Source organism: Polypterus senegalus, chromosome 13, assembly GCF_016835505.1.
Source record: "Polypterus senegalus isolate Bchr_013 chromosome 13, ASM1683550v1, whole genome shotgun sequence".
Lineage (NCBI taxonomy): Eukaryota > Metazoa > Chordata > Cladistia > Polypteriformes > Polypteridae > Polypterus > Polypterus senegalus.
Window position 1 is genome coordinate 28439457 of NC_053166.1, and position 60948 is coordinate 28500404.

The 60948-nt window shown below is 38.2% G+C and overlaps 1 protein-coding gene across 1 annotated transcript; it reads left to right on the top strand.

Annotated features, from left to right (window-relative positions):
* Nucleotides 1-28365: 28365 nt before the first annotated feature.
* On the top strand, nt 28366-57103 carry cxcl14 (chemokine (C-X-C motif) ligand 14). Its single transcript, XM_039774820.1, has 4 exons — nt 28366-28711; nt 35258-35363; nt 50143-50256; nt 56407-57103. Exons 1-4 carry the CDS (start codon nt 28648-28650, stop codon nt 56420-56422), a joined length of 300 nt encoding a protein of 99 aa, XP_039630754.1. The 5' UTR covers nt 28366-28647; the 3' UTR covers nt 56423-57103.
* The last annotated feature ends 3845 nt before the right edge of the window (nt 57104-60948 follow it).

Below are 60948 nucleotides of genomic sequence, written 5' to 3' on the forward strand. Positions count from 1 at the left end.
AAAAGTTATCTGTACAAAAACAACACCTTAATTGTTGAACCAAGTTGTAGATGGCATTTTCTGGTTTATTATAAAAGTTCATAGAGTGCAGTGGTTAATTCTGCTGCCTCACAGATCCAGGAAACCTCGGATCAATGTAATATTTGCATTAAGTTTCTTGCGTCCACACATTTTTTTTATCCCATTTAATTGGCAACTTTAAATTTTTTTTAATGACATGAATGAGCATACACAGTAAAGAATTGATGCCATGTCTGTGTCTTTCTTACCGTTCACCCTCTGATCCAAAATCCGGAAAAAAGTGGGTTTAGCAATCACATGGATTTATGCAGTTTAGTACCAGAGAAGGATGAATGGATTGTCCAGAATATGTATGACTGAGTGAAGACTCGGATTAAAAGCAGTTTTGGGGTAACAGACAAGACACTAGTCTGAGTACGTCTGCACCAGGAATCTTCTTTAAGACCTGACCTCTTTGATCTGGCTTGGATGTGTTGAGTCAAGGGATAAAATACCAATTCCCTGGTACTGGCTTTCTGCTAATGACATTGTGTTGTGTAGCACCAGAAAAGAGGGAGTGGAGAGGAAGTTGGAAGAATGGAGAAGGGCTTTGAAAGATAGAGGATTAAAGATAAATATGAAGAAGACAGAATATATGAGAATAAATGATGATCAAGATTCAAAGGTTAGCTTGAAGGGAGAGCTATTGAAAAGAGTGGATGAAGTTAAATATCTAGGATCAGTGGTAGCCCACGATGGAAAATTAGATGCAGAGATAACCCTTAGAGTGCAGCATGGATGGAACAATTGGAAGAAGGTATCAGGAGTTGAGTGATTGAAGAATTAAGGTGAAGGTTAAAGTTAAGGTTTTTAAGACAAAGGTAAGACCAACAATGATGTATGGAGCTGAGACTTGGGTAGTAGAGGAAACACAGGAGAAGAACTTGGATGTGGCAGAAATGACAATGTTGAGATGGATGTGTGCAGTTATAAAAAAACAAACAAACAAAAGGACGGAATAAGAAATTAGACAACAAAAGGTACAAAAAAAGTGGTAGAAATATCTAAGAAAGTACTGGAACGTGGGTTTAAGTGGTATGGACATGTGACAAGGAGAGACAATGAATAAGTGGGCGAAAGAGTTATGGAAATGGAAGTACAAGGGAAGAGAAAGTGAGGGAAGCCAAATCAGAAGTGATGATGAAGATGAAGATGAAGACAATTTAGAAAACACTACTTATTTTTAATTTGGTCTTATTTTTCCAAATAGTCAAATTTAAAGTTTAAACACCTACCATACTTACCATTTATGCAGCAGTGGATTCAGAAAGTATACAAATCCTTTCACTTTCTTCAAATTTATTGCATTGTAGATTTATTAAATGGATAATTTTGCCATTCATGCTCATCAATCCACACTCAGTAACACATAATCACAAAGTGAAAACATGTTTTCAGAAGGGCTTGCAAATTTATCAAAAATTAAGGGTTTTTTTCCAAGCAACAAATTGGTCAGAGAGAATAGGGACATTTTTCACTAGCTGCACAGTAGACACATATAAAGTGTAGATAGATTCATGCCACCTGAAAAAAGAAACAAAAGGAACCATTTGATCTAAACAGATGTCACAGGTCAGACATCAATTTAAATAAGTATATATATGTTTATGACCCAAAGGGCAAGCAGTGAGATGTGGAACAACAACAATTCATCTCTTGTATAGCCCAAAGTCACACAAGTAATGTCTCAATAGGCTTTAACAGACTCCCAGCCTTAACCTCTAAGAAGACAAGAAAAAACTCTCAAAAGAAGATAGAAAAAAAAACAACATGTAGGAAAACAATGGAGGAGATCTTGGGAAAGGCAATTCAGAGAGAGATCTCCTTCCAGGTAGGTTGGGTGTACAATGGGTGCCAAAAAATGGGGTAAATAAAATGCACACAATAGAATACAAATAATCCTCTTCACAGAGCTAGATGCCAATCTATCATTGCAGGCAAAAAATTACACCCCATCCAAACTCAAGAACAAATAATCCAAATCTCCTTAAACACAGCTAATTAATTTAAACTCACTTAATCCAATAATGGGGTCATCTAGGTAAGAGGAGTCTCAAGAAGATAAAATAAGAAGATAAAATAAGAAGAGGAGCCACCCCTGGGTAAGGTGCCAATCCATTACAAAACACATTTACTCACTCATAAAGCGAAAGAAGTCTCAGCAGTTAAAAGTGACATTCATAGTTTTGGAAAGTACCAGAACAAAAATTTTTTGAAAAATGTGTAGACATGTAGAAGACAAAACATGTTGTCCAGGAGTGTCAAACTCAGTTCCTACATGGTCACAGCAGGTACAGGTTTTTATTTCAACTATTTTCTCCATTAGTAACCAATTACTGCTGCAAATGGAATGGACTGTGTTGTCATGATATTGATTTCCATTTTAATTTCCTCATTTGTCTTTAATAAGTAGCCAAACAATAATGAGATGCAAAGCAAGCAAACAATTTGCCACATAACCTGAAAACATTTGCACCTGAGTCTTTCTTATAATATCTATCTCAAAAAATATTTGAAAAGAAAAAAGTGAATGTCTGAGAAATAGCAAGCTGCAAAGCTTTTGGATTGTGATCTCAGAGAAAAGAAAATCAGCTTTGGAAAGGAGTAGTACAGTGTTATGGCCAAGACAAGGTTCCTTCTCTGGCTTTTTCTTATAGTGCTTCTTTTTGTCTTTTGTTCTCTTTTCATTATCATTCATTGCTTTCTGTATTTTTTATATTATTCTGTTAAATTATTATTTGTTTAAGTATTCAAATGCTGTTATTATTATTCGATTTGGTTATTATTTAGTATCTACCATACATGTGTCTTGCAATTTTCTTGTGTTATTTGTATTTTGTGAGTAGATCTGCAAGATTATAATTAAGGGGACATCCCCAGCCCTTTTAAGGCAGTAGGGAATTGTAGTCCAATGTGGTTCATTTTGAATGTTCTCTGGTGGATCTTGATTGGTCTTGTAAGTATTGTGTTCACTTGGACTTCTACTCTGGGTTTCAACATATTTTGCTCTTTTACTTTGATTTTTGTTTGCTTTGAATTACCTTTAGGTGAGTACTTTTTTGATCTTTTGCAGTTTTATTGTATTTTCCCTTTCATGTGAATAAATCCTCCTCTTCTGAGAACTTCTCACCGCACACTCTGCACCTGCAATCACTGAAGAGCTTTATACAAAAAATTAACTGAACTAACCATAAAAAACCCAAACATCTAAAAAATAAAATATGGATGTTCAAAAATGGGCATAGAAGACTAGTATTTAAAAAGTAATAGTATTCATAACACCATCAATATAAAATGGCAGTGTAAAGTACTTATTATTAAAGCACTGGATAAATCTTAAAGCTCAACTCAGTTTCTTTCAAGACTTATTGTAGTAATGGCTAAAGATTTCTAGTAACAAGACCTTTTTCCAATATTGTTTCTCAACTTTGATTTTAAAATCTTTTTTGTTTTCAAAAGCTTTGCTTTTATTTTTCCAGGTTGTTTCCTAGCTACGATTTCGCCACCTCCTTTGTCTTCGTTTCTTGATCAATTTTTATGATTAATTTCTTTGGTCAACTAGGATTTTCAAATATCACACGACACAATTCTACAAAAAATGGATAGATAAAGTCATGTTTGTAATGAGTCATACCATAAAATGAGAAGATTATATGGAGTTACCAACCATCAAAGTGAAAATCAAACATCACTGCATGGCTGAAAACCCAGCTGTTGAAAGCATCATTTTACTGTAAATATGCACCAGCCCTGGCTGCGGGCAGAGTTAGCAATGCTCTGTGTTGTTTATGTGGGGCACCAGCCCAAATGAAACAGAAGAGTCCCCGGTTATTTTCTTAATTTTAAATAGCAGCACTCTGCATTGTTTATTAATCCGTTCTAGGCATGTCCAATCATGACAGGGTCATGAATGTCAGAAAGACAAAAACAACTCATTAAAGTGACACTGCAGATCCTTTTGAAGGTGCGTGAATGGTAAGATAAATAGAAAAGCTCTTCTCAGTTCTAGCAGGCAGTTTCATGATGACACCCTATTTGAGGATTTTCACATGGTTTGGCACTTGACTGTCATTTAGATTAGTAGTTATAGAATTCATGTCTGAATGCCCTTTGTACGTGACAACACCCTACAATTTAATTTAATATGACTTTCAACTGCAGTTACATATGATAATACATGTACTTTTTGCTACTAGACAACTTGGTTGTTCTATTTTCAGGAAACAACAAATGGTTTGCTTCATCAATCCATTCATTTCTTGAATATGCTTATTCTAATACATAGCTGAGGAATACAGAAGTATTTGGTGCGAGGCAGGAAGCAGATCTGGATGAGACACCAGTACATCACAGGGTTATACCTGTACTCAACTTCACACCCACAGTCATTCTAGCTGGACCAATTTCAGTAAAACATCTGGCCCAACATGCACAATGTTTAAATGTGAATGAAATCCAACGCAACTGAAGAAATCCCACATGGATTCAGAAAGGTTGTGTAAAATGCACACAAAGTAAAAAAAAATATATAGAACCCAAGACCCTGGAGAGGAGTGACAATGGTGCAAAACCACTATGCCACTACCCTGAAATAAATGAGTCTGAGAATATTATGTTTCATTATGCCATGATCTAGTCTGGCATTCTAGAAGTTGACTGACAAGTAAATAACTAGAAATCTATATAATAGCATTGTAGCACCATCGATGTGAATACCATTTAATTAATTAGGGTTAGGGTTAGTAGTTAGTGGCAGTAATAATTTGAGCAACATGATCACCCACCCGCCAGAGCATTTTTAGAATATGGCATGGAAGGAGATCTCCCATTTTCCAAATGTCCTGAACTAACAGATTACACCAAATGATTGTCACATTAGTATGTTTTGTTTAAGAGCAGGAATGTTAAATTCAGATTGTGGAGGCCCACATTAGCTTCAGGTTTTTGTTTCCTCCATGTTCTTATTTAGTAACCAGTAACTGGTGCTAATTTAACATACCTGTTTTTCCTTAACTATTATCAACTCGTTTATTTTTTTTTCCTTAACCAGCATCCAAATTGTTATGAGATAAAAGGCAAGTCAACAGATGACCAAACCATCCTGGAGGGCCATCATTTTGACTGCAACACCAGTCCTTTCTGTGCAGACCACACAGGTCAGTATTTCTCAGACCTTCACTTTTTTCTTTTCAGATATTTTTTTGAGATGGATTGTATATGAAAGACACAGATACAATGGGATATACAGTAAGTCAGCCTGGTCATCTGCTGGCTCACTTTAATCTTCTTAAACTTGTTGACAGGAAAGAAACTAAACAAGGAAAATACAAGTTAATAAAATCAATACAGCACAGTGTGTTTAGATTGCATTAATAATTGGCTAATTGTAAAACTTGATGCCACTACAGCCCCCCAGGAACTGACTTTAACACAACTGTGTAAAAGGCACAGATGAGGAGACGCTACATAAATGGTGATCTGTCTGGAAGTCTGAGCCTGCCTGCTGCAAATCACTGGAGTGCAAAGCTTCCAAGACCCTGATTAATTTCAACACCAAGGCAAGAGTATACAAGATGGCAAGTAATTCACCACTTCTAGGTATGTGATCCTTCTCTCTATAACAATAAGGCACACTTTCAGTTAAAGCTCATCATCTTAACGGTACTGCCAGGTTTTTAGTTGCAAGGTCTCAAATGGTGCTGAACAAGTGAATAAAAAGACATGATCAGAAATTGGCATTGTTGCCAGAACACTATGGATTAAAATGGCAAATCTGTAATTAAAAACAGTAATCTAAAGGATGATGGTATTGGTACAGAGGAAATGTGAAAAATCTCCTGGAATGTGCATGCATCAGGTGGCTATAAAACTAGGAAAAGTCTTATGTCCATGTGCCCTGTTATGCGCTGGTAACAAATCCAGGGTAGGTTATCTTTTTTATGTATTTTTTTTACAGCTTGTTTTGGAATAAGCTAGTTTGGAAAAATTGACGGATGGAGTAGAAGTGAAATTACCCTGTGATGAAAGGAGATCTCTTACAGATACTGTACATATATTTTCTATGCTCCTGATGCTTCTCTGATAGGCTCTGGGCACTATAACCTTGAAAAGGCATTAAGTGGGCTCATTGAATGGATTAAATGATAAATGTTGTGTTGGTATCTTATGTGGAGATGGGTCCTTCTCTGTGCATGGCAGCCCTCACTACTTCAGGTCCAGTCTAATCACATTTAATGCTCCCGCTGACAGAGCCATCGTCTAATCTTTGTTAGGCTAACCTGACCAACTGGACCGATCGTATAAGCGTATGTTTAGTTGTGTGCAATACCCTTGATAAGTACGGAGAAAGTGAAATCAGACTTTTTTATGTATGTATTACATGGTTTGGTTTGGAGATTAAAAAATGAATAAGGGTCAAAAGTACAGAATGCAATTTTAATTTTTGGTTATCTGCTTATCATAAGTCCAACGGCAGACAACTTCATTTTAAATAAAAGGTAATCAGAAATCCTTAACCTCAGTTTCAGTGCTACCAGTACTAGTTTTTTAATGACCAATTACAGCAATTTTAAGTTTACGTTTCTCTTGTGTATGGAGAGCATCATGTATGTATATTTATGTATTTTTGTGTATTTCTGAATTTTTGTACATTGTAAGTGTTCAGAGGTTGATGCCCTATGCAGTTTTGCCTGGTTAGCATTAGTGTCCTAATGGTTTATATGTTGAGGAATACAGTGCCTATGAAAGGTTTTCATCTTTGAAGTTTTCACATTTTTGTGTTATACAACATTGAATCCCTATGGATTTAATTTGGCTTCTTTGACATTGATTAACAAAAAAAAGATGTCAAAGTGAAAACAAATCTCTGCAAAGTGGTCTACTGTAAATTCATTACACTAAATAATTGATCACATAAAGTAAATATTCACCCCTTTTTAATATCACATCCTTAAATCATCACTAGTGCAGCCAACTGGTTTTAGACTTCATATAATTAGTTCAAAGGAGATCATCTGTCTGGAGTTTCAACTGGTTGTAACCCTTATCTGGAAGGTCCAACTTGTGTTGAGTCAGTATGGTGGTCTAACCTACACAATGAGGAAAAAACAACATTCCAAGCAATTTGATGAAAAGGTGACTGAAAAACACAAGTCAGGGGATGGAAACATGAAAATATCCAAGTAACTGAACATCCCTTGGAATCCAGTTAATAATTAAGTAATGGAAAAAGTATGATGCAGCTGTAAATCTGACTAGAGCAGGCTATCCACAAAAACTGAGTGATCATGCAAGAAGACACGTGACGGATGCCATCAAAACACCAATGAGAACTATGAAGGAGACCTAAGCTACACTGGGTGAGACTGGAGAGAATGTGCAGACAACAATTGTTGCCCATGTATCTTACCAGTTACAGTTTTATTGGAGAGTTGCAGAAAAACAAAATGCTATCTGATAACTGAAACTGATATGTATTGATATCTCAGCTACAGTTCACCAGAAGGTACATTGGACACTCAGTGATCAGCTAGAAGGTGGTTCTCTGGAATGATTAAATCAAAATTGAGCTTTTTGGCTGCTGGCAAACTTAATGAGATGTTTGGCATAGGCCAAACAAAGCACATTATCAAAAACATGCCATTCCCACCATAAAGCATGGTGGTGGCAGCATCATGGTGACAGAATGCTTCTCTGCAGCAAGCCTTAAATGAGTATAGCAAAACACAGGGAAGTCCTGAATGTAAAACCTGATGCAGTTTGCAAAAAACTGTGCTTTGGGAGATTTGTTTTCCAGCAAAACAACAACCTCAAGCATAAAGTCAAAGTTATACAGGAATGTCTTAAAAGCAACATTAGCGCTCTAGAGTGGCAAATCAGAGTTTAGATTTCAATCCACTTGATAGTTTGTGTCTGGACTTGACAAAGAATGTTCACTCACAATCCCCATGCACCCTGACAGACCTTGAGCAGTTTTACAGAGAACTACAGAAAAAGACAGCAGTGTGAAGATTTGCAAAGGACTACTAAATGCTAACTTGAAAGGGGTGAATATTTAGGAACGCAATTATCATGTGTTTTACATTACCATTAATGTAGATCACTTTGCAGAAATCTGTTTTCTATTTGATATTAATGAGTCTTTTTTTCTGTTCATCAGTGTCAAAAAGTCAACTTAAATCCATTGTGATTTAATTTTGTACAACAATAAAATGTGACAACTTCCAAGGGTATTGTTTAAAGATAAATGTCACTGAGCAAGTGATATGGAAATAGGGGTGTTTGCTATTAAATAAAAGGAAGTTGGTGCTAGAAAGAGGCAAAGTATTGCAGTTGCCCAGACATGCAAGTAAGAATTTCTCCGGACACTGTAAACAATGAAATACTATTGCCATCTGTAAATTTAAAATTTGATTAATTAGGTTTAATAAATCAAAGGTTAAATGCATCGATGGGATGTATGAAATGTATATCTGAGATTCCAGCATTGTTTTCCAGAGATTTTTCAAGCTATGATTGGAGTCAAAATTCAGAAGATAAAGTTGAAATATTATGGTGCATTATAATTTAACACCTACAAGAAGATGCTGTAACGCAGAAAGCAGTGGTCAAAAAGAACACAAATATATCAAAATATGGTTATTTATTAATAAAATAACAGGAAAAAGTTAATAAAATGTAACAGAGGCAATACAAATAAGACAGAAAAACAAATGAAAATTACATCCTCCCAACTGGGCCTAGGTCTCATCCCTGACTGCTGGATGGGGAGTTTTGCCAGTTTTGCACACCATTATGCATAAACCAATTAACTCCACTCACTTTCCATTTTTTAACTGGAGTCCCTATGTGCCCATTACCCTTTTTGTTACAGATCGCGACTTGAGGTACAGTGGAAGGTAACTGCTTATACACAAAATAATGGAGCAGAATTGAAAAAGAAGATATGTTGAAATTGAAAGTTAATTTGGAAGTGAAAGTAATGGTGGAAGGTGATGGGTGGAAAAAGTAAAGATATTGGCAAAAGAGTTGTTTTGAAGAAAGTACAATATTTCTGTTACTTTGGTGTCATGCTAAGAACAGAGTGGTCTTCCGGGTACATACAGTGGCTGCCAGGGTGATGGAAGTGAATGGAAGAAATTCTGATAGTTGTCGCCACATTCTAATTTCTAAATTAGTCTTATTGCCATTGAAAAGTAAAGTTTATGAAAGCTATGGTGGAAGTAGTATTCTGTATGAGAGTGAGATGTGTCCAATGAAGGAAGAATATTAATTACTAGAGATGAAAATGATTAGATGGATGTGTGGAGTATCATGGAATAAGAGGAAGGTAAATGACAAGTTATGATGGCTTGAGCTTGTGGGGTGAAAGACTAAAGATGATTGGGTGATATGTTACACCAAGGTGGAAGTGGAAATGATATGGACCAGAGGGATAACAGAGAAGATGTGGTTGGAGGTGATATTAGTTGATATAAAAGTGTTCTCACCCGAAAGGAGAAAACGTCTGTAAACCAGGAAAATGGCCATTGAATCTATGATAAATTATGTTGGGACTTGACAGTAACCAGTGTGAGCCTCTTTTGCACAATAGCCTCATCAGGGTCTACTCATAGATAGATAGATAGATAGATAGATAGATAGATAGATAGATAGATAGATAGATAGATAGATAGATAGATAGATAGATAGATACTGTACTTTATTAATCCCAAGGGGAAATTTACATATTCCAGCAGCAGCATACTGATACAAAAACATTATTAAATTAAAGAGTAATAAAAATGCAGGTAAAAACAGACAAAAACTTTGAATAATGTTAACATTTACCCCCCCGGGTGGAACTGAAGAGTCGCATAGTGTGGGGGAGGAACGATCTCCTCGGTCTGTCAGTGGAGCAGGACAGTGACAGCAGTCTGTCGCTGAAGCTGCTCATCTGCCTGGAGATGACACTGTTCAGTGGATGCAGTGAATTGTCCATGATCGACAGGAGTTTGCTTAATGCCCGTCGCTCTGCCACGGATGTCAAACTGTCCAGCTTCATTCCTACAACAGAGCCTGCCTTACTCACATGTTTGTCCAGGTGTGAGGTGTCCTTCTTCTTTATGCTGCCTCCCCAGCACACCACTGCGTAGAAGAGGGCGCTTGCCACAACCGTCTGGTAGAACATCTGCAGCATCTTATTGCAGATGTTGAAGGACACCAACCTTCTAAGGAAGTATAGTCATGTGTATGACTATGTGTCACGCCATGCCAGTATCTCTTGTGAATCTCTTATCAGCAGGCCACACATGTATATTCCTGCAAATCACCACTAACCAGTTTAAATAGGCCTGTTACTTTAATACCCATATGGGAATTATCCTAAATGGCCAGAAGCTGCCATGCTATTTCTGCAAGACTAACCCACATTCTCCATTTAAGTGGGTGTGGGCACATCAGGAAGTAGTAATACAGACTAAAACATTCAGCTGTCAAAAGGGTAATTTATCAAAACAAGGAAAGCACATATTAGAATGTGAAACATTTGTGCAGACTAGGCCGCAATCCAAGAGGAATCAAACAACCATCCATTTTTTATCTGTTTTCTATAATACAAAGTCACCTATACCACAAGCATGAGAAGCAGAGCAGGAACCAATTACAGATGTGGGCAAATGTGTTGGTACAACTCCAAAAAGAAGAAGAACACACAATTATTTCTGAAATAACCTGAAACGACAAAAGTAGTTGGCACCCATCATTTTTTAATTCTGTATTTAACAAAAATCAGCCTTTGCTTGATAGTTTTGATTCAACAGAACATTTCAAATAATAACACGGAAAACGGCATGGGACCCATAACCTAATATTTTCTTGCACAAACTTTAGAGGTGATCACTGCAAACAAGTGACTACAGTAGCTCTCAGTGAGCCTTCTGCACCTGCCAACAGGTATTTTGGCCCACTGGTCCTGAGTAAAGTCTCAAGCTGTTATGTTTGAGACGAGTCAAATCAGGGCTCAATAAAGACCACTTCAGAATAGTCCAGTGTTTTATTCGTATCCATTCTTGAGTGCTTTTAGCTGTGTGTTTTGGGTCACTATCCTGAAGGGGGATCCGTGACCTGTGACTGAGGCAGAGCTTTCTGGCACTGGGCAGTATATTTCCCTCCAGAATATCTCAATAGTCTTAAGATTTCATTGTTCCCTGCACAGACTTAAGGCACCCCATGCCAGACGCAGCAAAGAAGCTCCAAAACATAACCGAGCCCCCTCCATGTTTCACAGTAGGTATGCTGTTCTTTTCTTTGAAAGATTAGATTTTTTTGTCTATGGACATAGAGCTGATGTGACTTGCCAAAAAGCTTCAGTTCTGCCTCATCTGTCTAAAGGACATTCTCCTAGAAGCATTGTGGCTTGTCAATATGCATTTTAGCAAATTCCACTTTGGCTTTTTTATGCTTTTCTGTCAACAGTGTAGTCCTCATAGGTCTTCTTCCTTTGTGACCACTGTCACTCAAAAAGCGACAGATGGTGTAATGGGACACTGATGGACCTGGACTTTGGAGTTCAGCTTGTATCTTTTTGGAAGTTGTCATTGGCTTCTTGTCTGCCATTCCCGCTATCCTTCTGCCCTTCTGGGGTCGATTTTCCTCTTGTGGCCATGTCCAGGGAGGATTTCTGAATTTCTGGTGGAAATGCACTGAGACACAGATACAATGTGCAAATGCAACGAAATAGTAACAAGTTCAGAAATCATACCCAGCTCTGCAAAGCTGAGGCAGCATCACTAACCACTGTGCCGCACTTCAAATTTATACCTCAGGCATTCATTTTTGAACTCTTATTCTAGTGGTGGGTAGTGCTAGATTAGAGGATGCCCCAGCAGTACAACACAGGAAGCAGATTTGGATAGGACAATACCCACTCAAGCAAAGACCCACAGCTGGTCACACTAGACTAACCAGCCTAGTTAGCATGTTTTTAGAAACTAGTGTGGAGGACTGCCGGCTTTTCATACCGGTCCTCACCCCCAGGCCGCCAGGAGGAGCACTCCCGACAGCAGGATAGTGCCCCGAGGTCCAGCAGGGCCTCATGGACTTTGTAGTATTTATACACAGCCCTGCTGGATACCTTGGGGGCCACCAGGAGTCACTGTGGGGGGGGCTTATGGGCTCTTTTGTGCCATATGACCCAGGAGTACATCACGTTCATGTGACAGGAAGGAACGACGTGCTCCCGGGTTGAAAAAAAGGACTGTTTGCCCTGACCCAAAAGGGAAAAGGAACTGTGGACTGTTGGGACAGGAACACCTCCGGGTCAGGGGCTATAATAGGACGATGCCTCAGTCCAGACACTGAGCTGAGCTGGGAGGTAGGAGAGCGAAGTGTCTGGGCGAGGAGGAGAGAATATTGTAGTGTGGTTGGTTTGTTATTGGAGTAGTATAGAGTGCTTGGTGCACATTGTGATTATAATAAAGAATAGTTTATTATACTCTCACCTGGTGTTCAGAGTGGTACCTGAGGGTGTTAGAGGTGGACCACGCCTCTATCTGCTACACTAGAAAGATAACTGGAGTGCCTAGAGAAAACCTCAAGAACACAGGGAGAGCATGCCAACCCAACACAGCGAGTGACCAGGCTGGGAATCAAACCTAGAACACTGGACTTCTGAGGCAACAGATATACTAGTGCTCCAAAGTAAAATAAAAAAATTCAGAAATGGAAAGTATTATTCACAAAGAAAGCCTTCGGTTAACCTGCATATTAGAGTCAAGAATAAAATGTCAAAAAAATATTTGTGAAATATGTCTGAGAAATAACCCAGCACACTGGTTATTGTTTGAAAGCAGTACTGCCAATTCTTTGTCATTTAGTGGGTATTGTTTATGTCCACCACATATTTTTTATATTCAGTAACATCTCAAATAAACCAGCTGTTGTGGAAAATGATAAAATGAAACAGAAGGCAAGGAAAACTTCCAGACAGTGTTCAGAAGCCATTAAGAAGGCTAACAGAATGTTAGGTTATATAGCGCCCTGATGTGTGGAGTACAAGTCCAAGGAGGTTCTGCTCAACTTTTATAATGCACTGGTGGGGCCTCATCTTGAGTCCTGTGTGCAGTTTTGGTCTCCAGGCTTCAAAAAGGACATAGCAGTGCTAGAAAAAGTCCATAGAAAAGTGATTAGGCTCATTCCAGGGCTACAAGGGATGAATTATGAAGAAAGATTAAAAGAGCTGAGCAGTTTTCAGTCAAAGCAAAAGAAGATGAAGATTTGACATGACTGAAGTGTTCAAAATAATGATGGGAATTAGTACAGTGGATCGAGATTGTTATTTTAAAATTAATTCATCAAGAACAATGGAGCACAGTTGTAAACTTGTTAAGGGTAAATTTTGCACAAATATTAGGAAGTTAGGATGTTTTTCTTTACACAGAGAACCATAGACACTTGGAATAAGCTACCAAGTAGTGTGGTAGACAGTAGGACTTTTCAAAACCCTACTTTTCAGAAGAATTAAGTGGATAGGAGTAGCGAGCTTTGTTGGGCTGAATGGCCTGTTCTCATCTAGAATGTTCTGATTGTTCTTTTTCTTCATCAATTGTTGTTCTTCCCCATCTGTCCTGCTCAGGCTATTCTTGTGCAGTAGTGGGTGCTGCAGCCTAACTATACACCCAAGAGCATTAATGAAGAAATTGGCCAAACTTCACATGTCTGCAAGTGAAAACGTGCTCAGTTAATTCTCCCATCAACACCCCAGACTTACTCATCCACGTTAGTGCGAGCACCTACATTTAACTGGAGCCTGAGTGCGCCATTTTTATCTTAAAACTGCACATTGCCACAGAGCCCTAATTCATCTCATCACAAAGACCCCAAATCCTATATTTTATCACATTGTCAGGATGGACTTCTGTTGTAGGTCAATATCATCCTCTTTCTTTTCTAACTGTAATTCCAAGCAATTAGATAAAATACCAGATCAGGCAGTAGAGAAAGTTATACATTTATTAACCATTACTCAGACAGAAACAAAAGCAAAATAATGTGTGAAAACCATGCAATCTGGTACTGGTAGTCTTTCTTGGCAGCCCACTTTTTGGGTTTCAGTGGTAAGTCGGAACATTCTTAGTTTCACTCCAGCCCACTGACATCCAAAGTCACTCTGATCAGCTTTTTGCTGATCTTATAAAGCTAATCTGGGTAGGATGTGGTCATTCTGTCCCCAAGACAACTTTTTCTATTTAAATTTCTTGTTTCCAAAATGTGCTCTCAGAGCTTATATGCTTCTGCCTTAAGAGTTAGAAGGCTATAGTGAGACATGCTTGTGCATCTTTGAAACAGGCGTAACATATATGAAGAACTATTGTGCCATCATCCAAAGTTCATAAAACTAAAATCATATTTCTAAATCAAATATTATTTCCTTTGTACAAAAGCATAGCCAAGCTACACCTTGGGCTCACAAGCAAAATTCTTTCAGCTTAACAGTGAATCACATTCTTGAGGGCACTACTGGAAATTAAGGGGAAGTGCATTTAAGATTGAAGCGACAATACAAAGAGTTATTCCAGTTTTGAACAAACTACCAAGACATGTAGTTAAATCTTAACAACCTTTAAGAAGCATCAGGATGAGATATTGTGACAGCTAAGCTATTAGCTAAACAAACAAGCTTGATGGACTGAAGGGTCTCCTCTCGTTTTTTTCTTATGTTCTTATGCACAATATAGCAGAGTTAATTACACTTTCGACTGTGGACGATAAGGGCCCTGTTGCCCCATGAAACCCCACAGACAGACGTCCAGGACACAAGTGTAAAAGCACCAAGAAGAATTTTAACATTTTCCTTCAATAAAGTGCACAAAGCACCGTACACTCCACAATTCTCCAATACTCAATAATAATAACAATAATCAATAACTAACAATACAACAATCCTCCACTCCCAGCAGCTTCGTCACCCAACCTCCCAACTCCGGCTCAACTTGCTGGGTCTCCAACGGTCCTTTACATATTCCATGACCCGGAAATGTTTCTCCTCTTCTTCCGAGTCAAACACCACATCATCCTCCTCAAGCATCCTGAAAGTACTGTGGGCTTCCATCCTCGTGACTCCGAAGTACTTCCGGGTTGTAAGGACAGTAGGAGTCCCCAGGTCCTTCATTAGCTCCCCCTGGTGGCACCCACGGCACCCAACAGGGCTGAGAAAATGGACTCCATGTCCCATGATGCCCTGCGGGAATCATTTACATTTACCATCCAGGGGAGCTGCCACCTAGTGTACTGGGGGAGGCAGTGTCCTGGAAAGGCTGCCCTTCTCCATTCTTCCCATCCAGGGATGTCCCAGCTAGATTGAGCTGTCGGCCGTCTCTCACACTATTTAAATTAATTAATCAAAACATTCAGGTAATTTCTACACAAACAACAAAGCATTAACAGGTAAGACAAAACAGACAGATAACATATCTTCTTATATAATACGCTACCGTGGCTTGTTTGTTTGTCTCTCCAGGATTTTAAATCACCTGTAGTTTGCAAACCGTTTGAACTATTGACCTGAAATTTGGTACACATATACTACATGACGTCTACTATCCGCTTTTGGGGTGATGATTGACCTCCTAGGTTATTCCTCTTTTTATTTTTATTTTATTGTAGAATCAACTCTCGGCAGTGGCCAGCAGGGCGGCCGTGCAGCGCATGAGTATGGGTGCCGTTCTCATTCCCAAACACCTTCGCCATCACTTCCCCAACCTCTTCATATCTTAAATCATTCTTGAGGCAGATTGAAGACTTAAGTGCCAGCTTAAGTGAAAAATTAAGGAAAACGTACTAATTGCAACACAAATGCTGACTTAATCAGTTTTAACGCAAAAGATGCAGACGAAAGAAGAGAAGAAGTGGGCCGCTAGGGTGGAGAAAAGAAGAGCTGCTCAGGAAACAACAGGCGCATCAACCTGTGAACAAATGAATGATAAACGTACAGAGATAGAGGAGGAAAACTAGGAATGCCCAAGTCAAGTGTATTCACTGCACATTATTGTGCAGTGCGCCATTACTGGTATGGTATATTTTCAGTAGTCATGAAATGAGACAAGCTGCTTTAACAGAGAAAGGATCACCCTTTTGTGATTTGTGTGGAAGCATTTCACAATACACAGGCCCAAAAACTGAGCAAAAGCTTTAAAAAAAAAATGTCCACAAAGGGACAGTGAAAAACTGAAAGGAAAAAAACACAACTTTACCCATGAAAACAAAATAAAATTCATTTAAAAGTTGATGCTTACATTCCAAAATTAACTTTACAAAGGCATACAAAGACAGGAGTAAGGAAAAAAAGAAGCAAAAAGGTTTGCCTAAGGAGAAAACATGGAAGTGAAATACAAACAATAAACAAACACAGTACCTAGAAAATAAAGCAAAAAGTTGATAACCAGGAAATCCAAACATTACAGCAAAATTGAAAGCCAAAGAAGAGGAAATGAATTCAGTGCCAAAGCAGCCATTACATGGGTTTCTCATTCGTAAACAGCATTGTTGACAGTTTCCCAGCTATAGCATCAGGTGCCCCCACACAACCCTACATGATATAAGCAGGTGCAGATCTACCATCATGGTGTTCTCGGGTTCTTTTCACGAAGCAACCACCCCCATTTGAAGAAATGATCAATTATACACACATCAAAATGGCCAAGGGGGACTGCCCGATGCTGGATGAGGTAGTCAAGCATCTGCAAGTTGACACGCTCAAAGGGCAAAAGGAATGATGAAGCAATCAATCGAAATCAATAGTGAGAAATACTGCACTGCATTACTAGAAGTATGGTTAACTCTCTGTTAAGGAGCATAGTCACACATGGACTTCTGCGGGTCTTAATCCAGCCATGGATACAAGGAATATACAGTAATTTTAAGAATAAGTCACAAGAAAATTAACCTCATACAAAAACATAAAGTACTCATCAATTCATATAACATAATAAAGAAATCTATAATATATAATTAAAAGAAAATAATATATATTATTATGAAGATAATAATATTAAACAAAAAGAAAACACTCTTAAACCAAGGCTGTAGCATAACAGAGAGACTCTGTAACAGAAGGGACCTTTAAAATCTGCTTCATTAATGCCTACATTAAAAAAAAAAACCTTGAATCCCCTTGGAATTACATCCGGGTTGAGATCTGGTCTCTAGTTGGACCAGGTACCCCAGGCTACAACTCCATCTGTTGCCTCTTGGTTTACTTGTAACCCCTGACCTAATGTTGGACTTATAGATCCAGAAAATGGTGACAGACCTCGTGTGTTGCATTCCCTTGAGTGACAGCCTTTATACAAACTTGGGGTTGCAAGGTAAACTAAATATATACCTTTTATTATATAGTGGCTTTCTGCAGTGGCTGTCATTCCAATTATAAACCTACCAGTAACGGCAGACTGCACGATAACGTGCAGTGAATACACTTGACCTGAGCATTCCTAGTTTTCCTCCTCTATCTCTGTACGTTTATCATTTGTTTGCTCAGAGGGTGATGCACCTGTTGCTTCCTGAGAAGCTCTTTTTTTCTCCACCCTAGCGGCCCATTTTTTTTCTTCTTTCGTCTGCATCTTTTGCGTTAAAACTGATTAAGTCAGCATTTGTGTTGCAATTAGTACATTTTCCTTAATTTTTCACTTAAGCTAGCACTAAAGTCTTCAACCTGCCTCAAGAATGATTTAAGATATGAAGAGGTAGGGGAAGTGACGGCGAAGGTGGTAGGGATGAGAACGACGCCCGTACGCATGCGCAACACGACTGTCCTGCTGCCAAGAGTTGTATTTTACAATAAAATAAAAGTAAAAAGAGGAATAACCTTGGAGGTCAATCATCACCCTGAAAGCAGACAATAGACATCACGTAGTATATGTGTACCAAATTTCACGTCAATAGGTCAAACGGTTTGCGATCTACAAGTGATTTAAAATCCTGAACAGACAAACGGACATCCACAGTAGCATATTATATAAGAAGATAGTACAACTTTTTTCCAAATACCACTGAAGCACAGGAAAGTTAGATGATTCATACAGATTCATACAGTTTGTAACAGTTGTTGAACCAGTGTGACTGTATCAATGCCCAGTGCACCAGGGTCATGTTAATATAGAGTATTAAGAATATTAAGTCTAATTAATTTATCAACTCTACTGTATATGATTACTTGGTCATTTTTATTTTTGCAAGAGTTCATTTTAATGAAATGGCTTCACGTTTCATTTTTATTTTTGTTGACACTGGTAAAATAAAAAAAATCTCAGTTGATGTTCATATGGTACTGTGTTAGTGCCTTGACCCATTTTGCCATACGGACACTTCAGTCCAGTATGCAATTATAGACGCCTTCTCATAGACAGAGCTGCCTTCCGGATGTTGATTCAATAGATGGCTTATAAGTTAAGTATTTTTTTTCAGGCTAGTTGCTCAATACCAGGTGTATGAGTCAGACTGTAAAACCAGAATTGGCAGATTTGAAAATGAGCAACTTGAATAAATAATTTCATCCCTGAAGGCACTGTAAATATTCCAAGCACTTAAACACTGCTGTTATTTTTCTATTAAATACAAGTATGGAGTTTCACGTTATTTTTATTTTTTGTCAAGGTGTCCTGTTATTTTAGGTCTCATTTTATTTTGTAATAGAACTGGAAGGGTGAAAACCTGATATCTTAAGAAGCCTGAAATGAAACATTCAGTAAATATGACAGAGCGTAGTGATTAGTGCTGCACCCTCACAGCTCTAGAGGTGTGGGTTCAGTTTCCTGCCAGGTCTCTCTGCATGTGTGCAGTTTTCAGGTACCTCCTGTGTTCACTTGTGTTTTCACCAAATAATCAAATGTACATTAGACTTTAAATTGGCCCTGTGTAGGTGTGTGCAAAAGTGTACTCTATTGACTGGAATCTGACATGAGTTCAGGTGCTGTGCTGCTTGACTCTGTAACAGCACAAAGAGACATATCTCTGGCACTGCGCCCAACAAGTGCTTGTCTAGGAAAACACCTTCCACTTACAATTGCACTGCAGTCACCTGAAGCGTTGTTAATCAAGCTCCTGGACTTATTTTACTTTACTGCCTTCTTTAGTCTTGATACTCCTATCTTTCCTGACACCTGCTCTGTCTTTTAATAGGGTTTCTGGTGTATATCTTTGACTTTGACTTTGCCTGTATGTTTGTTCTCACTTACTCCTTGTATTGGTTAATTTTATGAATTTCCTACGGACATTATTTTCAATTTAGACTGTGTCTCACCAGGCTACCTGGAGCCAAATATCTAGATGATTTTGTAATCTCTCACACCATCAGAGTCTCCTTGGTTAGTTTAACAAAACCCCACAAATGAAAACTGGGGATGTATATGTTGAATGAATCTCGTTCTGATATTCAATGGGCAATGGACTACTGCACAGAACAGTTGTCAGACAGGTAGTCAAAATTTTCCCATCCCAGAGTGCTCTCAGAACACATCTTTTTGTCCTCTGGGTGTCAATGTCAGGAATCTGAATTTTTTAATATACAGTACTGTACTTCAAATTGCATATGTGTAGCATTTGTTGCTTAACAAAGAATTGGACATGATGCATGTGTGGTGCTTTACATATAAACACTTGAAGACTTGGTTTGGTCATGGCTTAAATAATTTACAGACTTGCTCTGACCCTGCCCATGCTCAAGAGTCTAAAGCCAGGATGTCTGTGTAGACTGTGTGTGAGGTGCTAGTTTTTGCATGATAACACTGTTGCAATGGTGTTCACTGTTCAAATGTGTTAGATAAATTAATTTCTGTGCCAGTAAATGATTTGACATGGTGTTGCTTATTGAAGAAATGCACCATATAAATTACAATTAGATTAATTCATCCATCCATTATCCATCCCGCTACATCCTAACCACAGGGTCACGGGGGTCTGCTGGAGCCAATCCCACTCAACACAGGGCACAAGGCGGGAAACAAACCCCGGGCAGGGCGCCAGCCCACTGCAGTTCGCACACACACACCCACACACCAAGCACACGCCAGGGACAATCTAGGATCGGCAGTGCACCTAACCTGTATGTCTTTGGACTGTGGGAGGAAACCCACACAGACACGGGGGAGAACATGCAAACTCCATGCAGGGAGTACCCGAGAAGCGAAGCCGGGTCTCCTAACTGCGAGGCAGCAGCGTTACCCACTGCGCCACCATGCCACGCCTTGGATTAATTCATTCATATTAAAATATTTAATAACATAGGATGATACTCGGTGGCCCAGTATTAGCACTTCTGCCTCACAGTATGGAGACCTGGGTTCACATCCCAGGTCCTCACTGCATGGAGTCTGCGTGGATTTCCTCCAAGTGCTCTGGTTTCCTCCCACAATCCAAAGATATGCAGGTTAGGTGAATTGGCAATGCTAAATTTGCCCTAGACTGTTTTCCATGTATGTGTGTGTGTGTGCTCGCCCTGCAATAGACTGGTGCTTGTCCAGGGTTTGTTCAAGCCTTATGCTAGCTGGGATAGGCTCCTGTGACACTGTTCAGGAATAAGCTGGTTAGAAAATGACAGACTGACTATGATATTCTCCGCCACTCAGTTAATTCATTTTCCCAACTGAATGATCCCACTGCAGTTTAGAAACGGAAGTCACTTATTTTGTGATGCTTGAACAAATTGAATTATAACAGCAATATAAATGGATACACACAATTGAACAGGAAGATCATTTCTCAGCTGTATCAACAGCTTAGAGGCAGAAGAAAACTCCTTCCTTTTATTTATGATGACCGCAGGCATTACACAAAGCAAACAAATACACAAACTTCTTGTCCCCACAACATATCTATACAATTGTCTGCTGTAACTGCCCAACTGGTGCTCAAGATGACAGCTAAAAGGACCATTAGGCATGACAATGCCCACATTTGTGTAGCTAGGTTGGTAGCCCACCGTCCTGTTTTTTTCATCATTTAGCTGCTGCTTTTCTACCTGTTCTGCCTCCCATTTTGAAAGGCATTTTAACCACCCAAGCACCTTCAGACTCTAATAGGTGCTTATTGCCAACGTCCCTTCAGCACGAAACAATTTACATAACTAATTAGTGACTTTAACACACTTATAAAGTGGCAGAATGCCAAGCTGTCTTACATAGCACTAGAATGAAGCAGCAACAGTATTGTTTAATTTGATGGTTTATTTTAAGGAGGCATGGTGGCATAGTGTTTAGTATTGATGACTCAAAGTTCCAGAGACTGCAGGTCACAACCTATATGAATTTTTCAAATTGTTCCCACATCCAATGTGTTTTTTTGGAGAGTCAAGTACCCCAATATTTTCTTCCCAGCTGCTAAAACATATAAGTCAAACCCATCATAATGCACAGGAGATTTCTCCCTACAAATCATAATATGTACTGTAGATCTGGGATAAAAACTGAGGAGAGGATGAAGCAGTGATTTAAAAGATTTTCCTAATTCTGTGAACCACTGAAACTCCAGCAGACTGTTTTTCCAGAGTTTTCTGTTTCAAGAAGAAAAACGGAGCTATTGTTGCTTTCAGCCTATGAAGGGGAATGAGGGGGTGTCAGGAGTTTCATTTTACATCTGCTGCATGGCTGTCATTAGGAAGGTATTTAATGGCAGAACCTCAAAAGACAGGCATTTGACTTTATTTACTGCTGCTTCATCATCATTTCAGGGACCAGGGTTCAATACAGTCAGTCATATACTTATCCACTTAGTCCTGAACAGAGTCGTCGGCGAGTGCTGGAGCCTATTCCAGCCAGCATAGTATGCAAGGCAATAACAAGTCTATCACGGAAGGTTCAATTCAATTCAATTGATTTAAATAAGAAGCTGTGACATTCTATCAGTGTTCAAGTGGGGGCTGTTGTTTCTTGAAACATTTTAATGATGCCTTGGTTGGGTTAACTGGTGAATTTAAACTGGCCCAATATGAATTAGTGTACTCTGACAAAGACTACAATGTTCTGTGGACATGGTCAAGTTCAATGTGATCCTGAGATGTTTGGATAGATGGATGGATTGAGATTTTGGGAAAATATGTCCTTATTGTGAACACTTAAGTGTAATTCTACCAGTGTGGTGTACTGTCTGAGACATTGGACTTTAAACTCCAAGACTGACAGTTCAATCATCACCTGTGACTTTTATTGGACCCTGAGCAAGTCACTTGACTGGTCTGAGCTCCAACTATAAAAATTTCTGTAAACAGCTGAAATGTATACTGATACATTACAAGTTACCTTAGATAAAGATGTCAGTCAAATATACAAAATATCCACAAACTTCAGGTGATCTAAACTCAGGCCTCTGCACATTAATTCAGCCATGCTTTCATTAATCAGTCAATCCCTTCAATTAGGACAGGAGTGCTCAAGTTCAATCCTGGAAGGTCGCAGTGGCCACAGGTTTTTGTTCCAAGCAAGTTTCTTCATTAGTCCAGTTCTTCATCAATGGAGTAGAAGCGAATCTTCACTTCAAAATTGCAATCCCATGTGGAGGTGCTTCCTGTTTGTATACCACCTTTCATTTATTTATTATTTTTTTTTATTATTTAATAATACTTTACAAAAGATGTATGCATTTTGCATGTTGTGAGGCTATAACTAGATGACTTTACATGTGGATTATGCTACACGATAATGTGAGATCTCCCACTCATGGACATTTTTGATATTGTTTGCTGTTGTTCACTATGAAGTCCTGTTCTATTAGAAACTTTCTTTTGTCCGTGCTCCACGAAAACATGACATTAAAAATATAAACAAAATAAATGCCATTTTGGGTGGAGTTTTCCTTTAATTCACCTCATTTTCTTAAACAGATGCCAAAATGCAAATGATAAAGAAACCAACTTTTCACCATCAAGCTTGGACCTATTTACACCTGTGTCTGTTAATCAAGATTAAGTGTCTATTTTAATAAAGCAGCATGGATGGAATAAAGTGCAGGTGTGGTCACTAAATCAAGTCTCCAATGGGAAATTTTTCAAAATGAAGTATAGCCTCTGGTCTCCCCCAAAACAAATGCAGAATCTGCAAAATTTGGCAAGATGTGGCAATAGTGTGAATCTGTATATCAAACACACACACACACACACACACACAGACATACAGTATGTTCAGCTTTATATATTATACTAGCTGTGCTACTCATCTAAGACAGGTTGAAATCTAAGTAATCAACATAGACTTTAGCATTAACATTTGCACTACAGCATCTATAGGAAACTATTTTGGAATGCATGTAGTAATAAATTGCACTGCATTGTCATTCCAACAGATGGAGCATTACAAACATTTGCAGTAATAAAATGCTTTACTACAAATGTTTGTGGTGCGTGATACGTCAGAATGACAAATCCAATGCACTTTATTACTACAAAATGTGTGTTAGGCACCATCTGTTGGAACAGCAGCAGCATAGTAACCAGACGGACACACATGAGAGTTATCCTTTTATTAAGGTGGATAAGTTGATTTTTGTCCATCCGACAGTTACTCTATGTTGGATGTATTCTGGGTTAACGTTTGCAGTGCAGTGTATCCTTCTAGTTGCTATATCTCTTTTACGTGCCATTTGGGACAGGATTCATAAAAACAGTGCTAACGAAAAGCAGTGCTAATTTTTGTGATGCACCATCTGTTGGATAACAGAGACCTAGAAACTGGACGGACGCACAAACACTTGTTCTTTTATTAAGGTGGATTTGGAAAAAATGGAAGAGAAAAAAGTGGAAGACTGAGAATAACTAACCTTCTGCAAGCCACCAATGGTTATTTTATAGCCAGAATGTATTCCATGGTGCATGTTTATTTTCAGTTTTATTGTTTTTGTTACTTTCAAATTATTATTCTTTGTTTTGTTTTGTGATGTTATTTATATTCTGTTGTGATGTTATTTATTTATATATGTCTTTCAATTTGTGACCATTCCTTTTGTTTTGTGGGTGAAACCTATAGAGGTGGGGTTCACAGTTGCTGGGCCCTCACTCTGGCTTTATATATATATTGGCAAAAATTCAACAGTGGTTTGGTTACAAGTATTTCTAAGTACTTTTTCCCTAATTTTTCTGGTTACTGGATTTTCTTGCACATTTAATGGATTTGCCTTTGGATTTGTGTATTTGATTTTTTTTTTCTCTTTTGGATTGCTTCTTGGCATTTATTTTTTGTTCCTTTGAACACTTTTGCTATTTTTTTTTTTTCTATTTTTGGAATAAATATCTCCATTTATAAAGATTTATCTTTATAGGACTTCAATCTACAAGCCTGAGTTGTTTTTAGTTTCTCTCTCTTGTAAGGAATGTTTGATATTTCTTGAGACTTCCTTTGTATTTTGAACTTTTAAAACCAGCTCCTCATTTGTAAGCCTGTCTTGGCAGAATCCTGCAGGTAATAGTTTGGAGACTGACTGGCTTCTAAGCTGTTCAGTGAAGGTCCTGGCATGCTTTGTAGCTTATTTTGTAGGCTTATTACCCTTCTGCCATGTATGAAACTCTAATCCATGACACCAATCATTAAGATAATATTTTTTAAAGAAATAATATACAGTACAAGAATGTCCTAACAAGCCATTAAATTAAATAAGTTGGCTATTAGCAAGGACTGGCTTCCGGTTATGAAACTGGTTTGAAACAAAAACATGTTGCCACTTTCACCCTCTAGAACTAAACTTAAGAAGCACTGTTTAGAGATGTGGATCAGTCCTGGAGGAAGCCATGCAGTTGATGTGTTTTTGTCCTGACTAGCTTCTGGTTTAAATTGGAATTCTGTGTCAGTCAGTCATTTTCTAACCTGCTTAGTCCTGAACAGGGTCAAGGGGGGGTAGCTGGAGACAATCCCAGATAGCATAGGATGCAAGGCAGACAAACCCTGGACAGGACACCTGGACTTATGGGTTTATTAAGCAAAGTGTTAGCAACCAATTTCTATGTTTTGGCATCAATCCAGAAATTAGAAAACCAGACTTGCCCAATTTTTGTTTTTTTTATAAGCAATTTTTATAAGTATGCATGTTTTACAAGGATAACTTAATGTTCTTAGATTTTCGTCACTCCAATCACCATGAGTTAAATTAGGCTTTCTCATGTAGTTTCCTCAATTAACTAATAAGCTTACTACTGGGTCTGACACTAAAGTAGCTGCAACCTTTCAGTATTCAGTCTTGTCATTATTAGGATGCAACTAAGAGATGAAATTTCATAATGACAAAGGAAATGATAAAAATACAAAATGTTTCTAAGTTTCACATTGCTGTATGTTTCTGAATAAAAACAGGAAATAAATCCCAAATTATTAAAGAATGAGATCAAATAGAGTTAAAACGACTCACTGGTTGTGAAACTGTTGAAACAAAAACCGGCAGTCACCATGGCCCTCCAGGATGAGCCTGAGACCCCTCAATTTACAGCAGGGGGGTCAAGCTCAAATCTTAGAGGGCCACAGTGGCTGCTGGTTTTCATTTCAATCACTATCTTAATTAATTACCAAATACTGCTGCTAATTCAAGATGCTTCTTTTGACTTCATATTAATTGACTTGCTTTTTAAGAATCAGAACTATTAAGTGTTTCTTTTTGCCTTAACCAGCAGCAAAGCAATAAGGAGATGAGGAACATGCACATATTGGGAACACAGAAGAAATAAATACTGTATATATGAGCTAGCATAGGTGGAGCTCAGACATTGCAAGATTCAATAACACAAAGAATCGTCTTGAGAAGCGAAACCTTTATGGCAGAAATTCTATGCTAAGACAACAGTGCAATGATCATCAGAAAATTTGTAACAGAATCTGATTATATAAAGGGTTGGCTTTACCATTTAAGCAAACTAGCCAGTTGCCTAGGGTGGCAAAATCTGACCCTGATTATCTCTCTGTCTCTCTATTATTAAAAACAAATCTTGGGAGGGAGACCATGAGACATGATCTTCTCTGAAGACAATTTGATGTCCTGCGAGGCACACTTTAACATCACACGAGACAAGGCAGTGAGACAATATTTAAAAGAAGTTCACGGACATCTAACCTAGCAGTTGTTGGAATGCTTTTGGCAGACACACTTCATGTGCTCCCAGCTTTTAAAACAACGACAAGCAACAAGCAGAACACGCAGCTCGCCAGTAGCAGCAAGCTAGCAGATGATCCAACCGCTTCTCTTTAGCGTGCGTTCAGCATCCCCGCCTCCCCAATGCAAGCAGTGTTATATGTCCTGCAAGAAAAAGATTTAACCACGCCCGGGGCCAGAAATAAAGGACAAGTATTGTCTTTAAAGTTTTAAAGTAAAAGTGAAAATAATGCATATGTAACAATTCCCATGAAAATAACAATCTCTTTAAATTGTATATCCGGTAAACCAAACCTGGGAGTGGGCAAGCAAAGCGAGCAGGGGGCAGAGCCCCCTAGTTATTTAAATAATACTAACCCTAACTTACAAATACTCAAATTCAAATACAATTTTTATTAACCTAATTATATTGTTTTATATTATTTTTCTGTATTAGTGATGTTTGGTACTAAACATCAGACTACCTACAGTATATGACAGCAGGATGAACCGCACTCCACATCACAGGGACTCTTTTTATGCTGAACATCCTTACTTATTTATTTTGTTCAGGTACAAGTTCATAGTTTTACTTTTGTTTTAGTGTTGTTTCCATTTTAGCAAATGTATTCACATTGTCCTTCTTTATTTCAATACTGAGTGGATGTTCATTTTGGAAACAAACAAATACATTTTCCTTTCCTGTTTCTACCGTTATTTTGTGTACCATTAGGAGTGGTTTTAGAGGGATCATTTTTGCCTTTGAATCCTGACAATATAAGGAGCAAACATTTTCCAAATTTGGACTTTGGCCTAATCAATAAACTGTTCAGTATAAGCTTTACAATCTTGGCTTTACAATCTTTGCTTAAATTGCGTATTTAATACTATGTTTAGTATGACTGTTTAATATTAGTATTAACATGGATACTTTGTGAAATCTGCCGTGGGCTGGTGCCCTGCCTGGGGTTTGTTTGCTGCCTTGCACCCTGTGTTGGCTGGGATTGGCTCCAGCAGACCCTGTGACCCTGTTAGGATATAGCAGGTTGGATAATGGATGGATGGATGAACTTTGTGAAATTAGTGAAAATGACAGAGCAACACGATCATAAACATAGCAATCATTTGAGCAGAGAGGTAGATATACTGTTCATAAATAGATAGATATCTCCTTATGATTCATAGAGTCCTCAGCAACCTCAAACAATGAATTTAAAAGGATTTCTTTCTTAGTTTTCTAAGATGAAGTCAATGAAAATAATTTTGATTTTCAGTCATTTCTATATTTTACGATTGTAAAGAACTTTAATAAAGCATAGTAATATTTACTTTCCAAAAACGGGTGTCCTATTTATAAAAACAACATAAAGCAATTAACCATGTATTATTATTTTTATGTTATGTCATATCTTTGTACTTACACATTTTATAAATAAAATATGGTAAGTTTTTAAATGCTGAGTCGAATGTACATTCACACACTGCTAGTTTTCTCACTGGGAATTAAAGGTTTATCACTATAGTTCATATAAAGTGCTTATATGAATGTGAATATGTACATGGGTTCATAAACCTTTTAAACTATCAGAATACCAGAAAAGTCTTATGTAGGTAATACCATGACAAAAAATTAAATAGTAATAATCTTATATTTATTAAATTTACGTCACAGCAACGGTCATAAGATTTTTGGGGGAGAGCCATATAAAGCTTCACCAAGGACAGCAGAAATGATTTAGCCGGCCCTAATATACATTTAAACATAGTTTGATAAAATGATAAAGGTGACAACACTGGGGCATGCCTGTTCCACGTCTTCTAAGAAACATGTTTAGTCTGATTTCGATCACTTTTTGCTATTTTAGTCCTGGATATTAGTCTTTTTCTGTACTTCCCTTTTCTTTGTACCGTTAATGAACAGGTGTATTTTCACCTGAGCAGAAGTGACTGCACACGAATTGCAATAGGAATACATTGAGGGTCAAAGCTGGCACCTTGTAAAACACGACCAGGCAAACATTCCCCGATTGTAATACATAAATGCTTGATTTGGTCGGTGGGGTTTGACAGCGGGTGTCCTGGGCCACCTGCCATTATAGCGTGCCAAGGAAAACAAACATTAATCTTTAGCACCGCTGCTGTTCTCGAACAAACCGTATATTCCTTCTCTCTCTCTCTCTCTCTCTCTCTCTCTCTCTCTCCCTCTCTCTCATTCGGTTAGGTAGACTTGAGTGACTCGTTGACATGGTATGCATATCAATGGGGCGGGAGAGGAGCCGCTCTTAAAAGGAAGGCACTGGCGTTCAGAGCTAAGACGGGTACAAGACAGTCGTTGAGAAAGACAGAAAGAAAGAAAAAGAGAACGAGCGAAAAAGAGTAAAAAAAGAGTCCTCAGCATACGTACTTGGGATCCAGTAAAATCTCCCTGCCGACACTCCAGGGCACCGGCGCCAAGCCTCGGCAAAACTGGACTGTATGAGATAGAAAGAAAAAATCGGGAGCGCACCTGCTGACATGAAGTGTGTAACCGCCGCTCTACTCCTGCTCGTTATCGCCTTGTACTCCATCAACGTGGAAGGTAACGTGGCTCAAACACTAGCGCTTCGTCTGCGGACACTCACTAGACCAGCTTTCCAACTATTCTCGTAAGGGGGGTGCTGGGGGATTCATATTATGTAAGTTTAAAAATAGTGATTTTAAGTGACTTTTGGCGGGGGGATTTATAGGCTAAAATTGTTTTGTGTGTTTGTGCTTTCTTTGTTTAAACTGAAAGTCCTCGAAACTGGACCTCCGGTTTGCTTCCACAGTCAAAATGCACGTATTGGGGTTAGCTATCATTAGTTATCAATGAAAGTGCGAGTGTGCTCAGTGATATTGTTTTTGTTTTTTGGATACTGACAAGGAGAAAAGAGGGATATATAGATGGACATCAATTCTCCAACCCACTTTGTTTTATTCAGGCATACACACTGAATTGGGCAATCAAAATTGAAAATCATGTAGACGTGATAGCAAAATAGGAGTGCTTGGAGAAAACTTCGCACAACAGCCTCCAAAATATGTGCTGAACCAGCTCTAAACACTGCGGCACCATGCCTACATAAGAAAATCATGAATCCCCGGGATTTAGTTTTCATCATATTACTTCAAATTAATCTACTTCTTTCTCTCTTTCTTTTTCTGTCTCGGGAATAGTATTAAGGATAACAGTTATAATTAGGATTTCGGGGAACTGATATACCACTAAGACATCTTTTGTCTCTCTTGGAGTGTTCACTATTCTGCTTTCTAAGTGAAATCAATAACCGATGCTTTGTTTCACATATTTAAACGTTAAGGAATCATGACATTGCTCTTCTTTTGTTCAAAACAGATCTCTGTAATATAAAAGTACGTTACTGCTGTGTTTTAAATTAAAACAAGACGTTCACTGGATTTGTGATTTCATTGTTTTGACCAATTGTAGTATCCCTAAGAACAAACTTAAAGGGTGATACTGCTTTCGAGTTTTACTAAAAAAATAGTGAACACAAGAGGATGATGTGAAAATGCCACATGTATAGAGTTTTGCCAAAGTGTCCATAAAAAATATCAAGTTAAAAGAAATCATTATTGAAATCTTCAGTAAAATGTAGGATAGATAGATAGATAGATAGATAGATAGATAGATAGATAGATAGATAGATAGATAGATAGATAGATAGATAGATACTTAACAAAAGTATTAATAGACTTAGTGGATCAAAGTTGTATTTTTTGCATTCATTTTTTTGTTTTATGGTAAATTACATTATCTTGTTCTGTGATTTTGTAATGGAATAAGTGAGTTCAGCTGTGTGCTTTTAGCCACTACGGAAAGAGTGTGTGTTTGTAGGCAAAACTTGCACATCAAAAATACACTGGAATATTGCATGTTAATGTGTTTTTGTTTAAAATCAGTCATCATTATACGGATAATTGTATGGGCTGAAAGATTACTGATGATTAACTATAAAAATGCTGTTATACTTGAAATAAAAATAAGTATAATAATTGAAAGTTCAAAATGAATGTACTGCACAGTACATGAACTGTGTGAGTAAAGCAACTCATAATCAATATGTAGTTAATACTTTGCACACACACTCTTCACATTATTTATTAATATATATGATAAATAGTGTAAACAATACATGCTGTATTATATATAATTATATAAGTTAATAATTGTTGAAAAGTATTTTCCATTTAACCAGATACTGATAAAATAAAGGCTTCTCACTTGGAAATATGTCCTTTTTACGATTTGTTTTATTAGTATCAAAGTGAAATTTTAAAAATGCATGAAATATAAATACTTACAGGTGATACTAAGGAAGAGTAATTTTATGCCATTTTGCAAACAATTAAAATTTAGCGTCCAGAATCCAGTTTGCTATTATTATTGCACATAGTGTGTCAGTTTCACTGAAGAGCTTTTAATCAAAGCACCATTATAATTCAAACACATTGGTAATTTTATGTGATCTTTTACTAGAAACAACAGGTTCAGAATATGGGTGTCAAAATAAATGTATTCAACCTTTCCACTTTATTATCATAATAAAATTATTCATCCTTATATCCATTATTAAACCAGATTAATCCAGTTCAGGCTTATGAGGATAATAAAATAATTGCCTCGATAAATTTTGAAATTAGGAAAGGCTTCAATTAATCTTATTTAAATAAAAGTCTTAGTATAGTATCAAGTCATTAATTTTAAAATAATAATAGTTTAAACTCACTCAGTTGAATGATTCACTGAAGTGTGCCAAGCTGTTAAATTGGAGGTAAAACTTGTCCATTTTGAATACAATATGCAAATGATAGTCCCAGTCTTAAACTTAATAGGATACTGAATGTGTTATGTGGTGATGTTTTAATTTAGAAGTGTTCTGTTTTCATTTTTTGATATTATAATGATAAAATACTTAAATTACGCATTTCAGTAATCAAATGTAAACAAATTTAAAGATGACATTAAGAAGTGTTTCAGCATTCTATAGACTGCAAGTGCAGTAACAGTCAAGGTAATTGTTCGATGAACATTTTGAGTTTTTACTCTTATCAGTGTTTTACATTACATGTCTTTGGCAAAAATCCTAATCCTTTATTTAAATCTGAATCCTCTAATCTACAGCTGAATTTTGCTGATGGCAGAGGTGGAGGAGGCATATTGAATAATAAGGAAAATGTTTGGGAGACATCAACACCTGCTTGAAAATTTAGGTCAGGCATTCATAGTGCTCATGACTGAAGAACAGCTGCTCATCCCCAGGCCATCATTTGTAGCATTATTGCATTTTTGATTGACTTTGACAATACCTGAATTCATTAAATACTTGGACATACTGTAAGGCAATATTGAAGTATCAGAAAATATTTTAATAAGTAAAAGTTATATGAAAAATATGTACAGGTTTTAAAACATAGAGCTACATACTGGAGAGGTATCCCTCTGTGTGATGCTTCTGCTGTTTACTTTCTGTTAAGGTCTCAGTTTTCTTCTTAGTCTAGTCAAGTGTTTGACAACGGGCACAATCTGAACACTTGTGCCGGGTATTTGGATTACAGGGTATCACTTTTAATGCAATGCTTATGACAATAATTGAAGAATTTACTTTCAAATCCAGCTATTTATTTTAAAACCTCCTTAATCCAGTATATGGTCATATGGTAGTTTCAGAATCTGCATACCTTAGTGAAATATATTTGAAGGAAATTATCTATAGTATTCCATCATTTAAAATTCTACAATTGGGGAAGATTAGCTTTTGTTATAAACTTAAGTGATATCTTCTCATGTAGTACTAAGTTATACATTTAGCAGTTTCTTTAACTAAGTCTTTTAATTAGCTTGTCATCTGCCTTCTCAGGTGTGGCACTATGATGCAGTGGGTAGCACTGCAGCCTCACAGATACAGCATCCTGTGGTCAAATATCATGCCTGGATGTTGTTTATGTGGTGTTTATATGTTCTGTCTGTGGCGGTGGTGGGATTTCCTCCCAATTCTTCAAAGACATGAAATTAGGTAAATTTGCAATTCCAAATTAGTCCAGTATGAGCAGCTCTGCTGTGTTTTAAAACTGGTTTAGGAGCTGGTCCCCAACCCACAACCATGAAATGGATTAAGAAATATACATGTGATGTCAGTGTTTGAACACTGGCTTGGGAGAATACTGCGTCAGTAAACACGGATAGCCCAGTGACTGGTTGAGCCTATCTAGGACCTGGCCTTATTTAGTGTCTACGTGTTCAATACAAGGATGGTTTGTAACAGGTTGGAGGAGAGCGGCATAGAATAAAACAGTTGTGTGGGAGAGTTTTTTGGTGTAGTTACAGTAACTGAAACAGCTGTCTGTCCTCCCTTCAGTGCCTTTTTGCACACTATAAGGAATTCATTAGGGTTCCACAATTACCAAACCCCTTCCCATCGATTCATTATTCCATTTCAGAACTGTGGAAAGCCAGAAGTATGAAGTGGAAGGCTAAGCAGGAGCCATTTACTCCATGTGACACAAGTCTTCTGGAGGTTGCTGTAATGAAGACACTCACACTTAGTCCTTCAGACCATTACAAAGTTAATAGTCAGCCTGCACATATTTAGGATGTGGGATGTTAATGTTTAAACTCTACACAGACAGTGGCCAGGACAGGAATTAAAAGCAGCGACAGCATTAACCTGTGAGCTACCTGGACTACCACATACTATTAATTTGTTTGTTTGTTTTTCTTTAACCGATAAGTTAAAACTTGTGGAACTTTAACCCCGGACACAGACAGACACAATACCAGATGTCCACAAAGACACTGCACAAACACAGTGCCCAAAGACTCACAGTCCTTTTCCACTCCTTTCTCTTTTCCTTCTCTTCTGCTGCCTCTACTCCTCCCGTTGCAAGCTCCGTCCTCTGCCTCCCGACTCCGGCTCTTCGAATGGAGTGAGGCGGCCTCTTTTATACTTCACCCAGATGTGCTCCAGGTGTTTCCTGACGATCTTTTGACGGCACTTCCTGGTGTGCCACATGAGCACCTGGAAGCACTCCAGGTGAGCCTGGAATCTCTTCCGGCAGCAGTTCCACTTGTGGCGGAAGTGCTGCATTACAAGGCTCCATGATCCTCTGGGCAACCCCTGGCAATGGCCATGGGCCCCAACAGGGATGAGCTTCTAAGCTCTGATCCCATGGCCCCCATGCAGACCAGAACAGCTGCTCTCTCGTGGCCCAAGGGAGCTATTGTCCCTCTCCCAGTCCTTCCAGGCATCCCAGATGGGCAGGATTCCCAGCCAACCGCCACAAACTGCTTAAAGTTAGCTTTACTCTAGTGTGGCAAATTACTTTTAAAACACCCACAATTATCTCAATAACAGAAGTCTCAGTTGATCCAGTTTCTCCTGCTTAAAATCTGATCAGTATCAGAGTAGTGTAATAAATTATTTGGATGACATCAAATTGCTACCATTTGCTGAAAGACACTGTCATACTTCATTCCTTGAACATTGCTGAACAAGTGCCTGTAAAAACTTATCAAGAAAGCCTGCTCCTTCACAGGGACTTGAAGCTGTGATAGAAAAAGAGGATGGTGGCAAAATTGGATGCCATAATGAAAAATTCCCTCCATCCCCTGCAGGAGGCTCTCTACTGAGATACGTTTAGCCACAGGCTCATTCTACCACATTGTGCTAAGTAGCATCTCTGGGGGTCTTTTGTGCCCACTGCTATCAGGCAATTCAGTGCTCCCCCTCCCCAACCTACTCTTTAAGTTCATTTTGAAATATCTACACAATATACATTTTTTGTCCATTTATTTATTGATTGATTGGCTACATTATCTGTCCTGTTAGTCTGTATCCTTGCTTTTTATGTCTGTGCTGTTGTATGCACCTGACTAATCTGCCCCTTAACAAGTGAAAGACAAATAAAATATAGCTAGTCTCTGCAATCCTCATATCGTTTAGTGAAAAAAGGAAGTATTCATTTATTTTCTTTGTACCCAGGACTGCCAAGATAGGCTAGAGCCCCTGACGACCCTGAGTTGAATTAAACAGGTTTGAGAATAATACTGTATGCTAACACTTCGATTTACAGTGCTGAAAACGTTCTTAGGAAGGAAGGAGAGAATGGCAAATGGACACATAAGCAGACACTCTACAGGACAAAGAGGCTGTTGTATAGGAATAGAGTCAGATGTGAATAAAATGTGCACAAAATGGATGTCAAAAAGGTTTTAGTAACATTAAGTTTAATTAAGGAGAGGTCAGTATCGCAAAAGATTGATTAAAGGGTGTTTACATAATTGTGATGTTTTGATTATTTTAATTTAAAATGTGTATACTATTACAATAATTAAGAAATCTCAAGTCTCCTCTTGACCTAAATATTATCCACTCATTCACAAATTTGCTTTTTCATTTTGTGCACCCATTTTCAGGAACTGCTTCTGGCAGCACTGGGCACAAGATGGGAACCCACCCTAGATGGGCTGCTAGTGGATCAGAGGTCGCACTCACACACATGCCTACACTAGCCCAGTTGACAGCTACCAGTTAACCTTACCTGCATGCTTTTGGAATGTGGTAGGAAGCCCAGATTCTATCAATATACTTCTTACAGTTTCTGTACCACATTTCAAGCATATTTACCTCCAATCAAATCACATGACCTAGTAAGCAGAAAGGCACATAAAAAGTATTTAATAAGATAAATATCATTCTTTTTGCTTTTGGTACCATTTCAAAGAAATGATGGTGACCAATGCGTCATTGTGTTTGTACAATTTTTATTATTTCCCACGTCCATGAGAATTGTTCTGTATGTACTCCACTTTTCTACCACATCCCACATCACATAGGCTAGGTTACTTGGTAACTCTAAATTGGTCCAGTGTAACTGAATGTGGATTGGCACCTTATTCAAGATTATTTTTTGTCTTGCGTCTGGTTATGCAAGGATGGATAACAGTCCTAACTGTTCTGAATAGATGTGAAACATTGGTGAAATTTGAGCTTTTAAGAGAACCCCCAAAAATGTGATACTGCAATTAATGACAGATACATGTTTTAGAAGATGCCAATTTAACCGCCATTTTAACTTTGTCTTCCAGCCTATAAGTGTAAATGTACAAGGAAGGGTCCAAAGATTCGCTACAAGTATGTTCAAAAACTGGAGATCAAGCCAAAGTATCCATTCTGTCAAGAGAAGATGATCTTGTAAGTGTTTGTCATCTTATTTCCTTTTCTTTCTTTTTTTTCTGCTGGCTTATTTAACACACAAATTAATGTTAAGGGTCTTCATCTCTATGACAGTTCCAGTTAATAATGAGCAATATATGGAATATATGAGAATATATGGTTATTCTCTGTTTGGTAACTTAAAACACCAGACGAGTACATTTTGTTGGGTTCTTAAAGGAATGTTCCACCCAAAAATTATACTTTTTGTATATGTTACTTACCCCATGTAGTTTGTCATGATTGGCGGAGAAAAAATTGTATCCTCGTTTTTTCTTGTAGAATGGAGAGAAAAAAGTTTACGATACAGTAGAAGCCAACAGTGACCAATGCTGGCATACGACGTAAAAAATTTCAGTTGAAAAAAGAAAAATCTCACATTACTCATGTCGCATAATCCACATGAAAGTTAACGAGGTGTATGCTCAAAATGGGGAAAGTGCATGGCTTTTTTGCTAAAATACTGTTAAATGTATACTGCAGGAATTATTAATGCACATCATAAGCATGAATTTTGCATGTTTTGAGCATACAACTGGATAACTGACGTGTGGAGTATACAACATGAGTAGCAAGATTTTCTTTTTTCACATTGTTTCCCATTGTATATTGGTAATCTTTAGGTTCTATTACATCATAAGCTTTTCTGCACCTAAACATGAGATTAAGATTTTTTCTCAGCCATCAATCACTATATGGGGTAAGTAAAATAAATTGAATTTCTCAGGTGGAGTATCCCTGTAATGCTGCAGTCTCAAAAATCCTTGATAACAATCAGAAAGATTGCGATCATAAGAATTTCTTGTCAGCGAGTTTCATCAGTAGTCCGATTCATTATTATTCATTGAATTATTTTTAATTATTTACAGTATTTACCCTAAAATGCTGTCCAGAGTTTAATGCTGAGAAAATATGCCCATTTAAACGGCATATATCATCTGATATGCTAATAAATATTAACTGAGCTGTGGTAACTAGACTGTAATGTTGTATTTCATTAGTACTGACATTTTTTAGCTCTGTGTTGTAACACAGCACTTACATTTTTTAAATATATAACAACTCTTCTAGTGAGAACAGTCATAAAATATTATAATTCACTTAAGGGCTTGTGCTTGTAAAACACCTCAAAATAGTACAATATAAAATAAACAGCATTTGTGTACACCGTGGGCATATCTTTTCAGTGCTTAACAACTGAACTTGCTTCTGAAATGTGGGGTATACATTGCAGTGTCTGAAAAGCAAGATGTTCTAAATAATTGGCGTTTGTTACTCCAGTCAGCCTGGTGCCTTTCTGTTTATGCTTCATTTGCCATTATTAAGTTTTTCCTAACAGAAAGATCAGTAATTCTGGATTCTGTGCTGTTAATCTACCAGCACTTTTTAAAATTCACTGGGCAAATTAGATGCAGATAAAGAGCACTCCCTGCCCAAGTATGTAAGTTAGTCAAGGATTTTGCCTTTTAAATAAACAATCTGCATTTGTTTCCTTTCCTAAGAGAGGCTGAATAATTGCCTGTCTTAGCCAAGATAAACACTAATATATTAGCCTGCAGGGACATTAAGTATAAGTGGGCCAGTGTAGACAGTGCTTGATGGTGCACACCTACAGGGGGATGGTGGGCAGTCTTGCCATGTGATTTTTCCGCCAGGGCTAACCTCAGTGAAGTGGAGGGTCTCACATTTCTGATTCTTAATTGCACCACAACTGAAGCGACTCCTGTCAGAATAATGAGCAAAATTGTCAATTTTAAACCATTTACTACATAATTAGGGAAGTGTTGGACAACTCCTACGGACTGCAACACTTTTTAAAAGTCATTTTTCATCTTAGGGTTGGACCTGGCACAGTGAAAATAAACCAATAATTCCCCAGAGGATGATTCTTTTAAGTCTGAGTTGCCTCAAAAGCTTGTATATTGTAATCTTTTTAGTTAGCCAATAAAAAGTGTAATTTTGCTTGACTTCTCACTAAAAATTAAGGAAAATACTTTCTTTTCAGAGAACAGAAGAACTGGAAAATGTGCTGATTAAGAGAAATGTAATCAGGACTGCAAATGTGCCTGAGGGCTCAATGGTTGTCTAACGGCTTTTACACATTTCAGGATTTGCTTGCCGATATGAAAAATCATTATGTGCATTCATGCGAAAGACATATGACAGTTTAACAGGCAAATGGTTGTGATTTCTGTGCTGGAGAAAACCTTCCACTTTAATAAAGAAGGAAGAGTATAGCAGATTCCCAGGAGATGATAGAGCCTTTATCCTCCACTGTAGCTTCCCAAAATTAGTAATTTCAGAAATAAAGGCACATTTTAAGTCCACTTGCTTTATTGATGCTGAATATTTTGCAAAAGGCTGGATATCCCACAGAGATCTGAATAATATCTGGAAATAAATGTGGGCTGCTAGTCCATAGATGCCACTTGTCTTGACCTATCAATATGAAATTGCAAAAAATCAGTGAAATGACTAGACCTTGTAAACTTTATTCAGAATGGAGAGGACCTGTGTCCAGTTGCATGATTCTTTTTCTAAATTAATTATTAAATAACTGCTTTTGTGCTTTTAGTAATAAAACTGCAGTTGCAAATTAGAAACATGAATAAAGAAAACTGTCAGACACAATCCTGCTAATGTCTGTTAAATCAGTTGCCTACTGGTGTCAACCCTCAGATTATGAAAGTTAGTCACAAAGCTTGTAGCTAGGTATTTAAATTATGGTGATTTGTGTAATCAAAACAGCCTCCTGTTGGTCACCGGAAGACAGTTTCTAAGTTTGCATTGGCTGGTGTTGACCCCTTGAACAATTTGCATTAAATGGTTGCTTTCTGCTGGGTTCCTGGCAACATCTCTGTCATAATTTGAATAGGCCATTAGCATCAAATCTTCTTCACACAAACAGACATAATGCTGGGTAGAAAGAAGGAAGAGTGATGGGTTTTACTGCATATTTTACATGCTGCTCAAATCAGTATATAAGTTATCCTATTAGTAGCTAGAAATACACAAAGGGGGAAACTGAGTCATATATCTTAAAATAGTTTTAATATTCATAAGCTTGACAAACTACCAGATGTCATCAAAGGAAAATGATTAGATATAAAGGAATTAAAGGCAATAAATAATAACAAAGCAGATGGGGGGTTAATACGGTTGGTTTAAGTTGTTACAAAGTCTTTATTATCTGAATGTTCTTTTTAAGCCTGCATATGCTGGGTTCATATCCAAGTTTGTGTTATTGGCATTTTAATTTGATAGCCAAAATTCAGCCAGCTCTCTGGCACTCTTAGTATTAGCCCTGAATTGTACTTGCAAAGTTTACCAGTTAAACGTGTGTCCGGTAGAACTTGCATGTGCGTATATCAGAGACTGTGGGTCCTTCCTTCTGATGGCATTGCGATGTTCCTGTATACGTTGTGAAAGACCTGAGCATCACACTGCAACAGTGCCAGGTTTTTTGTTTTTTTTGGATGCAGATTAACGTCATTACCCAAAATGAAGCAGTTGCAGGTTAAGGTCCTTGCTCAAGGGCCCAACGGAGTAGAGTCACTTCTGGCATTTATGTTATTCGAACCAGCAACCTTCCGATTGCTGGTACAGATCCCTAGCCTCAGACCCACTGCTAAGGAAAACTCTAAATCAAAGTGGACTATTAGGCACTGTGGCCTAGATGCTTGATCAATCCCTCCACTGACTTAATGTCTGACCATGGGTTGTTTACTTTCCTTGTTCATTTGCATTGTTGACCTTTGTGCTTCACCTGCCTTCCCACTCGGTGTACTTAAACAAGCATCAACGTACTGAGCTCGGGGAATTTTCCTTAAGCACATGATTTTGTTTGTTTGCTTGACTGCATGAAGGCTAACATGCTGCATTTCTTGCAGGCATGTTAAATCAAGGTCTGCCACAATCCTAATCAAATCACTTCTCCAAACAGGGCTCCAAATGAAGGACATTTCAAAGCATTTACAGTATAATGTATATTTTTGGTTTACTGTATTGGCAGGATTTAATGCAAAACAGTAGCGACTTGTAAATTATTTGCCTTTTGTACATTTATGTAGTATTCAAATTGTATAAAACACAATTTAGGTGCATACAGGGAAGTAACACAACACGTGTGATGGAAAGCAACTCCTGCATGTCTGCTGTGATGGAAGAGTGACCAGTCAGGTGAAAATAAGCATAATCCATGAGGGCCACATAATAAGCACAAACCAATCAGAGTGCAATTAAAGTCTGTGCTTTCACAAATCTGCGTTTTTGCCCGTCTTCACAAGAACGTTGAGGCTGTATTTTCAGACGTATACTGCTATGGAGTTTTTCAGGAGTTAAAAATGTCAGGGTAGAGTGAATGAAAGGCGAAAGTAGAGACTAATATCTACATTTTTAAACAAAAACATAGTAGTGTGGACAGGGCCTCAGGACATAAACTTAAATGAGATGGCAGTCAGGCATGGTAAACACTCATGAACTCACTTTGATACAAATTGAAGCTGCAGTCTCCATATGAACAGATACTGGACTAGACTTTGAACCCAAGTCTTAGGTATAACGTACTACCCACCTTCAAATTTTGTAATGTGCAGAGATACTCAAATGTAACAGCATGAGATAGACACCAGCAGCTCATGGAATGTGTTGATAGATGAAAATTGGGAAAATATATCCATTTTCTGAACAAAGTTTTTATTTATGGTCATTTACTTACAGATATGTATTCTAGTTCAGTATTTCTTTACATATTTTGCTGTGTATCTCAAGTTAGGATTTAATTTCTCTTCATGGCATACCTCAGCATACCACTATAACAGTATACCAGTGCTGTCTACATAACCTGCAGATAGGACTGCCTCTTTAACCTTTGAAAGTTATGTCTTGACATTATCAGAATTTTTCCTTTTTCTGTTAACATTTGATAGATGCCTTAAATTAAAAATTGTTGAGTAATTTTAATTAGTTTATCATAACTGTAAACTGAATTAAGCAGGTTAAACAAACGGAGTAATTGATAAATGGATAAGGATATACAATAATGCTTTGTATGTCTAATTAACATTCTCATGTACCACCAAGGGACTGATCACACATCCTAGAACTACGTTTGCAGCAGTTTAAGAAACAGTGGTCTGCACAATGTAAAAGACTATAGCTCCATGTATGGTTCCATGCTACTGTCCTATTAGCAAATCCTCTGTACTTTTTGTGGTCTGAATTCATATCTACTATATATATATATATATATATATATATATATATATATATATATATATATATATATATATATATATATACATATAAAGATTAGCTAAATCATGTAATGTTTTCATGCAATGCTTATTTTTCTTCAAAACCATACTTCATATACTGTAGTATACATCTATATATAATTTTTTTGTCTTCATTAGGAGTATACAATAATGATACTCTCATGTCAATACAACCAATTTAACATGCGTACATCAACCAAAATACATTACATACATCCGCTCTGCTAATAACAGTAGTGGCTTAGTTGTGTGTTAGCAGTTAACAAGCCACATGGGTGGTGTAATGGTAATGAAGCTGTCTCACAGTAAGGAGATCATAGGTTTGTGTCCCAGGTCCTCCCCATGTAAAATATTGTAATAATTCGTTCCTCTTCCCTCTCCCCGTGAACCAATAGCAGGCAAAGTGAGCTACCAAAATGGGGTTGGGCTGCCATAGGTGGCCATTGGGGCACACACCCCTAGTTACAGTATAAAGAGATTAATTACAAACATGTTAATAGCTAACTGCTACCAATAGTTAAGTCCACTATTGGGTTATTTTACATTCATTGATGTACACATACAAGCAGAGAAGCTAATATTCATAAATCTTGCATTAAAACACGTAACTTTTTATGAGGGGAGAACATAAACATCAAGAAAAGAAATTACTACTGCTCCTATTTATTTTTTTATTTATTTAAATAAATCATTGCATGCAAAACCAGAGAGCCGTTGACTTCCAGGAGCTTCTTGGCACAATTTCACTTTCTACCATTGAGACTCTGAACAGAACAGATGGTAGGCCAGGGAAAGGGCAAACAATAACAGATGAGATATGACCTGAAGAAAATACAGTATTTGTGTAAAAACTTGCTGGGTGGAAAAGCATAAAATTTTCTGTGGTATTTCTGAAGGTTATAATGTCCACTGTGTTTCTGCAATTGAAAAACTCACATTGACATTAAAATTTTTGTGAAAGTATGAAGCTGCTGATCTTATGTAAAATATCTTAAAATCACAGTTCTGTCCTCATCGTCGTGGTTGTTGCTCCTCTCATCATCCACCTTATTCTTTGGAATTTCATTTAGTGTCTAGCCACATTTTGTGACCATAGTTGAAGATGGGCATATAGATTAACTAGTGTGGAATAGCAGCTCGGTGGCTTAGTAATTAATGGCCCATCTTTAAATAAATAAATTGAATAGCTGGCTCAGTCTTCTTAGGTGTGCGTGCTTGTGCAGCTGTGGGAGGTTGGTGAGCTAATTGAAGTGAGATGCACCTGCACGTGAGGGTGCGGTCTGCCAGAGTTGCTTCATTGGCTTTCTGTGGTGTGCGATGGAGACGCTGTGCTGACAGAGGCATAAAAGTGGAAGCCAGCATGAAGAGAGGGGATCAAAAAAAAAAGACAGAAAATGAAGAAAGAAAGAAAAAGAAAGAAGGGAGGGAGGGAGGTTAAAAAGACAGTAACTAAGAGAAACAGTCAGGAGGGAGCAAGAGCCAGTGCAAGATGGGAGGAAGCAGGCGGACAAGAAGGAGAGCTCCAGGAAGGAGTGTGCGGCTGACACCCAGGAGGTGGTGGAGGGATCACTCCTGTTGAGTGACCATGTAGCAGGAGTGGCCATTATGCTGAGGGTGTGCTCTCACCAGGAGGAACCAGGGATTGGCAGCAGTGGAAGGACAGCGTGCGCTTGCCGGGAGGAGCCAAGTATCAGCAGCAGTGCAAGAAGAGCAGGGCTCAGCGGCTTCCCGTGGTATGCCTCAGGATTGGTGGCAGGGACACAAACCGGAATAAAAGGTTGTTGAATGGATGTCTCTCTGTGCAGTGGGGCACAATCAGGGTGAGACGTCGGTTATAAAATGAAGGCACCAGGGCTAAGAATTGTAAAGGACAGTTTTCTGCCTGTGGTTTTGACCTCATTTTTATGGGATCTATTTATGGAAGATTTTAACCTCTGTGTTTTATTGGATTATTTATTTTTGAAAGATCATTTTGATCCACTGCACCCTTTGCACTTTTGTTTGGATTTTAAATAAACGCACTGGCACTGTTTCACCTACCCCTTGATCTGTATGTGTGTGTGTCCTCATCTGCCTAGCTCATCCAGGTTACATTATAGATGGTGGTGGGTTCAAGAGGTTCCCTAGAGTGACTGAGATTGTGGAGCATACCCACACTGTCACATTCAGTAAAACAGAATATTAATTAACAGACTCAGGTCAGCACCACTATCATTCTGCCAGTAGCACATGCACCAGTTTGTTGGTCAATTTCATAACCTCTACCCTCACTAGTTAGCGAGACCTTAAGATGCTTGAACTCCTACAACTTTCTCGGGTGAGGATCAAAACCTCAGATGTGGAGGTACTAATTCTCATAATATTTGCATATACTCCTGATACAAGCTGTTCAGTTTGTCAAATCTGGAACTTCAGTGTTGTATGAAAGGCTGGTACAGTTCCTCTGGAAAGGGTGATTGTTCCCATTTTTAAATGGGGGAGAAGAGGATTTGTTCCAGTTACCAGGGACTACACTCTTCAGCACACTTACCAAATCCTATTACAGTTTACTGGAATGGACTCTGTATAGTAGTTCAATCTCGTATTCAGTATTGAGGATTCCTTACTTGCTGCAGAACAGTAGACTAATTCTTTATCCTTTGCAGAGATACCTGAGGGGCTAAGGATTGCAAGGTATCCAGTTATAAAACCTAAGGGTTGCATCTTAGCCAATGGCAGATGATGTTGGCCTCATGTATTGATAAAGGAGATGAAATATAGTATATGAGTCAGGTGGAGAAGGTTGTTTCTTGATGCAAAGAGATTTGTCTTCAACTTAACATCAGCAAAACCAAGGAACTGGATACTGAATTTCTCTGCACCAAAGAACCTCTCTGTCAGGTCACTATTCAAGGAGTGGATGTAGAGGTGGTCCAGTCATACAAGTACTTGGGGGTCCACATTAGTGACAGGATGGACAGGTCCCAGAACATAATGGAACTATATAAGAAAGGGCAGAGTAGACTCTTTTTCCTTAGGAGACTGCTTTCTTTTAATGTTTGGAAGTGACATCCATCACATCTTCTAATGGCCAGTGTGATTTTCTACACTGGGACACTGGGATGTGCTGGGCTGGTAACATCATTTCAGAACAGCCAAATTAAAGGAACAGGTTCAGTTATAGGATACACTCTGGAGCCCCTGGAGGTTGTAGTAAAGGAAAAGATTAAAACAAAACTGAGTGCCATTATGAGCAATGCTGCACATCCTCTCTCTGACAAACTAACACTGAGTACTTTCAGAAAACAAATTATTCATCAGAAGTGTGTCAAGAAACACTACTGGGGCTCCTTTATACCAACAGTTACTGTATACGCCTGCCTAATGCCTCACTGGGACTGGGACCACCAAGTCAAAACGTGTTCTCTTTCTTTCCTTTTATTTTTTTTGGTTTATAGTCATTCTGGTGTGTGTTTAGACCAAAGTGCATGTGTGTGTATATATTTATTCATTTGCTTACCCATTTATGCATTTATTTATGTAAAGAGCTTCTGTAAAAAGCCAAATTTCCCTCTGGAAAAAAATAAAGTTCTATATATCTGTCAGAACCTGATCTCTAGTGCATAGTTCACAAGTTTAATAATTTTATTACAGCATTCATAATATTAATATAGCTTATGTAAATAAGGCAAAGCAGCTTTTAACACAAAGTACAATGTATTATGCACTTTAATAATATTAATAATAATATATTGTTCCTGCACTATTTGTCTAGAGAGATTGGATGGGAAGACACTATGAAGGCTCCCCCTATGTCTTTATTAAACAAAATACTCAGTGCAGGAATAAGCATAGACAAAAGACAAAGGATGAATAAACAGGCATAAAACAGCAGGTATATAGCTTTTCTGAGCAAGTCTAAATGATTGTTGAACCCTTGTCTATCCAATGAGGTGGCTTCCCTGCTTCCACACCACAGATTATGACCCAAGCAACTCTCTTTTCAATTCTCATCTCACTCTTTCTCCAACTCTTGGCTCCCAGTGCCCCTGCACCACTCAGCTTGCCCTTAAAGGTTCAAGTTTGCTAGGCATGATACTCACACCTACAAAAGAAGAGCACAATTCCCTAAATTCCCTTCTGGAGTCTTGTGCCCTCTAACTGCACAGATGTGCTCCCTCTGGCATTTCCGTCCTAAACGCAAAATGCTCTTCATCAAGATGGCCCGGCAATCCTACCAGCTGCTGGTTCATCTGACCTGTAAAATCCTAGAAGAGCACTACATGTGTCCACTCAGTTTGAACCATTTTTTGCGTGATGGTGATGCCTCTGCCTAGTGCTCTTCCAGGGCAAAGAGCACACACGTACCTACTTTAGTAGTACCCATGCTTTCACATTTGTATGTGCAGGAGGTTTCTTGCAGCCAGTGTGATGCATGTCCCCTATGTAACCTTTTAGCATATAGGGATTGCTTCACAATATATATTGTATACATGTGCACAAAATGAGGTCATGCCTCAGTCAGTCTAGTCATTTGCATTGTTTCATAGCTTTACAAGCAATGGCACCTGTAAACCTCTAGCGTGAATGTTCCCACTTCTTGGAATGTGAATACCTGCTTTTTGAAATATTGGGTCACAGGGACAGAGCCTTTCCAAACAGCATTAGAAACAAGATGGATAAATGAGGAGGGTTACGTCAGGAATATCATCCAGTGTAAACTTTGCCAAATCAATATGCGGACAACAATACAAATTTCCATACCGGATCGGTCTAGCCCTGGGTTAACAATGACCGCCACCAGTACTGTTAGCCAACAGGGTGCTGACAGAAATTGGGCTACTGTTGGCCGAAGAAGGAGAAGAAGGGGGGTAGACATGTCCAGAAGCAGGAGGAGAGGAGGAAAGTAAAGAGAGTGGAACTGAGGGTAGGAACTTTGGATGTTGGCAGTATGACTGGTAAGAGGAGAGAGTTAGCAGATATGATGGAGAGAAGAAAGGCTGATATATTGTGCGTGCAATAGACTAAATGGAAGATGGATCGGAGGTGGATTCAAATTGTTCTGTGTGGAAGGGAGGAGAAATGAGGTAGGAGTTATTCTGAAGGAACAGTATGTCAAGAGTGTTTTGGAGGTGAAAAGAGTGTCAGACAGAGTAATGATTATGAAGCTGGGAATTGTAGGTGTGATGATGAATGTTGTTAGTGCATATGCACCGCAGGTTGGGTGTGCAATGGGTGAGAAAGAAGATTTTTGGAGTGAGTTGAATGAAGTGATGAACAGTGTACCCAAGGGACAGAAAATGGTGATTGGAGCAGATTACAATGAGCATGTTGGTAAAGGGAATAGTGGAGACGAGGTGATGGGTAGGTATGGTGTCAAGGAGAGGAATGAAGAAGGTCAGAGGATAGTGGATTTTGCCAAAAGGATGAACATGGCTGTGGTGAATACGTATTTTAAGATAAGGGAGGAACATAGGGTTACGTACAAGAGTGAAGGAAGATGCACACAGGTAGATTAAATCCTATGCAGAAGAGTCGATCTGAAGGAGATTGAAGACTGCAAAATGGTGGCAGAGAAAGTGTACTTAAACAGCATAGGATTGTGGTCTGTAGGATGACATTGGAGATCAAGAAGAGGAGGAGTGGGAGGGCAGAGCCAAGGATGAAATGGTGGAAGTTGAAAAAGGAAGACTGCAAGGTTGAGTTTAGGGTGGAGGTGAGACAGGCAATGGGTGACAGTGAAGAGTTACCAGACAGCTGGGAAACTACAGCAGATATAGTAAGGATAACAGCAAGAAGGGTGCTTGGCGTGACATCTGGAAGGAGGAAAAGGAAACCTGGTGGTGGAATGAGGAAATACAGGAGAGTATACAGAGGAAGATGATGGCAAAGAAGAAGTGGGATAGTCAGAGAGATGCAGAAAGTAGACAAGAGTACAAGGAGATAAGGCGCAAGGTGAAGAGAGAGATGGCGAAGGCTAAAGAAAAAGCGTATGATGAGTTGTATGAGAGGTTGGACACTAAGGAGAGAGAAAAGGACCTGTACCGATTGGCTAGACAGAGGGCCCAAGCTGGGAAAGATGTGCAGCACGTTAGGGTGATAAAGAATAAAGATGGAAATGTACTCATAAGCAAGGAGAGTGTGTTGAGCATATGGAAAGAGTACTTTGAGAGGCTGATGAATGAAGAGAACGAGAAAGAGAGATGTTAGATGATGTGGAGATAGTGAATTAGGAAGTGCAACGGATTAGCAAGGAGGAAGTAAGCTATGAAGCAGATGAAAAATGGAAAGGCAGTTGGTCCAGATGACATACCTATGGAAGAATGGAGGTGTTTAGGAGAGATGGCAGTGGAGTTTTTAACCAGATTGTTTAATGGAATCTTGGAAAGTGAGAGGATGCCTGAGGAGTGGAGAAGAAGTGTACTAGTGCCGATATTTAAGAGTAAGGGGGATGTGCAGGACTGCAGTAACTACACAGGAATAAAATTGATGAACCACAGCATGAAGTTATGAGAAAGAGTAGTGGAAGCTAGGTTAAGAAGTGAGGTGATGATTAGTGAGCAGCAGTATGGTTTCATGCCAAGAAAGAGCACCACAGATGCAATGTTTGCTCTGAGGATAATGATGGAGAAGTTTAGAGAAGGCCAAAAGGAGTTGCATTGTGTCTTTGTGGACCTGGAGAAAGCATATGACAGGGTGCCTCGAGAGGAGCTGTAGTATTGTATCAGGAAGTTGGGAGTGGCAGAGAAGTACGTAAAAGTTGTACAGGATATGTACGAGGGAAGTGTGACAGTGTTGAGATCTGCGGTAGAAGCGACGGATGCATTCAACATGGAGGTGGGATTACATCAGGGATCAGTTCTGAGTTCTTTCTGATTTGCAATGGTGATGGACAGGTTGACAGATGAGATTAGACAGGAGTCCCCGTGGACTATGATGTTTGCTGATGACATTGTTATCTGTAGCAATAGTAGGGAGCACATTGAGGAGACCCTGGAGAGGTGGAGATATATGCTAGAGAGGAGAGGAATGAAGGTCAGTAGGAACAAGACAGAATACATGTGTGTAAATGAGAGGGAGGTCAGTGGAATGGTGAGGATCCAAGGAGTAGAGTTGGTGAAGGTGGATGAGTTTAAATACTTGGGATCAACAGTACAGAGTAATGGGGATTGTGGAAGAGAGGTGAAAAAGAGAGTGCAGGCAGGATGGAATGGGTGGAGAAGAGTGTCAGGAGTAATTTGTGACAAACAGGTATCAGTAAGAGTGAAAGGGAAGGTATACAGGACGGTAGAGAGACCAGCTATGTTATATGGGTTGGAGATGGTGGCACTGACCAGAAAGCAGGAGACAGAGCTGGAGGTGGCAGAGTTAAAGATGCTAAGATTTGCATTGGGTGTGACGAGAATGGATAGGATTAGAAATGAGTATATTAGAGAGTCAGTTCAGGTTTGATGGTTGGGAGAATAAGTCATAGAGGAGAGATTGCATTGGTTTGTACATGTGAAGAGGAGAGATGCTGGGTATATTGGGAGAAGGATACTAAGGATAGAGCTGCAAGGGAAAACGAAAAGAGGAAGGACTAAGAGGAGGTTTATGGATGTTGTGAGAGAGGACATGCAGGTGATGGGTGTGATAGAACAAGATGCAGAGGACAGAAAGATATGGAAGAAGATGATCCACTGTGGCAACCCCTAATGGGAGCAGCCAAAAGAAGAAGACATTGTGTGCCTGTACTTCTAGCCTGTACTGATACAACAGCAACAGGGCACTAACAACAATGTGGCTGTGGCTGTCCAAAAATGCACAAAATGACAGTACCCATGCTTGAAAACAAACTAAACAGAGATGTAGTAAAATTTTAAAAATGATAAAAGTAATAATGTCCTTAAAATGAGCGCATGTGGGCAAAATTAGTGAAGAAATGTGCTTTTTATTTTCAAAAACCTCAAAATCATAACAGCCAGTTCTTACTTTATGTTTTTAACAAGAATGAAGGGTCACAAATAGTAACAATTGGAAGAAGGTATTTGTGTGATTAAAATTGTGCGATTAAAAATTAAACACCAGGTTAAAAGTAAGGTTTTTAAGACAGTAATGTGACCAGCAATGATGTATGGTGCCAAGACATGGGCAGTAAAGAGAGTGCAGGAGAAGAAGTTGGAGAAGGATTTGTGGAGTTACAAAAAAGGACAGAATAAGAAATGAGACAATCAGAAGTGCAACAAAAGTGGGAGAGATGTCTAAGAAATACAGGAAAGTAGATTGAAGTGGTATGGACATGTGATAAGGAGAGACAATGAATATGTAGGCAAAAGAGTGATGGCAATGAAAGTACGGGGGAAGAGAGGGAGGGAAGCCAAAGTACTGGTGGATGGATAAAGTAAAAGAAGATCCGAAGGAAAAGTGCTTGACTGGGAAGGAGGTGCAGGACCAAGCTGTATGGAGAAGGTTGATCAAGCTCATCGACCCCATAAAGAAGTGGAAAAAGATGAAGCATTAGAGTTACAAACAGAAGTTGATCAAGAGTTAAAATATGATATGAAAGTATTTCTTCATACAAAAAACGGTAGATACATTCAGTAGAATATGGCACCTAATTATGGAGCTGAAAGCAGAAACTTGTAGACTTCTTTTAATCTTCACTCAATATTAGTTAGAAAGCACTGAAAATAAAAAAAACAGGTTTTTTCCTTATTTTACATACTTACACAGGACATCCCCACACTAAACTATTGAATAAAGCAAGGGGCTATTCTGTTCTCTCCTTTCTCTTAAACTTTGTAAATATTATATATTATATATATATATATATATATGACTGCATAATGTAAAGAAAAATATTGCTATTATTAAATATAAATGCAAGGAAGGGATGGGCGCTGGGACAATAACCGGGAACCTCTGCTGCTTTTCTGAACCCTGCCACTTCAGAAGTATCATTGTGTGTTCCTTCTCTCAACTCCAGTTTCCATTTCCGTCCCTCTTACTCTTGCCAGTTTGCCCAAAATCCCTCTTTCACCCTCTTACCGTTACAATATTGGGCATACTGGGTCCTACCAGCCCTTGCTCTGCCAAACATTTACATGTGCCAGACATCTAGTCAGATATCCAGTGTGACCTCCTCTCTCTTCCTTGAATGTCTCCTGATGAACTTTCATATCATTCTATCATCCTGGTGGTGCCCCTGCAAACCTTTTACTTACATATTGAACAAAGGACATTAGCGGACTAAATCTTTTCGTAGGTTACTGGAAATTTTTTTTCTGTTTTCAAAAGCAGAATTTAACATACAGTTGTAATTAAATAGCATTCTTCCCAAAATGTGTACATGATGCCTGCAACACCCTCTTTTAAAGCTTTCTTCTTTTTCTATGATATAAACTCCTACTTTAAAGCATGGACTGGAAAAAATAACTTAAAACTGTGACTAAGTATTCCTTGTGTCTGCATACAATTTGGACTTTAGTAGAAAAGCCTTAATTAAGTCTTCCTTCTTTTCACAGCGTCACATTGGAGAACGTATCTCGTTTCAAGGGTCAGGAATACTGTCTGCATCCCAAATTGCAAAGCACCAAGAACCTGGTGAAATGGTACACAGCATGGAAGGATAAGCACAGGTGAGAATATGAAGAAATTACCTCAGAGCGCCTCAGTGCTTCTCAGATAGCTCTGCATGCTAGCCTGAACTGTGCGACGTCATTCCCAATGATTGGCTTGTGACAAGTGATAAGTCTGTTTTTCTGCACCATTTTACTATGTTTTAGCTCTAGCCACTGACTGATAATTTGCTTATTTCTATGGAGTTAGATCCATTCCTGTACTCCAACTACTGAAAGTGGGCAAACAGTATAATATGGCGTCAGTTGTTTTTTCATTCACATTGCTTCACATATGCAATACCCGTCTGTAATGAATACAATAAAACTGCAGGCATATCTCATATTATAAATGAAGCTCAAGCCACAGCATAGATTTTTTTCGTCTAGCACTTCCATCACAATAGTAGTCTTGTGTTGTTTAAGAGGAGACCATCTGCTTAAAAAACTCAAAAAGTGATGTGTTAAAGCAGTGTAAGGAAGATGTAATCCCTCTTACTTGGCAATCAGGTTGCATGTTGGCAGCTATTCACATATTTTAGTTTCAGAATGTGATGGTCTACAGATTTGGAAGAGATGTACTTCTATTAAGAATTATTGCAACATTTTTAAGCACCAGGGTTCTTGTATATTTCAGTTTGTTTAGGCTTCTAATAGAATAACCATGTTACATTGTTTTGACATTGCTCACTATATGATATTCATATGCGGCACAGTGGTGCAGGTCAGTTTAAGACCTGGATACTTCATTGTAAAAGTGAATGAATGATGTAATAATACATGGACTTTCATTTTGTATTCTTCATAATATCCAACAGAGTACCAAAAACAAAAGTATCTGTCAATACATAAACACAAGCATGTGTACAACAAGTAAAATAAACGGTGTCCTCAACAACAATTGTTGAACTTTTTCCTAGCACCGTTCTCATTTGGAATGTGAATGGACAGCAGAACCCTCACAATGTTTTTTTCCTGGCTATTTTCACTTTACTCTAGGCATGTTGGTCTTGCGATTGACTAGAACCCTGTCCAGGGGTGTTTCTGGCTCTGTTCCCCAACCAACCCTGGATTAAATTAAGTGGGTTTGAAGATACATTTATGTAGGCCTGTCCTGTCAATTCAGGAGTACGGAGTCTTTGTTGTTAATTTGCATTCCTAATAAAAATCCAAAACGTCTCAAATAGGTTGAGCATATACTATGCGATTTTAGCCCTAGTAGAGAGCTCACAAGTTGAGGTCCCAATCAACACAAAATCACAAGAAAATCTTAAAGATCATAATGTCACTATTCACAAGGTATGGGATATGTTTTAACCCAGTCTAAGTGGCTTACAGGGTCTTAATGGCTTTTTGACTTGTCAAAACAAAAAAGAAGAAGCGAGGAGCATTTTTGGTTTGGGTGCATCAGGTGTGAAGCTTGCTCTACGTTTTAATACCTATTAACCAATCAGAAGCTTGTATGGCTGTAAAAAGTTTGTGGACAAATGAAAAAGGGGAAAATTGGTCAAGATGGTGTAAAGAGAACCATCCACTATATGATATAAAATATCACAGTCAGGTCATCAAAGAAGAAATACTAAGCAATAAAGGTTGCAAGGTATACCAGCATAGGAAAAGCATTGATAAACCCAAAATTTAAAGTGGTACAGTAACTATCATTTCAGCATTTTAAGTACCAGCGGTAAACATTAGCTTTCCATTCAAAATATCGGTCCCCCCTTTCCAAGAAAACAATTTGCTCTACCAAGATCGAGACTTTATGGCCCCAAAAACTAATTTGATACACGCTTTATGCCATCAAGAGGTGCATAGTAAAGTACGCTGGCATTATGCACCAGGGAGGCTGGAGTAAGACAAGCGTTTTTTTGAGATAGTTATTTGCTTCAGAGCCATTTTTACACCAGTACTGAGGTCCAAAAGCTGGTATCGATACTAAAATCAGACAGGCATTGCCTAATACCTACACATTCCTTGTAGCATTTTATGTTTGTACTTTAAACAGGTTGTCATAAGTAATGTAGTGCACTAATTATTGGTCAGTGAGGCAAGAACCATCAGCACACTTGGCTACTTTTAGCCTACTGTAAAAACAGAGATACAACAGATTATTGCATCATTGCACACAGTGTTAAAGTGTGTGAATCCCATGAATCTTGCCTAAAAAGGTCTCAACACACAGCCTCACATGAAATTATTTAAAATGGCTTCAGCCTTTCATGAGCCTATAAAAATGTATAGTGTATGCCTGTTCACAGTCAGCTCTTAATACAAATGAAATGTTTAGTGTACACCCTGCGGTGGGCTGGTGCCCTGCCTAGGGTTTCTTTCCTGCCTTGCACCCTGTATGGCTGGGATTGGCTCCAGCAGACCCCCGTGACCCTGTAGTTAGGATATAGCGGGTTGGATAATGGATGGATGGATGGATGTTTAGTGTAAGTGGTCACCCAAATAACATTTGAGAAAACTATGTAGTGTATGTTTGTCCTTAGTGGGGGCTCTAAATGTTTGACCCATGATGTCCTAGAGACTTCTTCAGGGATAATAAGAATCACTAGTTTATTAGGCAAAAAAAAGTCATTTTCTAACCCAATTAGTCCTGAACAGGATCACCGGAGATGCTGGAGCCAAGCCCAGCTAGCATAGGTTGCAAGACAGGATCAAACACAGGACAGGGTGTTATTGTAGCACAAGAAAACACACACTTTCACCCACCACCCTACCAACCACTAAGGCCAATTTAGCATTTCCAATCCACTTGACCTGCATGTCTTTGGACGGTGGGAGGAAACCTGAGCACCCGGAGGAAACCCATGCAGACATAGGGAGATGTGCAGAAATTAAATATTGAGCAAGACAGTTCAGTGAATGACTAAATGGGACTTCTCTGGTGCATTTGTGCACAACTTTGTTACTTAGCATCCTGCAGCAACAGGATAAACAGCCTTAAATAGTTAAGTAAATCATTTAATTTTCAATTTCTTGATCACTAACTGTATGAAATCTATACATTCCTCCGGTGAATATGCAGGATTTTCTGCAAGGTTTAAGATTTTCCATCAAAAAAAACACACACACGTTAGTTTCATTGCCCAGTCAGGGTTGTTTTCTGCCTTGCATGAAATGCTGCCAGGGTAGACCCTGGCATTTGACACTGTGTGGATGAGAGTAAGTGTGTCTTGTGAGTGTGAACTGACATCCCTTTTAAGTCTGGCTCCTGCCAGAATATGATTAAGCAGGTTTAATCGATGGGTCGGCATTCTCCAACTTTAAATTCCTTACTCTTGTTACAAAGTGGGTGACACAGTAAAAACGCTGGTGTCTCACAGTAAGGAGACTAGGTCTTATATCCCAGGTCCTCCCAATGTGAAGTTTGCATGTTCTCCCTGTGTCTGTGTGGGTTTACCCCAGATTTTCCAGTTTCCTTAAACTGTCCCTCGACATACAGATTAGGTGAATTGGCGATGCTAAATTGGCCCAAATGTGTTTATTGTTTGTGTGTGTGCGATTGACGGCTGGACTGTCCAGAGTTTGTTCTTGTTCTGCACCCTATGTTAGCTGGGATCGGCTCCAGCACCCTCAATGACCCTGGCCTGGATTAAATGGGTTAGAAAATTACATATTACAAAACGTTGTACACAGTCAAACAAAGAAAACCACTATCAGAAAAGACCGCCTAAGATGCACCAATCCATTGGCTATTTATAAGTTTCGATACAATTATTTCAGATTTGTTTTATGTTTAAAAAAAATATTATGTTTTTATAGGCAGCAAGAACATAAACAAAATGTTTGCCCCTTGGTGATTCTGCATTGCACTGAGCTGCTTTAGAAAATGAAAGAATAAATACAGTAGATGAATGAATATTTGAAATTTTATTTAACTTCTATATTTGGCATAAATTTGTTTTTTCTTTTGAGAAAACTTGGATGATATATTTATTTAACTCATTGTCTGCTTTCTGCTAATTTTCAAAGATATTTTTAATGAGCATGCTACAAATGTTCTTTACCACAGATTATCTGTTGACTTTCTCAGGCTGCATTCTGACCTAAAGCAAACAGCAATGATAATGCTTGTAGAACATAAGAACATCTTTTATCGCAGCTTTAAAGATGGCCCCTTAATGGATTAGAGTCTATGGTATTGCGATTGACACAGTTCACAATGTGAGAGGATAGTATGTCACTCCATGTAACACAGAGATCAACCTGAAGGCAGACTAACTGCTCAGAAGAGATGACAGATAAATTGTGTAATGTTTTTATTTGTGCCAAAACGATATTGAAGAATTATCTGGTGATGTTCAGCTGCAGCATTTGCCAGTTTTGTCTGCCAAACTATTCTATTAATCATTTGCTAGAAATTAAAATGTATGCACAGATGGTAAAGGATAGGCTTAGTTTTACACATTTTATTTCAAGAAAAGCTTTGATATCTTTCACACTTTCTTTCAAAAATGCACAGGAAATTAAAATCAAGAAATGAAACAAAGCATGGACACTATTCTGATTTCCTGGAAATCCTAATCTTACTTCTAAAAAGTGGTACCTGGTTTTATTTTGTAAACAATGTATTTACACCATCTCACTGCCCGGTATGTTCAGTAAGCTCAGGCATTGACCATAAATAGAAAAGGATTTCTCTGAATTGCTGCTAACTTAAAGCATAACTGATTTGACCCAATGTGAGAATTTCATTCTCTTTGGCGGTCCAATTTGTGTGATGAACAGACTTCAGTTATAAGCACAATGAGAAATAAAATAAGGCTGGTAACCTTAGAGCCGTAATCGGATACCACACAGGTGGATTTTCATGGCTTTTATTCCCAACCCTGCTATGTCATAAGAGCTGCCTGGATATTAAATTAGCAGGTGCGGCATTAGATGTTGTTTGTTTCAGACTACATCATCAGGACAAGAGTGCAGATTAATTGAAAGTTTGTGCAATGTGCCAGAAAAAGGATACTAAAAAGGATGGACAGATACCAAACATCCAACTAATAATCATTAATTAATGATGTTGTTGTCACTGATTTTTCAGAAAATTCCACTATTTCCTCTATTATAAGACCAATATAATCCCATCTAAGGCTCTTTGAGGGCAGACATGTTTGGCAGCATTGGGCACAAGATTAAAATTAGCCCTGTACAGATTTGCAGATTCATGCATACGCTCAAATCAGTTAACATGACTTGCTTATGTTTGAAACAAACCAGTATTTAGAGAAAAACCACAGACATGTAATAGTAGAAGTAGTAGTGCTGTCACATACAGGACAAGAAAAGTCTAACTTGCATGTCCAACCAACATGTAAAGTCCACACAGACAGTGACAGCCAGTATTTGAATGTACAACTCCTGGAACTGTTAGGCTAAGCTGTGTGCCACCCTGCACCCTAAGAAGAAAATGATTCTATTAAAAACTGTTACGTTAAACAGAAATCTTTAATTTTGGTTGACCCATTAACAATTCACCAAGGTTGCATGCCAAATAGGAAAGATTATGTATAGCTAAGAGTTCTCCAGGTTTAAGAAATAGATTTTTTCCTTGAAATCACATATTAGAAAAAAGAGTAAAATCTACATACCAATGTGTAGTCAACTGCCTGCTTTTACTTTTCACCTTTGTGAGTTATTATTAATTTTAGTTCTCTAGATAGTAACATATCATTTTCAAAACAATGTAGTGCAATGTAGGGTAATGGGGACTAGAGTTTATTCTAGCAGAATTGTGTGCAAGGTAGAAAACATCCCTGAACAGGGAATAACTCTATCACAAAGCTCAGTTAGACATAGCAGGTCTGAGCTTTGAGGACTCAGTGACGCCCCCTACTGTTCACGGTGGGCCAAATTGCCTCTTCTTAATTTTATTTTTTTTTTAAATCAGTCAGGGAACTCCAAGTGCTGGCACAATGAGTTATGTTTACCACTGTAATTGATTAAATGGAAGTGAAATATGAATAAAGGGCATTTATGTACAAGGTTCAAAAGTGCCATGATACTTGTGCAGTAACCTGTGCTTGATTCCACTTCTCTGAAACCTTTCCTGCCAAAATGTACAAATTCTAACACTGAAACCATAGTATTGTAATGCAATAATAGGGAGATATTCTGAACCTTAACCCAACACCTATAATTACTCATATTCTCTTTCTTTCTGTCTCGCAGGGTGTATGAAGCTTGAATCACCATTGGATTTACAACTTTTTGGATGAACTCTCTGACTACCAGTTTATTTGAAAAAAAAAAAGCACAACAATTACCCCAACCCCAACATAAAAATCAGTTTTGTATTGTAAACACTTTATTTACAGTATGATGGTTTTGCACTTTTTCTTTTGAAATTCATATTCAGATGTAGAAGATGTAAGGCTTGAGAAGAGAGAGGTGGTCAAATGTGTCGGAGACAGCCTTGCTTCTTGTGTCATCCTATTGTGAAGGATCTGTGTGTGCTTCACAGAGGATGACTTTTTGGAGGAATTTCACAAATACCGCCATATTTGGTCATTCATTTCAGAGCACTATGTTATTTACTGTTTAAGATAACATTTTATGACCAAGGAAAGGAGTGATTTCCAGTCTTTTTTTTAAATATAACAGTTTTCATAGCAAGTGCTTATCACAAACAACAAATTAGGAATAAAAAAGGCTTTGGGTACCCTAACTCCATTTCAATACTATAACTACATATAATATTATAAAATAATAGAAAACAATAAATAAATGTAAAAGTATTTTGAGAAATGAATTATAACAAACATTTTTAAAAATAATAGCTTTTTTGAGTATACTATGAAGAATATTTACCCAACTTCTCAATGGCTTTTTTTACCAACAATGTAAAGTAAGTACAGTGACAAGAGTTTTTTCACTCATGTATTGAAAATACGCTGATTTTGTATTAATCGTGCCCCTTTTCAGCAAGCAGCATCTTTTGTCATTAGGCAACAGTTCGTGCAGCTCACCCACATCTGCAGCCCCATACTTGATTATATTAATGTAGTAAGCGAGCTGCTTTCAACTTGTGTGGACTAGAAGCTTTCCTATGTTGAACATTCTAACTGCTTTTTCGTACTCTTGTGTTGTATGCCTTCTCCTTACCTTGACTTTGTGCTTGTGTAGTGAGGGGTCAGTGAGGCTGAAAGGGGAGAGAAGCAGCTGTGTAATATGACACCCCTGCAGTTGCAGCTTAGAAGTCAGAAGCCTACTTTCTCACCTGAGCAGCGGGTGTTTCCTTTAGCTAAACTGGATAAGCTGCTTCTTTCTGATTCTGAAGCACTGGGTCTGCAGCTAGCCTCTTTGTTTGAGGATATGAAACAGAGAGTGGCAGGGCCCCAGTGACAAATATAGACCCTACATTTGTCACTAGGGTTTACTGACAAATTTAGTTGCCACTAGATTTCTCTCTTGTGACAATTTATTTTAGCAGTAAATATCCTTATTTGCTATTTAGAGTTTTTCTCCAGCTTGATTGTACAGTATACCAACATATTCCAGTTATGATGATGTCTTGGCTCTCCTAGATTTGTTTGTCCACTATACTTGTCTCAGATAAGCCCATATTTATATTTTGCATGTCTCCTGCAAAGTCCTGGCACACACATACTGTATTGCCAATGGCTTAAATCAAAGATATTTGCTGGGTTACATAATTAGAGAAAGTGGGGAGGATTTCTAAATTTGATATGTATGTCATCCCCAGTTGCTTTCTTTTAGTCGTGTGTAAAGTACTGCATAACTTTATAGTGCAATTCACTCAGGCCTCTAGACAAAATTCTCAACAGCTTCTGTCAATATCTGACAAAAGATGAAATGAACAATTCAAAAGTCGAATTTCATGCCAAATGCTTGTCTGTATGGAGTTTTCACATTCTTCCCATGCTGCCAATTATTCCAGTTTTCCTCCCACGTCCCCAAGGGTGCGCTTATTAGGTTGATTTTAAGTTTTCAACCGGTCAAAGTCTGAGTGAAAAGGACGAGTTTGAATGTATGAATAAGTGTGCCCTGCAAGAAAGTTATCTTACATTACAGACAGTCTTTATATTATTTACCAAAAATTTCATTGCATTTTCTAAAAGCATATTTACACAGTTCTGTCAATGTGGGGATGACATGAGTGCAAAAATGCTTAGTACCACGGCTTCAATTCTTTAGAGCTCTATTTTCCAAATCCAGTTCAGTCACCTTCCCTATAGAGTTTGCATGTTTTCCCTGTTTCGTAGTGGATTTTCTCTTGCTTCTGTGCACATCCCAATTTGTATAGTTTAAGCTCATTGGCTACTCTAAATGTGTTTGTTATGAGTGAATGTGCCCTGTCCAAGGCTGGTTCCTGTAGCCACACAACCATCTACTGAAAGCAGATTTTGAAAATGGATGGCTAGGAAACTCAGTAGCAAAGTGTGTAATGAGCTTAGGTTAATGACTTATATACTAACCATTTCGTGAAAGAGAGACAAAAGTATGCTAAAGTTTGCCAAATCAGCAACTTCTTTGTTTGTTTGTGGGTTGGCACATATAAACAGGTTAAATCAGTGTTTCCCAAACTCGGTCCTGGACCCCCTGTGGCTGCAGGTTTTTGTTCCAACCAGATTCCTAATCAGTGACAACACCTGATAACACTGAGCTCATTTAATTAGCTGGTATATTTTTTATTTTATTTGACATTCAGAAAAGCATAGCAGCATGATTTTAACATTTATAAGACATTTTTATAAATAGTTTTGCTTTTGCTATAGATTTAAATGCTCAACTCTCTTTTGTTGATTTCATTATACTTTGCCCTTTCTCTGTGCAGTTTTTCCCCCATCATTGTATCTTAATAATGACAATTTAAAATGAGCAGAGCAGATACCCAGACAAACAACCCACTGAATAATCAAAGGCTGCAACTACCTTAGCGTCAGACCCACTAATTAGTAAATAATGGGTGAACTAAACAATTAGAATACCTTGAAAAGTAGAATGAAAATCAAGATGAAATTTCCGTTAAAAAGAAAAAAATACATTATTCCTATATAACTGCTTGGTACATTTTAATGTTTGTTTTTTTTTAGCAAACTTAGTTTTCTAATTTCTATATTGTTCCCTAAACACAAAACTTGGGAAATATCAGTTCACTTAATTAGCCCAGGAGTTCAATTAAAAACAGAAGCTTGTTGGAACAAAAACCTGCAGCCACAGGGGGTCCCCAGGACTGAGTTTGGGAAACACTGGGTTAAATAAACACAACATTTCATATATGAATAGTCTCTCTTTCTCTCTAGCATTCTTGTATAGTCTGATCCTGTCTTCCTACCATGTCATCAGACAGCTTTTTACAATTTGGGGAATGTTTTTACACTATACCAATTGGTCAGGCTTTCGCAATGCAGGCAAGTATGATTTTGACTTCACTAAGGAGACAAGGAACAGACAAGGTAGACATCTAGAATGAGAATGCAACCTGCCTGTGCTCTTGTGTTAATTTATTCATTACTGTTACCTGCTGATTCAATTCAGAGTTGCTGACAGCCAGATAATATCCTAGCATCACTGACTACAAGGCTGAAATCTGTCCAGGAAGGGGAGTTAATTCATCCAAAAGGACACACTCACTCATGCAGGGTCAATGTAGATTTGTCAAACAGCCTAACATGAATGTCGCAGGGATGTGGGGGGGGGGAAATCACACAAACTCCACACATAGGTCTTTCCAAAACAAAAAGCTGTAAAGTGTCTCAGTGGCTGTTTGTAACTAGGTGTTCCTATACTCCCACATCTTGAAAGACAAATCAAGAAAAAAAAAGTAATAGATGAAGACTTAATTGTTAAAAAAAGATGTAAAATTAACATTTTCCTTCAAATGACGTTTCTAATTTATAACAATTTGCCAAGTGCTGTTGTTCTTTCATGTAATAACAGGTATGGTTATAAATATGCTGTCACTGATGGACCTCTGACTCACCATTTGTCAGCATTTGAGAAGTTTGCAGTAATAAAAAAAAAAGCTTTCCTCATCACTTAGTTAAAATTAAAACTTTCCTCTCATCAAAGATTATGAGCCATAATCCAGGCCACTCAGTGAAGATAAGAGCACACAATTAACCAAAACTGTCTCTCAAACTACATTTCAGTTAAATTTTTTTAATCTTGCACCATAGAAGAAAACTTGACTGCTCTGAGACTGTAATCCCAGCTCTAATTATAGGTCTCTGGTTTGTCAGTAAATTCAGAAATCTATCAGTTGAGAGGCTGTAGGACACCTTCATGCTTTGATGTAGGATTTCACTTCTATCAAATTCAGTAGACTATCTTGTGTATCGTTATCTTCATTTTGCAGCATTTTTCATTCACAGTTATAAGGTTCCAGGCTGCCCCTTTTGGCTAAGATTTATCATGGTGCAAGACTTCACAGGCTTTGACTGTCATACTTGCATTATCTCAGCATTTGGAAACAATGGAAGGATGCTAAAATGTTCTTTCATATTTGATCTTAAAACAAATACTGGCTTTCCTGTAAATTTCTTAATGTTTCGCTTCTTCACCAATATAAATGTACAGCATAATAATGATTACTGCTTATATGATGCATTCCATTTGTTATTATTATATTATTTTCTTTTTATATAGAGAGTGTAAATAGAATGAATACTATATATAAAATATACTTATTGTTTCTCAATATAATGTATTGCTAAATTATCATTTTGCTATTTAAATGTTACAAAAAAC

Excerpts from the sequence above, each read along its gene's own strand:
- cxcl14 (XM_039774820.1), top strand. The coding sequence starts at position 28,648 with ATGAAGTGTGTAACCGCCGCTCTACTCCTGCTCGTTATCGCCTTGTAC. Across the intron at positions 28,712-35,257 it reads GTACTCCATCAACGTGGAAG|CCTATAAGTGTAAATGTACA; the intron begins GTAACGTGGCTC and ends TTTGTCTTCCAG. Across the intron at positions 35,364-50,142 it reads TGTCAAGAGAAGATGATCTT|CGTCACATTGGAGAACGTAT; the intron begins GTAAGTGTTTGT and ends TTCTTTTCACAG.